Consider the following 72,089-nt stretch of genomic DNA (forward strand, 5'->3'; position numbering starts at 1 on the left):
ATATTACATGTGTGGACAGTATGAGAACATTCATTGCGGAAAAATAATTAAAGTCATCCTAGATTTAACAGGAGGAAGGCTAAATACATACGCCATATACGTGAGATGGCATATACGCAACCATTTACAATCACGTTTACACAGAATATGTACGTGGTGGGAAATGACCTTGATGGATGTGGAATTTCTTAAAATAGACGGAGGGAAAGACGGTAAGAGCCTCTCCCACTAATTTTGGAACAATGCTTCTGGCCACTGATTTAGGAAATTCTTACAGGCAAACTAAATCAAATTTCCAGGAGGTATCCTTGACTTTCTTCTTCTTTCTTTCTCTCTGCCGCCAGACGTCCTTGTCAGCTGCAGCGGCTGTCGGGAGCCACCAGTGCCCCGGCCAGTAATTCTCCTCGCAGGCTCCCCCAATACTGTGGGGGCTTAACAATCATTTCTTTTGCTCTAACCTAGTAAGTGTGTTACTGGAGAGCAGGTCAGAGTCATCACAGGAAGGCATTCCAGGATGTAGGAACAACTCGTGAACAAAGGCAAGCAGGCCGAGGATTTATTTTTAAAAGGGAAATATATTCCCAAAATGCAGGAGTGCACAGGCTCAGGAGGAGAGCAACTGTGCTGAAACAAAGAAAATTTAGGGTCTGTCTTTCTCTTTCCGCTTTTAGGATTCTCTCGTTGTCTTTCAGCTTTGCCATTTTAACTATAATGTGTCTTGATGTGGACCTGTTTGGGTTTATCCTGGTTGGAACTCTCTGCACTTCCTGGGCTTGTATGTTGGTTTCCTTCATCAGGTTGGGGAAGTTTTCAGACATTATTACTTCAAATATGTTCTCAATCCCTTGCTTCCTCTCTTCACCTTCTGGTATTCCTATGATGTGCATGTTGTTGCGCTTGATGTTATCCCAGAGGTCTCTTAAACCATCTCCGTTGTTTGTTATTCTTTTTTCTTTCTGTTGTTCTGTTTGGGTGATCTCTGCTAACTTGTGTTCTAAGTCGCTGTTTCAATCCTCTGCTTCATCTAACCTGCTGTTAATTCCTTCAAGTGAGTTCTTTATTTCAGTAATTGTGTTCTTTAGTTCTAACTGGTTGGTCGTTATGATTTCTACATCCCTCTTTATGTCGTCTCTAAGTTCCTTAAACATTCTTATCATCAGTGTTCTGAACACTGTCTCTGATAGGTTGGTTACCTCTGTTTCATTTGGTTTCACTTCTGGAGGTTTCTTCTGTTCTTTTATTTGGGACGTGTATCTTTGTTTCCCCATTCTGGCTGACTGTCTGTGTTTGCTTTGATGTATTAGGTAGATCCCCTAGAGTCCTTAGTTCTTGCTGGGTTATCTTCTGTAGTATGTGTCCTTTATATTTGACTTGCACTACTTCGTTCTCCTCCTCTGCATGTGCTCCAAAGGTGACTCTTGTGTATATTGTCTTGTTAAAGAAGATCTTTAATTGCTTTTTACTTGTGAGTAGGTGGGCTTAACTCCTAGGCTGACTAGTTGTGAGACTTGGCTCTGCCCACTGCAGGGTGTACTGCTGCGTGAGGGTTGACCGCTTAAATATGGTTTGGCTTCTATGTGCTCTTGTGCCCGTAGAGAATTCCGTCTGGGTGTGTGACTTGTAGGTCACACCGGGTAGTACTCTGGTTTGGTCTGGAGTTGGCCTCTGGATATGTTGAATCTTGTGCCTCTTAAGCTGGGACCTGGTACAGCAATTTCAGAACAAAGCAAATAACCAAGCAGAACAACAACGACACCAATAAAGAAAAAATCAAATATCTTCACATGTAAAACCAACCGACAACCCCCACTCAACACAGGCAAAGATATCAAAGATATAAAGACAAAACAAAACAAAAAGCAGCACCAGTCTTGGCTTAAGCCTACCAAGTAATCTCCAGGTTGTCCTCTGCTGTACCAAAGAGTCCCCTGCGTATTGTGCAAGCAGAGCCAGTCACCTGGTGCCCAGAGTGACATTGGGACTGCAGATTCAGATGCGTGGGGCTGAGGGGTCTGGATGGTAGTTTTTACAAAGTCAGTGCAGTTTCTGCCCTTGCCTGCACATATGCACACTGAGATTATCACCACCAGCCCTGTGTCCAGTTCTCCTGATTCTTAGGGCACTTCTTCCGTGTGTGTGTGTGTGTGTGTGTGTGTGTGTGTGTGTGTGTGTCGCGGGCAGGAGATTTCTGAGCTGCTGAAAGCGGGGAGCTACCTCTGCTGCTTACTGCTGATCCCTGGGAGTGCCTCTGCAGTTGTAATTGCCCTGCTCTAGGCAGGCCAGAAAGGGTGGGGGCTGGGGATGGAGGGGTCTTCTCTCTCCCAGCCCAGCCGTGTCACACTCTTGTTGCAGGCCAGAAAAGGTGGTGGCTAGAGGTAAAGGAGTCTCTTCTCTTCTAGCCCATCACAAATCACACTCTTCCCAGCCTCTTCCCTGGGACAGAGCTGCCTGCCAGTCTTCCCAGAGCCTGAGCACTATAGCTCCTCTGTAATCTGACTCTACTTCTCAGTTCAGGGGCCAGTTTAAGTCTCTGGAACGGCGGGGGCAGGATTGGAAGAGTGGGGGAGAGGGGCAGGTATGGAGTTTGTGTCCTTTGTCCATCCTGGGGCCCAACTGGAGGTCCCAGCTGAGGTTATTGCCTCAAATGCTGGATATGCTGCCCCCTTGGCGGGAGAGATCAGCTGTGGGACGCAGGGAAAGAGCCCACCTCCTGGCTTCTGTGCTCTCTGTTTCTTCCTGGGATTCCCTGCGTCTCTGCAGCTGTGGATGCCAGCGTGTTTCTACTGCCGCCGTAGATGCGGGCCGAATCTCCACAACCGAGGGTGCGGACTGCGTCCCCACAGCCACAGGTGCGGACCACGTTTCCACCACCGCGGAGGCGGACCACGTCCCTGCAGCCGCAGATGCGAGCCGCTTCTCCCCGCGTCTCCCCTCCGCTCCCTTCCCTCTTCCCCTGCTCGCCGAATTTGCCCGCCTGCAAGTAATCCTTGTACGAGTCACTTAGCTGTTCTGCGTGATGAGCCCAGAGTCCTTTGATGGGTTATATGTCCCGTTTGTGATAAGATCCGGAGGAGAACTCAAAAAGTGCTCCCTACTTCCGGCATTCCTATGACGTCACTCCGAGATTTGTCTCTTGAAGGCAGCTTATGGTTGCGTTTTGTTTTTTGATTCAGTCTGCTACTCTGTGTCTTTTTATTGGTGAGTTCAGTTCACTTACATTTAGGGTCATTATTATTATTGTATTTTAAGATTTTATTGGGGAAGGGGAACAGGATTTTATTGCGGAACAGTGTGTACTTCCAGGATTTTTTCCAAGTCAAGTTGTTGTCCTTTCAATTGTAGTTGTGGAGGGGACATTTCAGCTCCAGGTCCAGTTGCTGTTGTTAGTTGCAGTGGGTGCAACCCACCATCCCTTGCGGGATTGGAACCAGGAACCTTGTAGTTGAGAGGACATGCTCCAACCAACCGAGCCATCCGGGAGTTCAGAGGCAGCTCAGCGGCAGCTCAGCAGCAGTTCAGCTGAAGGTGCCGTGTTCGATATTAGTTGCAGGGGGCAGAGCCCACCATCCTTTGTGGAATTCCAGGAGTCTAACCGGCAACCTTGTGGTTGAGAGCCCACTGGCCCTTGTGTGAATCGAACCGGCAGCCTTTGGCATTAGCAGCATGAAGCTCCAACCACCTGAGCCACTGGGCCGGCCCCTAGGGTGATTATTGATATATGAGAATTTCCTATCATTCTAACTTGGTTTTCTGGTGACTCCGTGTCTCCAATGTTTGTTTGCCATTTTTTTTTTTTTTTTTTTTTTTTTGCTGTGTGTTATTTCAGTGTCACCGTATTCTATGATGTTTCCCTCTGTTTCTTCTTTTATTATGTTATATATCTCAATTCTGGATCTTTTGAGTGGTTACCATTAAGTTCACGTAAAAGAAAGTTTCATATATACATTAGCCCTTTTTCTTCATCATGCTTATTATCTCCATCACCTTTTGCAGGTTCAGACATTTACTCTCTCTCCTTTTATCTTTTTGCTGCCACAAATTATCCCTACTTATGTTTTAGTTGATTTCTGAGTTTCAGTAAGAAGTCATTTTTTTCTTCTTTTTCCTTTTTTTAATGTTTTTTTCTTCTTTACTCTCTATGTTATGGTTAATTGTGTAGTGCTCTATTTTGTATAGTGGTTGCTATTTCCTGCTTTTGTCTGTCTTTTCATAATACTGCTCATGATTTTGTAGTGTTTTGCTTTACTTTTTTTTCAGGTCTAATAACCTCCTTCAGTGTTTCTTGTAATGCAGTTTGTGTGTTAGAAAATTCCCTCAGCTTCTGTATGTCTGGAAAGTTCTTTATTCCTTCTTTATACCTAAAGTATATACGATGTCTGACAATTATGTTCCCAAACTCATCTTAGAAAAAGTGCTACAATGCTCACTGCTGAATATCACTATGGTCACATTCAAAGTAATCCCCTTGGGAAACTATAAACCCATGCCAGTAGCTAGTCCACCCTTCAAAGCAATTTTGGAACTTTTTTTTTGGAACAGCCATCAGAGCTGTCTTTGTATTACCCTTGATGTCCTGAATGTCATCAAAATGCTTTCCTTTCAATATTTCCTTTATCTTCTGGTAAAGAAAGAAGTCATTGCAGGCCTGTTCAGGTGAGTAGAGTGGGTGTTCCAATACAGTTATTTGTTTGCTGGCTAAAAACTCCCACACAGACAGTATCGTGTGAGCTGGTGAATTGTTGTGATGCAAGAGTCATGAATTGTTGACAAAAAGTTCAGGTCATTTTCGTCTATGTTTTTCCCTCAGCCTTTTCTGCACTTCCAAATAGTAAACTTGGCTAACTGTTTGTCCAGTTGGTACAAACTCATAATGAATAATCCCTCTGATACTGAAAAACATTAGCAACACTGTTTTGACTCTTGATTTGGACTGACGGAATACTTTTGGTCGTAGAAAATTGGCTGACTTTCATTGTGCACTTTGACATTTTGTTTTAGGGTCATATTGGTACACCCATGTTTTATCACCAGTGATAACATGGCCCAAAACATAGTCTTGTCTCTCCACTCTCCAAAGGTCTTGGCAAACTTTGACTCTCCTTTGCTTTTGTTCATTGGTGAGCTCCTTTAGGACCATTTTTACATACATCTTTCTGATGCTTCATTTCAGTTAAGATTTTCTTGTTCCTCTATCAATGTTTACTTGGTCTGCTATGCTTCTCCCAGTGAGCTGATGATTTTCAAGCACAATTTGATGAAGTTTTGCAATGTTTTCATCAGTTCTGCTCTTTACTGACTGCCCTGAACTCTCTTCATCAGTGATGCATTTTTTCCCCTTAGAAAAAAATTCAACCCATTTGTACACTGCCATTTTATTCATGGCATTATCCCCATAAACATGTACTAACATGGCCCTGATTTCACCTCCACTCTTGCCAAGTTTAACAAGAAATTAAATGTTTGTTCATTACTCTAATTCAGGCTCAGACATTTTCACAAAGGCACACAAAATCATGCAACAACAATAATGAACAGCACTCAGCAAGACACTGCCACATTTTGAGAGAACACAGCTGTGAAACATTGATATAACAAGGTTATGAAACCTTACCGACCTGTTTGTACAGTGTTGCCAGTGTAAGCGCACAGTGGGAAGTTCGTGAACCTAATTGTCACACCTCAGTATTTGCTGGATATATTATTTTTGTCTCATCATTTCTGTCTTTTAATAGTTTGAATATTGATTCCACTCCCTCCTGGCTTGTAGCATTTCTGCTGAAAGATCTGATGATAATCTAATGGGCTTTCCTTTGTAGGTTACTGCTTTCCCCCCCCTTGCTGCCTTGAGAATTCTTTCGTTGTCATTACTTTTTGACAACTTCAATACAATGTAAATTGGACAAGGCCTGGTGGCATTGATGTAATTAGGAACTCTGTTTGTTTCTTGGATTCGAGGATCCAGTTCTTTCCATGCATTTAGGAAGTTCTTGTTCACTGTTTGTTCCCTTCTCCCTTTCTTTTCCTCATGTACCCATTGTTCTTATGTTGCTCCTTCTGATGGAGTCAAAAAGTTCTTGTAGAGTTCTTTCATTTCTTTTAACACTCAAATCTCTCTCTTCTTCCATCTATATTATTCCCAGATTTCTATCTTCGATGTCACTGATTCTTTCCTCTATCTGGTCAACACTATTACCTAAGCTGGCTATTTCATTCTTCATTTCTTTCACTGAGTTCTTAATCTCTAGACATTCTATTTGGTTCTTTTTTAAAATTTCAATGTCTTTGTTAAAATGTTCATTTTGTTCTTTGATTATGTCTCTGAGTTCATTAAACTGCTATCTGTGTTTTCTTGCATCTCGTTGAGTCTTGAATTCTCTGCCATTTAAGTCACATATTTCCATGTTTTTATATTCAATTTCTAGAGAGTTTTTTTTTTTTTTTCTGAGCTGCCTTGTTACCTTGGTTATTCATGGCAATTAACAAAATATTATGATATTTCTCTTCTTGGGCTTCTACAGGAGTGGGTTTTGCAGCAGGTTGATATAAATAGTTATTTCCTTTTGTTTCCAGTTGTTGTTGCTGGAATATTTTATTTTCTCTCTCTTTGCAGACTTTTATTTTCTCTCACACTGTAGCATTATATGAGGTGTGACAGTTAAGTTCACAAACTTGTTGCCACTATGTTACTAACCCTTTTTGATGTCAAAGGGATTATTCATTATGAATTTGTACCAATTGGACAAGCAGTTGACCAAGTTTACTACAGTGGTACCTCGGTTTTCGAACATCTCCGTTGACGAAAATTTCAGTTTACAAACGCTGTAAATTTTATGGATCTATGGTATCATTAGATAGTAAAATTTATGCTAAATTTGCAGTTTTAGGAGTTAATTTTAAAGGTGTGGAATGGATTAATTTATTTTGCATTTCTTTCTTCTTTTAAATTAATTAATTAATTTTTTATTGGTTTCAGGTATACAAAACAATGTAATAATTAGACACTTATCATTTATATCCCTCACACAGTGATAAGCCCCCTCCCCCATCTACTACCCCTCTGACATCGCATATAGCTATTACATTTCCACTGTCTCTATTTCTAATGCTGTACTCCATTTCTTGTAACTATATACATACATATATAATTGTAGTGACATTCATTATTGTTCAGCTTCAGCTTCAGGTGTACAGTGCAATGATCAGGCATCTACAACAAAATGGCTATCATCAATAAATCAATCAACAACATTTTGCATTACTTTCTATGGGGAAATCGTGCCTGGGTTTTCAAACGTTTCAGAACTCGAATGATCTTCCGGAACGGATTACGTTTGAAAATTGAGGTAACACTGCATTTGGAAGTGCTGAGAATGCTGTGTGAAAAAGTGAGATGACCTGTACTTTTTGCCACAAATTCATGGCTATTGCTTCACGACAATGTACCAGCTCACAGGGCACTGTCTTGAGGGAGTTTCTAGCCAGTAAACAAATAACTGTATTGGAACACCCTCTCTACTCACCTGATCTGGCCCCCAATGACTTCTTTCTTTACCTGAAGGTAAAGGAAATATTGAAAGGAAGACATTTTGATGACATTCAGGACACTAAGGGTAATACAACGACAGCTCTGATGGCCTTTCCAGAAAGAGTTCCAAAATTGCTTTGAAGGGTGGACTAGGTTCTGGTATCAGTGCATAGCTTCCCATGGGGAGTACTTCAAAGGTGACCATAGTGATATTCAGCAATGATGTATATAGCTCTTTTTCTAGGATGAGTTCCTGAACTCAGTTGTCTGATCTCGTATTTTCTGTTGCCTTTTCTGGCTTCTCACGTGATGGGTGTTCCCCTATAAGGGCACCTCCTCTGTGAGCAGGTCACCTAGGTCTCAGGGCACTGCCTCCGTGGTAAGATGTGGAGTTCTGAAATACCAATGTTGCCCCTGCATTCCTATGCAGAGCCTCTGTGTTTCAGTGGCTCTAGTTGCACCCACACGGATCTGCCCAGAAAGGTGGGGGCAGGATGGGCTTTGAGAGGAGGCTTGTTTGTTTATGGATGTCAGCAATGGCAACTATCAGCCCATAGTTGTCTTGCCCCTGCAGTTCCTTCCCATTTGTTAGAAGTAGCTGTGCTGTGAGTCTGTGGCTGCAGGAATGTTGCTGCAGTTCTCAGGGCTGTAGATATTCTGTTCTTTAATCTTACACTGCCACAGTTTCTTCTGGAGACCACTTCTAACACTGGGATGGTGGGGGTGGGCCAAGCTCTGGAAGTATGTGGCAGGGGAGGTGGCCAGATTTCATGTCTTTGCTTTCTGTATTCTGACTGTCAGTGAAGGCTTAAACTACTGTTCTCACCTTTCTGTATTCGTTTTTTGCTCCAAAGTCTCTTCTGCAAGCACTGGGTTCAGCCATATTACATGCTTATCCCTTGGGCAGAACTCTGGGTCACAGCTGGTGTGTCTACTGCCCAAATTCTTCCCTTTCCTGCAACTGCAGTGAGCTCAGGTCTGCATCCTGTGGCCCCTTGCCCTGTGTCCTTGTACTTCCCTCCTTCCCTGCCTGTTCAATTTGCTGGCCTTCAGGTCATTTGATGTCAGGGTCTCTCAGAAGTGCTTGTGTGTTTACAGGGAGTCATTTGTTGAATTACAGGTGTTCTATTTGTTGTAACTTGCAGGGGAGATTTCACGAAGCACTCCTCACTCTGCCATTTCTGTGCCATCACTCTTTCCAATGTCTATTCTGACTTGAATGTTTACTTTCTCTAAAACTGGTGGAAACAGGAAAAGATGATTTACATAATCTAAAAGCAGCTTTGAATGTTAGCTTTCAAATGAAATTATGTGTTAATCACTATATCTTATTGTGTAAGGTGATCCGTTAAAGGAGATACCACCTGAAATTAATATAATATTGTATTTTAACTATATTTTAGTAAAAATATTTTTAAAAAGTGATATAATGAACCACCATAAAGATACAATAAAATTTAAGGGGAAACTCTAAAAGGATAGAATATATATTTTTTTGATAGAAGAAAATCACATAAAGAATAAAAGTGTCTTAATTCAAAAGTAAAGAAAAAGATAGCACAGAATATTCTCAAAATGATATTATTTTAAATGTAGGTATTGTCAAACTGGTAACTGATATTTTTCATTAGCTTTATATGATACAAATAACAGTTCCAGATAACCTAAAATGTCCCTTCATTCCTGTTTGGCACAAGAAATCTTACTTGTAACATGAGTGTTCTATTGTTGTTTTTGCTAGGATTTTTATTAATATTGGGAAATTTGACTAAATTCACTTTCAAAGCAAAAGGGATGAATTAAAATATTTTAAACAGGGTCAGTATAACTGCAGCTGACTTCTAGCAGTCTGTGTGATTTACACTAAGATATTTTAGCTTTTCTTAATGGAGAAATTTTAAATACAGTTAATTTAAGTGAGGATAATATATAGAAGAAGATTTTTCTTTACTTGCAATAAGGACTAATACCTGACCTAATAATCAGACAAAAACAACATTTTTGAAATAACATAATTATGCTATAAAATTCAAGATGCTTTGAGATAGTATCCAGGCAAATAACAATAAGTTTCAAATATAAAACAGACATACAAATAATAGCACATGCAGCTATACTGGTAACCTAACAAATGAAAATCACATTGGGTTACCAGTCTTTAACTAGAAGGGCTAGGAAGAAGTCAGTTGGTTCGTGGTTATGCATTAATGGAAATTCCCAATTTTCTCACCTTTTTACAAAGCATCAAAGGTTAATTTGTCACTCTTAGGAACTCTTTGAGTTTATTACAATTTCTTAATAATTCCTGTCTCCACCATAATCAGTGTTTAGATTTGTATTCGTTTCCATTTTTCTTATAGTTATTGTCATGGGAACAAGTTAATACATATTATGCTATTTTGTAGTCTCATTACAAATTTTGCCTTAAGAATGAAATTGTTTTTGCCTCCTTCTTCCTTGCTGAGTGTTAATTACCAGAATGAGACACAATAGTTTTAACGCCCAGTGCAGTCTGTGAAAGATTACAAAAATTTAATAGACTCATAAACCTTTTCAATATTCTGCATTTTGATTGGCTGCCCATAATGCTTTATTCCTACAGGTTACTGAGACTGTAAACAGAAAGACTAGGAATGTTGGATAGTGAATCAAACTGCACAAATCCTATAAAGGTCAAAATTATTGTTTCACCTAGAATATATTTGGTTTCACTATTTCAGGGAAACCTTCCTGGATTTAAGTTAGAAATGGGTATAGAAATAGGATAATAGGAATCTTTTTTTAAGTGATGGTGAACATAAAAGATATATTTAACTCTCTTTTCTAGGAATTCCTACATTATAATATGGAGTTACTTTTGAATTTTCTCCCTTAGTAGGAATAAGACATATCAAGGGTTAAAATGCTTAAACCAAGAAAATATCAGTATTAACTGCCTACGCTTTAGCTTAGGAAATACATGGACATCCTCGTGAGGCAGAAACTTTTAAAGTTGGTGTGACAGCACACTATTGTGTTTTAATGTAAGGGGTGTGATCAAATAATACGGTGAATGTTTAAATAAAAAAATTATTACGGTAAAAGACACATTGCCATTAATCCTCCTCAAAATACACCCCCTTGCTTTGAACACACTTATCCCACCGTTCTTGCCACTTTCTGAAGCGGTTCTGGAAGTCCTCTTTCATGAGTATCTTTAGTTTCACTGTCATGGGTACCTCGGTGTCCTGAATCATTTTGACTTTGGGGAAGAGCCGGAAGTCTCATGGTGCCTGATCCAATGACTAATGTGGATGAGGACACACCATAATGTTTTTGTTTGACAGAAACTACCATATACCAGAAGCAATGTGTGACACCAAGCATGATGGAGGATGATTTATGGCACTCTTTAAAACACACCTTCTATCATCTGTAGTCACACCTGACTTACTGCAGTGAACAAGTTGAAACTTGTCAAATACTGTTACTAAAGTTCAACACGCTGCTTCCCATATTGAAAATTCCCGCCTTTCCATTGGATGGCACTTGGCAGCAGCATTCACCGTATTTTGTGATCACAACGGAAAAGCTGTGTCACACATTGCTTCTGGTATGGCAATTTCTGTCAAACAAAAACATTACGGTGTGTCCTCATCCACCTTTTCACCGGATTTGGCACCATATGACTTCTGGCTCTTCTCCAAAGTCAAAATGACCATGAATCAAAACCATAACGTTTTGAATCAATTCATGACATTGAGGCAGCCACAACAGCACAACTAAAGACATTCACAAAACAGAGCTTCCAGAACTGCTTTAGAAAGTGGCAAGAATGATGGGATAAGTGTGTTCGAAGTGAGGGGGAGTATTTTGAGGGGGATTAATGGCAATGTGTCTTTTACTGTAAGAATTTTTTTTATTTAAACATTCACCGTATTTTTCAATCACACCTCATATTGTGAGGTATGTCACAAAGGATGTGTTACTAATGATAGCTGTAATAGCAAAGTGTGTGAATTATTTGCCTTTTAAAAAATTAAAACAGTGGTGCCCAGTTAGCTTAGTTGTTTAGAGCATGGTGATAATAACACCAAGGTTGTGGGTTCGATCCCCACATGCGCCACTGTGAACTGTGCCCTCCTTAAAAAAAAAAAAATGAATCAGAAGAGATTACAGGCTGTCTTGATGATATCACTCTCAAGCTCCTGCATTACAATTAATGTCCAGAGAATTCTACATTGGGAAAAACCATCATGTGTGTTGCTTATGTAAATGTCAACTTTGACGTGTATTTCAGTGGGGGAAAAATATGTTGTGAATCACTACAATAGTCAATACTAAAAAATGAATTTCCCTTCCATTGTGTTTAGATAAATTTCAACCATATTTCAATGTTCCTTATAAATATAGAACAGGAAAAGAGGAGAAATGAGCAGAGCAATAAGAGCTAATGTCAAATGAATACTTATTATGTGTCAGGCACTAAGTTAAGCATTTTACATATATTGTATTCTTAATTTTCATAATAGCACTGTTAGTTAGGTGCAATTATTATTCTTCTCATTTTACAGATGAGAAAGTTAAACATAAAAGTTAAAGGACTTGCTCCATGTCCCATAGGTAGTTAAGCTGCAGAACTGGAATTCAAAACGATGTCAAAATTCAATGTACAAAACCAATCACCAGTGGCGGGGGCGAAAACCGAAAACCACTGAGCCGGGCACGCACTGGATCCCAAGCGGAGCGGAGAGCGCAGAGACCGGGGGTGGGCTCTTTCCCTGCGTCCCGCGGCTGATTTCTCCAGCCGGGAAGGCGGCGCGCCCTGCGGCGGACGGGGGGCGCAGTCTCCATACCTAGGCCCCTCCCCCCCCGCCCTGCTCTCCCAATCTTACCCCGCCCTTCCAGAGACTTAAACCGGCCCCTGAACCGAGGAGTGGTATCTAAGACTCACGCTTTGGGAAGCCTGCCGGGCAGCCCTGACCCAGGCAGACTGGGCAGTGTGCGTGATTTTGGCTGCGCTAGGAGAGAAGAGACGCCTCCACCCCCAGCCACCACCTTTTCTGGCCTGCGGGAAGAGGGCGACGCACGGCTGGGCTGGGAGAGTGAAGACCCCTCCATCTCCAGCCCCCACCCTTCCTGGCTTGCCTAGGGTGGGGTGGGTGCAGCTGCCGAGACACACCCGGAGATCAGCAGTGAGGTAGGCGCAGCTCTGGGCTTTCAGCAGATCAGAAATCTCCCGCCCGCACTCACACACACACACTGAAGAAGTGCCTTAAGACTCAAGAGTTTTGGTCACGTATCTGGTGGTGCCACTCTCAGTGTGCATTTGTGCAGGCAAGGGCAGAAACTGCACTGACATTGTAAAAACTATCATCCAGACCCCTCAGGCCCACGCTTTTAAGTCTGCAGTCCCAAAGTCTCTCTGGGCACCAGGTGACCGGCTCTGCCTGCGCAATAAGCAGGGGGCTCCTTGGTACAGCAGAGAACAACCTGGACATTGCTTGGTGGGCTTAGGCCGAGACTGTCGCTGCTTTTTGTATTGCTTTGTTTTGTCTTGTTTTGTTTTGTCTTTATATCTTTGATATCTTTGCCTCTGTCGAGTGGGGTTATCAGGTGGTTTTGCATGTGAACGTATTTGATATTTTTCTTTGTTGTTGTTGTTGCTGTTGTGCTTGGTGATTTGCTTTGTTCTGAAACTGCCCTGCCGGGGCCCAGCTTGTGAGGCACGATCAGCAGATCAGAAATCTCCCGCCCGCACCCATACACACACACTGAAGGAGTGCCCTAGGACTCACGAGCTCTGGACAAAGGACTGGTGGTGCTCCTCTCGGTGTGCATACGTGCGGACAAGGGCAGAAGCTGCACTGACTTTGTGGAGACTATCATCCAGACCCCTCAGGCCCATGCTTTTAAGTCTGCAGTCCCAAAGTCTCTCTGAGCACCAGGTGACCGGCTCTGCCTGTGCAATAAGCAGGGGGCTCTTTGGTACAGCAGAGGACAACCTGGTCATTGCTTGGTGGGCTCAGGCCGAGACGGTCACTGCTTTTTGTTTTGCTTTGTTTTGCTTTGCTTGGTTTTGTTTTGCTTTGTCTTGTATCTTTGATATCTTTGCCTGTGTCGAGCGGGGGTTATCGGCTGTTTTTTTTTTTTTTTTTTTTTTTCTCTTTGCTGTTGTCGTTGCTGCTGTGCTTGGTGATTTGCCTTGTTCTGGGACTTCCCTGCCGGGGCCCAGCTTGGGTGGCACGGGACTCGGCATATCCGGGGGCCAACTCCAGACCAAATCGGAGTGCAGCCGGATTTGACCTGCAGGTCACACACCTAGAGGGGGTTCTCGGCAGGCTCTGGAGCCCGTAGAGGCCAAATCACATTGGGGTGGTCAACCCTCACGCAGCAGAGTGCCCTGCGGGGGGCAGAGCCAAGTCTCACGGCAGGTCAGCCCAGGAGTTGACCCCACCTGCTCATTAGCGGGAAGCAATTAAAGATCTTCTTGAACGGGACAGTGTACACAACACAAGACTCACCTTTGGAGCACACGCAGAGGAGGACGACGTGGTGTGAGTCAAATATAAAGGACACATACTACATAAGATAACCTAGCAAGAACTAAGAACTCTAGGGGATCTACCTAATATATCAAAATAAACACAGTCAGCCAGAATGGGGAAACAAAGATACACGTCCCAAATAAAAGAACAGAAGAAGCTTCCACAACTGGAACCAAATGAAGCAGACGTAACCAACCTCTCAGAGACAGAGTTCAGAACACTGGTGATAAGAATGTTTAAGGAGCTTAGAGAAGATATAAAGAAGGATGTAGAAATCATAACAAACGAGCTTAGAGAAAACATAAAGAAGGATGTAGAAATCATAACGAAAAACCAGTTGGAACTAAAGAACACAATTACCGAAATTAAGAACTCACTTGAAGGAATTACCAGCAGGCTAGATGAAGCAGAGGATCGAATCAGCGACTTAGAAGACAAGGTAGCAGAGATCACCCAAACGGAACAACAAAAAGAAAAAAGAATAAAAAACAATGAAGATGGCCTAAGAGACCTCTGGGATAACATCAAGCGCAACAACATGCGCATCATAGGAATACCAGAAGGTGAAGAGAGCAAGCAAGGGATTGAGAACATATTTGAAGTAATAATGTCTGAAAACTTCCCCAACCTGATGAAGGAAACCAACATACAAGTCCAGGAAGTGCAGAGAGTTCCAACCAGGATTAACCCAAACAGGTCCACACCAAGACACATTATAGTTAAAATGGCAAAGCTTAAAGACAAAGAGAGAATCCTAAAAGCAGCAAGAGAAAGACAGAGGGTTACATACAAGGGAACTCCCATAAGACTATCAAATGATTTTTCTACAGAAACATTGAAGGCCAGGAGGGAGTGGCAGGAGATACTTAAAGTGATGGAAAACAAAGGCCTACAACCTAGATTGCTTTATCCAGCAAGGCTATCATTTAAAGTTGATGGAGAGATAAAGAGCTTTCCAGAAAAAAATAAGCTAAAGGAATTTATTACCACCAAGCCAGCATTGCAAGAAATACTAAAAGGACTTCTGTAAATAGAAGAATGATCAAAACAACCTAACTACAAATTTAAAAATGGCAATATCTATGTACCTATCAATAATCACTTTAAATGTAAATGGGTTAAATGCTCCAATCAAAAGACATAGGGTGGCTGACTGGATAAGACAGCAAGACCCTTGTATATGCTGTATACAAGAGACTCACCTCAGAACAAAAGACACACACAGGCTGAAAGTGAAGGGTTGGAGTAAGATATTTCATGCAAATGGAAACGAGAAAAAAGCTGGAGTTGCAATACTTATTTCTGACAAAATAGACTTTAAAATGAAGAACATACTAAAAGATAAAGATGGGCACTATATAATAATAAAGGGATCGATCCGACAAGAGGATATAACCCTAGTAAACATCTATGCACCCAACATAGGAGCACCTAAATATATAAAACAGGTACTGACTGACATAAAGGCAGAGATCAACAGTAACACTATTATTGTCGGGGACTTCAACACACCTCTGACCACAAGGGACAGGTCTCCAGACAGAAAATCAATATGGAAACAACAGCCTTAAATGATACATTGGACCACTTGGATTTAATCGATATTTTCAGAACATTTCACCCCAATGCTGCAAAATACACCTTCTTCTCAAGCGCACATGGAACATTTTCCAAGATAGATCATATGTTAGGCCACAAAACAAGTCTTGATAAATTTAAGAAAATTGAAATCATACCAATTGTCTTCTCTGATCACAATGCTATGAAATTAGAAATGAACTACAGGAAAAAAACGGGAAGACACACCAATTCATGGAGGCTGAATAACTTATTACTAAATAATGAATGGGTCAAGCAGGAGATCAAGGAAGAAATCAAAAGATATTTCGAGATAAATGAAAATGAAAACACGACGACCCAAAATCTATGGGATGCCGCGAAAGCAGTCCTAAGAGGGAAATTCATAGCTTTGCAGGCCTACCTAAAGAAACAAGAAACATCACTAATCAACAGTTTATCTTCACATATAAGGGATTTGGAAAAAGAACAGCAAAATAAGCCCAAAGGGAACACAAGGAAGGAGATAATAAAGATCAGAGCAGAAATAAATGAAATAGAAACCAGAAAAACAATACAAAAGATCAATGAATCCAAGAGTTGGTTCTTAGAGAAGATAAACAAAATCGACAAACCTTTAGCCAGACTCATTTAAAAAAAGAGAGAGAGGACCCAAATTAATAAAATCAGAAACGAAAGAGGAGAAGTGACAACGGACACTGCAGAAATACAAAGAGTTTTAAGAAGTTACTATGAGCAACTATATGCCAACAAATTTGACAATTTGGAAGAAATGGACAATTTTCTAGAGGCGTACAACCTTCCAAGGCTAACTCAAGAAGAAACAGAAAACCTGAATAGACTGATTACCACCACGGAAATTGAATCAGTAATCAACAGTCTCCCAACAAACAAAAGCCCTGGACCAGATGGCTTTACAGGTGAATTTTACAAAGCGTTCAAAAAAGAATTATCACCAATTCTCCTCAAGCTCTTCCAAAAAATCCAGAAGGAGGGAAGACTCCCAAACACTTTTTACGAAGCCACTATCACCCTGATCCCAAAATCAGACAAAGACACCACAAAAAAAGAAAACTACAGGCCGATATCTTTAATGAACATAGATGCAAAAATCCTCAACAAAATATTAGCAAACAGAATTCAGCAATACATTAAAAAGATCATTCACCACGATCAAGTGGGATTCATCCCTGGTATGCAGGGGTGGTTCAACATCCGCAAATCTATTAATGTGATACACCACATTAACAAAATGAAAAATAAAAATCACATGATCATATCAATAGATGCAGAAAAAGCATTTGATAAAATCCAACAGCCATTTATGATAAAAACCCTTAAGAAAGTGGGAATAGAGGGATCTTATCTCAACATAATAAAGGCCATATATGACAAACCCACAGCTAACATCATACTCAATGTGGAAAAGCTAAAACCATTCTCCCTAAGATCAGGAACAAGGCAAGGATGCCCACTATCTCCGCTTCTATTCAACATAGTGCTGGAAGTTCTTGCCACAGCAATCAGACAAGAAAAAGAAATAAAAGGCATCCAGATTGGTAAGGAGGAAGTAAAGTTATCATTGTACGCAGATGATATGATAGTATATATAGAGAACCCTAAAGACTCCACCAAGAAGCTATTAGAGCTGATAGATGAATTTAGTAAAGTGGCAGGATACAAAATTAATATTCAGAAATCAGTTGCATTTGTATATACCAATAATAAAACATCAGAAGGAGAAATTAAAAAAAACAATCCCATTTACAATCGCTCCAAAGACTATAAAATACCTGGGAATAAATTTAACCAAAGAAGTAAAAGATCTATACTCAGAAAATTATAAGACACTGATGAAAGGAAGGAAGGAAGATATAAATAGATGGAAACACATATCATGTTCATGGATAGGAAGAATTAATATAGTTAAAATGTCCATACTGCCTAAGGCAATATACATATTCAATGCAATTCCTATCAAACTGCCAACGTCGTTTTTCACAGAAATAGAACATATAATCCTAAAATTTATATGGGACCATAAAAGACCCCAAATAGCAAAGGCAATCTTGAGAAATAAGAACAAAGTGGGAGGTATAACAATACCTGACTTCAAATTATACTACAAGGCTACAGTAATCAAAACAGCATGGTACTGGCATAAAAACAGACACATAGATCAATGGAACAGAATAGAGAGTCCAGAAATAAATCCACGCCTATATGGCCATTTAATCTACGACAATGGAAGCAAGAATGTACGATGGAGTAATGACAGTCTATTCAATAAATGGTGCTGGGAAACCTGGACAGACACATGCAAAAAAATGAAGTTGGACCACCTCCTTACACCATATACAAAAATAAATTCAAAATGGCTTAAAGACTTAAATGTAAGGTCTGAAACCATAAAATACCTAGAAGAAAATATAGGAAGAAACTTCTCAGACATTACCCGGAGTAAGATTTTTACTGATATACACCCTCGCGCGAGGGAACTAAGAGAAAAAATAAACATGTGGGATTATATCAAACTAAAAAGTTTTTTCACAGCAAAGGAAACCATCAATAAAACAAGAAGGGATCCTACTGAATGGGAAAGATATTTGCCAATGATATATCTGATAAGGGATTAATATCACAAATCTATGGAAAACTTACTCAACCCAACTCCAAAAAAACAAATGATCCAATTAAAAAATGGGCAGAGGACTTGAAGAGACATTTTTCTGAAAAGGACATACAGATGGCAAACAGACATATGAAGAAATGCTCAACCTCACTAACCATCAGAGAAATGCAAATAAAAACCACAATGAGATACCACCTCACCCCAGTCAGAATGGCTATCATCAATAAATCAACAAACAACAAGTGCTGGCACGGATGTGGAGAAAAGGGAACGCTTGTGCACTGTTGGTGGGATTGCAGACTGGTGCAGCCGCTATGGAAAACAGTATGGAGGTATCTCAAAATTCTGAAAATGGAACTACCTTATGATCCAGTAATTCCACTCCTAGGTATCTATCCGGAGAAATCCAGAACTTCAATTCAAAAATCTCTATGCACTCCTATGTTTATTGCAGCACTATACACAATAGCTAAGACATGGAAACAACCAAAATGCCCATCGGTAGATGACTGGATTAAGAAACTGTGGTACATTTATACAATGGAGTATTATGCAGCCATAATGAAGAAAGAAATCTTACCATTTGCAACAACATGGATGGATCTAGAGAACATTATGTTAAGTGAAATAAGTCAGACAGAGAAAGATAAGTACCATATGATCTCACTTATTTGAGGATTCTAAAGAAAAGAATAAGTGAATGAACTAATCAGAAACAGTTTGGGAGACAATGAGGAAAAACTGAGGGTTGCTAGTTGGGCGGGGGGGTAGGGGGTGGGGGGGATGGTGAGGGGATTGGAGGGCAGTCGGTGACCACAGGATGGCCACGGGGTTTGAAAATTAATCTGGGGAACGTAATTTGGTGGTTACCAGAGCGTAAGGGGGTTGGGGGGTGGGGGATGAGGGTGAGGGGGATCAAATGTACGGTGATGGAAGGGGAGCTGACTCTGGGTGGTGAACACACAGTGTGATTTATGGATGATGTGATACAGAATTGCACAACTGAAATCTATGTAATTTTACTAACAATTGTCACCCCAATAAATTAAAAATAAAATAAAAAAAAAAATTTAAAAAAAAAAACTATGGGAAATTAAAAAAAAAAAAAACCCTCTGGGTGGTGAACACACAGTGTGATTTATGGATGATGTGATTCAGAATTGCACAACTGAAATCTATGTAATTCTACTAACAATTGTCACCCCAATAAATTAAAAAAAAAAAAAATAAAAAAAAAAAAAAAAAAAAAAAAAAAAAAAAAAAAAAAAAAAACCAATCACCAAAAATTGCAATGACTGTAAAATTCTGGGATGTGGCAGGTGCTCAGTATTTGCTTGTTGAATTAGTGAGTGGTTCTTGAATCATTAAAATCACATCTCCCCCAAAACCATACCTATTTTTTGAGGGATTATTCCTTGGGTAGCCATTTAATTGTGTTGCCTTTCCCTGGGTTAGAGCTCAGACTAGTTTTGTAAGCAGTCAACTCATCTAGGAGCAGACCATTAAGCAATCAGAAAACATCTTAGATGGGTAACCAGGATTTCCAGAGTCAGAGTGTGTTTGTGGGCTCTATAAGCACCAGTAACAGGAGTTTATTTCTAGTTCAAGAAGAACTAGAACAGGCTAGTTTTATTCAGATACTGCTTCCCCCAAACACATCCTTCTCCCCCAGAAAAGAAAAAGTGAGAAAAATGAAAGATCGATGTTTAGAGTCATGAAAATTACTGAATGACACAAAAAGGATTTGTACCATCTATTTTTTTAGTTGTTAAAATTGTGCCTTGGTTTTTGAAATAAAATTTTTATGGAGATAATTGTAGATGTACATGAAGTCGTCAGGAATAATGTAGAAAGACAAGCCTACCCTTTACCAGGTTTCACCCAATGGTAACATCTTTCAAAACTATAACACAATATCACAACCAAGGTATTGACATAAATACATCTGGGTTGGCTTCTGACAAACTCGAATGCATTTGCTCAGTTAGTTAGTGTCCCATTGAAGCAGTGCTTGTTATTGCACTTATGTGACTCTACTCAAAGTTTTATCTCTGGCCCTGAAGAGCATGGCTAACAGTGGTGGCAGTCTGTCTTAGAAGGCCTTGTTAAGAAGACAGCACAGTCATGAGATTGTCCACTGTGTTTTTAGCCCTTTCCCCTAAGATAAACATGACCTTGCCTCCTATTACTTTATGCTTATTTAAGAGTGCAAATACAGGAACACTGAGAATGATTTTTTTATTCCTCTCATTTTTTTTTTTTACCAGTGTTAGGGAACATATTTCACACTGACCATGTTTCCCCCCAAAAATTGGAAAATTTGAAATAGTGCTATAAGTCTCATTTTGTTGAATGCATTTGGAAAGGGGAAAAAATACGTAAAGAAAAGACAAAAAGATGACGGAATAAATTCTGTACTTAATGAGTCTTTGTTAGAGATTGAGTTTTTTTCAATCTCTAAAAATCATCCTAACAAGTCATCCTAAACAGTTACACTTTAAATATCAGTGCCATTTCCCCACAGATTTCTGAATTCATAGAAGTGATTTCATCCATTGCGAGTCAACAGAAAGGCACAAAAAAATCTCAGTGAGGCTGGCTTTTAGTTACAATTTGATTACAAAAAGTGCTTGCCAGACTTGCATTTTTCTTTTTTGCTTAAATCACAATACCCTTAAATTTTCCAACAAAAATTTTTGGTCTGGAAATATATTTTCATGCTCTTCTTCGCCTACTGTTTTTACCATGACATAAACCTCATACGATAAAATCCATAGAACAATTGCTCAATATCTCATTGTTTTGGAGTATGAGTCTCAGCACCTGTTAGTGATGTTTTCACTTCACCTAAACTCGAGTACAACTTAATAGCTTACAGAACTGCAGGATAGACTAATCTTCTAATTGGGAAATAGATGAAAATAAGGGAGGGTAATATTTTTCATTGCTCCTGTTACTTGTCATTTACTTCAAGTTTTCAAAGTGTGGAGAAGAGGGACAAGAGCAAGGTTTAGAAACTTGCAATGTGTTTATTCTTCCATACTTTATCCCTTTTAAAAATTTTTCTTACAAAATATTCAAGCTCGTCCTGGCTAAATTCAACTTTAGGAATTTGCAAACAGTGCTATAACTTTTAGTGTCTATACATATAAGTCCACTAACAATTGTGTCTACCTGGGGTTCAACAAAGATGCACAGTGTTATCTACATAGCACAAATAAATAATGTACTTGAGGATGAATGTGCATTATAAAAAGTAACAATAAAAATATAGAGTAATGACACTCAGAATGGCAACAGTACATTATCTCCAGCACTCTCCAGCTCTTACTTAATTAACAGTTAGTTGTGTACATTTCTATCTTATTTCTATTTTCCCTAGGGATTATTAGCTCCTCAAAGCAAAGTCCATACCTTATTCCACACCTGTCATATCGCATCCCAACAATGGCTTGCAATAGTATGCACTCAATAAATATGTTTATTAAATTGGATGTTGCTATTTTTATTCTACCGATTTATATAATCTGAACATATTTTTTGGCTAAAAAAATTACTGGGTTTTGAAATTCATATGTGTGTATGTGGAAAGGTAGAGAATAGCTTTAAGCTATTATTATGCTGCCCCATTCTTGTCACTTTTTAATTTGACATTGAGCTTTGAGCAGGCACTGCACAATTCTGACAGCCAGAGGCATGGAACAGAGTCAGGGCAGGCACAAAGAGTTTAGAGCAAACAATATTTTCCAGTAAATACTTCATTACTTCATTGCAGTAAATACTCAGCTTCATCAAAAACACATTTTTGATGTGTTTTTCAGGAAAAAAAAATCTTACATATTATCAGAAGTCAATGATTGTATAGTTTGCACTGCTTTCACTAAAGAGAAGTTGCCATTTGTATCACATATCTCATTGTAAAAAGGGGTTAAAAGTGAGACAGAAAATAAATTACTCTCTATTGAAGTATTAGATTGGTGCAAAACTAATTGCGGTTTAAAAGATTAAAGATAATTGCAAAAACCGCTATTACTTTTGCACCAACCTAATATTAAGTGTCTCTGCCCTGAAAGTCTCCTTTACTTTATACATTTAAAATATATTAAATTCACCCCCCCCTTCATCTGAACAACTTTGTCATTTTCACAAAATTCAGACTGAAACATGGGTGGTGTTTGTGGAGGGTGAGGGATTTACTTGCATGGTGATTATTAGCTTAAGAACAGTTTCAATGGTTACTTTTAAAACAATTAGTCTAGAGTGTGTGTTATAATTTTGTGTGTTTGTGTATAATTATAAGTATCCAAGAGACTGTTATTTTAAAATTGACTATTTGTCCTTTTAAGCTTTTTTTCTCCAGATGTTTGTAACAATTTTAATTTAAAATATTACATATCATAAATACACAATTACTTTTGAGTATCACTCATCTTTCATTTACCAAATAACTTGTTTTTCACCAAGAGGCTCAAAGACAAATTTAACCAACTATTATGAATTGTTCTGTGTGAATCCTATTTGTCTTTATTCTCTTATATGACGAGTTTAAAATGTAAAACTTTATTTCTTTGCATTGTGAGCCCATGTACTTTCATATTCTCATACAGCAATGAATGAGACCCATGGCATATACTGCCCTTCAATGCTGCACAGAACTCCTTTTGATATTAATGAGTTTTTTCCTGGACTGAGTGTGGTCATTTTATGTGGCCTAAAGTAGTCATTTTGTTGTGATTCGCATATTGGTTGTTGCAGAGTATAGTGTATACATCATTTTAAAAGTGCCTAGGGATCTTTACAGAGGAAAGGTAAGAGCATAAGTTGAAAAGGTTATTATTGACTTTATTTTAAATTCTTCTATTTGTGAGTTCTCTAAATCATACATAAACACAGTACAAAGTGCAAATGAGGTGCAAGAGAAAGCTCCAGAAAATAAAATTATTTCCAATCAGCAATTTTGAAATGATCCATTTGTAGATGTATTTTAAATCCATTTGAAACAAAGCTGGTTAGCTTTCTAATTCTACAGAAGACATTATACCAGGACATGCAGAAGCAGAGCACTAAGCAGTAGAAGAGACTAAAGGACTTGAGCTTCCGTTTTAGATGAGAGACTGGAGCTGCCAGGGTGGGTAGCAAGCCCTTTATTCTGCAATCCTTTCCATACCAACTTCCTTAGACTTGCCCTAAGGAGGCCTGTGGGGAGCACCTATGGAACCAACACTGTCCAATCACCCATGGACAGTGATGGAGGGAGAACTCGGGGTGGATGAAAGAGCTACTTTGAAATAGTACTTTAGTTTCACTTTTAATGTAAAATCTGGAGAAGTTCGGGTTTTCTCTCTCAGGATATAGCATGGAATATGAAAGTGATTAAGGAAAATATATTTATCTAGAATTTCAACCACTCTCACTCAAAAGGCTCAGAATTCAGAATTTTAGGTTAAACACATTCATCTTCTCTTCCTATGATGAAAGGAATTCATTTGTAGAACATTGCTCTTCATTGTTGAGTAAGTCAATCCTTATCCCTTAACAGTGGCTATTTATTGTACACTGTTCTGAATAGGCACAGTCCTTGATTATGCCAATAGGTCTCACAAATCTGAATTTTTTCTAGGCCACCACAGGTTCAAGACAGACAATTGCCTTTGATTCTGACCTTTTCTACATGTGTATATACATGTGCTCCTGTGGCAAAAAATATGAGATTAATTAAACATTAATACTATCAATACCTCCACAGGTTGACTGTAAGTAGTAAAACATTAAGAAAAATAATATTCCTCTGTGCAACGAGTTAATGCAGATAGCTTTTTTTCTGCATTGGGTATTATGTGCCATTTGAAGCCCAATAAACTACTGCCCTGATCCACAGTCCTCTATTTTCTGTGCTTAAAAAATGTGACATCAAGCACTGGTCTTAATAGGTGTTATGGGTATATGTGTGGTTTTCTGTGTTCAGATTGCAAATACTGTGGAAGGGAAAATCTTTTGCTAGATATAAATTCTGTGGAAGAAACCTCTCTTTAATATTGGTCTGGTGGGAGGATACTAACACCCACTGTACATGCTCACTTTTATAGCAGACTTTTTCCATGCCTGTGAAACAGTGGCAAGGGTGGGGCGCAAGGGGAAGAATGAAGGCTGGTCTCTGGTCTGGTCAAATCTGGGAGATAATCAGCCACATTATAATGAGATTCTCCAGTATGTGAAAAATAACTGAAAAGACGAAAAGCAATCAATATTAAAAATGTTTATATGACCCCCCTTTCTCTCAAGAATCGATGCTGATATATTATAGACATTGTTTACAAGGTGACAATGCAAGCAGTCAATTCAGTGTGTGAGTGTGTGTGTGTGTGTGTGTGTGTGTGTGTGTGTGTGTGAATTTGAAGGAGGATCATTCAAACATCATATAGATAAAACAAGAGTTTGATAGACTGATTTTTTCTCTTTTCAATTGACTATGCCAGAGTACTGTGGACACAGTTTGAGTAGCTGGAGAGATGAAAAGACATAACTAATCAATTGGTCAATGAGTTGATTTATTTTCTGTCATTGAGAACAGTCTGTTTTCTGTTAAATCACCCTGTGTGCAACTTTGGGGATAAAGGGAGGGAGAGGGAAGAGGGAGCACGTTTACAGTTGTGGCTACGTGTCCACACACATGTATTAAATACTGTAGAGTTTCACCCAAAAGCAAGCTGTCCCATGATTTCCTCTCTTAGAAAGTGAAGCCACCTAATAGTAAGGCCCTTTTGATAGTTGAGTAAACAAGCCCCCTTGGAAGCCATCCAAGAAGCGCCCATCTTATATTATATCCTCCTTGATAACAAATAGTGTTGTAAAGAGAACCCAGTGTTCTAGCTAGTGAGTTAGATCATGTGTGAATGAATAGGTATAAATTCTATATTAATGTTTATGAAAGAAAGCATAGTAATCTGATGCATTTTTCACCAGAAGGTACAAGAGTTTAATTTTGTGAATTCTGTTTACAGGAATAACAGTTTAGGTTCTTGTATTTGATACCCTTACGCCGACTTTTTTAGATGTAACAGAAGTCAACTGGAACTTGTTTTTGAGACTGCATTCTTTCAAATGATTCCCTAATTTTGGAAATGTTCTATCAGAGCAGTGCTCTTAAGAAAAGATGTACTTATTTTATCTTATAAAAGAAAAACACCTTAATTGATTTAAAAATATGTTTTATATTCACTTTTCTTAATGCTTTAAAAATTAACATGTGTAAATGAGTAAGTTGGAGGATTACTATTTTTAAAACTACTATCTGGGGGCGTGCATAAAGAATCTTTTATCCTTTTATTTTACAGAATTGGTGAGTGTGAGTGATATCAATTCACATCTTATTGTTTTGCACTATTACTTTCTCTTCCTTTCAAGACATTTCTGAAAAGGTCACATGTTTGGATTTTTAAATATTAAATCATAGAATTAATTTCCCAATTCTGAGGTTCCATGTGTGTCTTTAAACAGATCTAACAGGTGGAGAAAAGTACATTCTTTTCTTTTTAAACTATGTCTTTTTATTTTTCTACCTCTAATTATTTTCTCCTTCTTCATTCTCCCCTTTCTCTACTTGCCTTCTTACTAAAAAATATAATTTAAATAAAAACAGAATTTTATGTTAAGGCTACTTATAGCCTGCAGAAAATTAAAGCAATAGCATCCTGACTTGGGAGCAAGAGAACTATCTGAATGCTAAATACTTCCAAGAGAACAGTATTTGATTTTAAGACAAACACAACTCATGTACTAATTTAGACAACGGTTTCCCCTATCCTTTTCTTTGTAAATATAAGAAACTGGTTTCCACACATAATATTTCTTTTCTTGTTGGAAAGAAACACATTGGAGATTAATAACTCATTTCCCTTTTTTTAATGCATTCAGAAAGTCACAGCCATATAGATAACCAATGTGTCCATACATATGCATACTTGATTCCCATATTTGACTTTGTTTACCTATCTGAAGCACCTAAATGCTTACTCTTTCCACATCCCACCCCACCCCCCAATCCCTTCATTTTCTATTGCTCTGATTAGGTGATGAGGATGAAACTTTTTTGCCTTTACCTGGTTAAATATGGTGAAGTATTATTGTTTTTTGAACCCACCAATTCTTATTGTGGGAGAGAGAGCCACTGCTTCGTAGGCCTGAGAGAAACTGAGGTCAAAACTGCTTCTCCTACAAAGGCGTTGGTTGGGAATAGGGTGGTGGCAACCTCAATACAAAGAATGTCCCAGGCAGAGGCACCAACATCCCCTGAATTTTAATGAAAATGTAATGTTAATTATATAATGAGGTTGGTAAGGAGGTCATCATAAAAGCCAACTAGGCTTTGGTTATATTTTAAGAGAAAGAAAATAGGCAGTAAACAACTATCATAAATGCATATAAAATATATCTATCAGTAATACATAGTGAAAATACTGATAGCGACAAATGTCTATGTATATAACTGTCTCCTAAAATATCTGCTGTAGCTCCATTAGAATTCAGAATACACTGCTAGTTTGATTTCTGCGTACTTTAGTAAGAAAAGTCCTAACTTTTTAATCAATTTAAAAATTTATACAATATTGAAAGAGAAAGAAATTAGTTGGTATGAACCAAAATAGGTTTAAGACTGGATTTTGTGTTTGTAGACACATCTCCCTAACATCAGAATTATTTATAAAGAGAAATATACCCATGAGTACATATACAACGTGTAGCATATTTTCTACACAACACTCACATGTGCTTGGTGCACTGTGCAGCTGTAAATGATTAGGGAATCTGAAAACTGCAAGACATTACATGTGATAATGATTACCTATTAAAATGATTAAATAATTTTGCTCTGTCTAACAAAAAAACACTTCGGAGTATGAACTGAGGAAGGTTTTATGTTGGAAAATTATAGTTAAATATCTTGTCCGTTGTTTGATATTCATCTCCAAAAACTGTTGGATAAGGTATGTGTGTACATACAAAGCCTTAAAACATATCTGCTTCTGATTTAGTAAATTACTCCTCAACCATCACTATAGGTAACTGTCCTTTATTTTATTGAGGGTCTTGTGATAAAATAATAGAGTTTAAATGGTATGTACAAGTGGGAAGAAGAGAAATAAATCAAACTTTTCTTCCCAATATCTCTGTGCAAGCTTTTTTCTTCCCTCAAAACTCAAATAGGAATGAACAGAATTTAGCCTTAGTTGGACAACACTCCCAAACACTCCCTTAGTTGGTAAACACTCCAGTTTACCGGAGTTCCTGCGCCCAAACAGAGCGTTAAGAATAAGAGCACATTTCCTTACATGTAGTCATTTCCCCATAACTTATTAGGAGAATGGGGTCTCACCTACCAGAAGGGCATCAGGCAGGAATGGGAAAGAAAAACAGGAGAGGTGGTTGCAGCTAGGCAAAATGAATGCCTCAGCGAAGGTCTGGGTCCAATTTCAGGAGGGACAGTTTCAGAGAAGGGTCTATCTTTTGGAAGAAAGAGGGAGAGGGAGAGGGAGAGGGAGAGGGAGAGGGAGAGGGAGAGGGAGTGGGAGAGGGAGAGATTCCTTTCCTAGAACATTAAAAAAGATTGCACCTCCTGAAATGAATCTTCTGCAAGGCCAGCCTTCCCCACACAGTGTTTCCCACCATTTGGGGTATGTTTTGCGTGAGCATGGGCGTGGGTGGGATAACAGGCCCTGCTGTGTGTGCAACTGTATGAAAGGCCAAAAGTCAGAGGGAGCAAATCAAGAATCAAAACAATGACTAATGATTTCCAACTTGAACCAAAGCAGATGCGCTGTTCACCCAGAAATTGCCCCTGTTTAAGTGCTTCACTTCACACACCACACAATACAGCCAGGAGGGAAAAAAAAAGATGTTTTTTTTTTTTTTGGAAAATGTTTTATTTAAACCTTTTTAATCTTTTACAACAATAAAATATTGTGTCAATATAAATCCCTTGACTAAAACTGTTCACATCAAACATTAAAGCGAATTATTCTCTGATTGGCACGCAACTCATCTTTGAAAGAGTTTCCTTTTTAACACAATGCAGAATTTATTGAAAATAAATAATTGCTGGCAAATGCAATAGGCAATTTGAATAAAATAGTTGAAAAAGCAACTCTTAATGAAAATAGCGTTTATTATACATCAGTTACTAAATGAATAAACTAAATGTTCTTTCTTTAAATTAATAACTTCAAAAACGCTTAATATACAAAACTGTACAATTATAAAGTCGGCAGAAATATTTGGGTTAACTCAGGTTGGAACCATAGCGCTTAACTGCAAAGAAAAAAATCGAAACAAAAAAAACCCCTAACAATTGTAAAACATGAACTCAATGTGGGGAAAAAAAAATCCCAGAACTAAAACCCAACTACCAACAGAATGCAGAGGCTTGATAAAAAAGAAAAGGATTCGGGATTTGAATTAACTCTTGCTCTTCAACCTGCAGCTGGGGGAGACACAGTGTGGTGAACCAGAATCCTGGCAGTCCATACGAGCGCATCCTCCACAAGGGGCCCTAGGCTTTTTGGTCCTTAGGTAGTTTGAAGCTTTGTCTGCGGAAGTTGCGCCTGGAGGCCGGGCTAGGCAGTCAGCCCTGGTATACGAAACTCCCAGACATGTCTGGCGGGCAGCGGCTGGGTGTTGGGTGCTTGGCCGGGGCCCACATGTGTGTGCTCCTTGGGAATGAGGTGCATCTGTGGACCTGGCATGTGGACTTGAGAGCTAGCAGTAAAGCAATAGCAACTGCATTTTTTTTTTTTTTTTGGATCTCTATACAGCCTAGCGAGATTTTTTTTGTAGTTTTTGCTTTTTTGTAAATAGTAATACGATACACACAACTATCTACACACACACACACATACACACACACACACGTTTGCACGCTCACACACGCACACACAGAGATTAAAAAACAGACCGCCCTGGCGCTCGCTATCTAGCTCAGTCGTCACGATGGGCTTCAACCAGCTGCGCTTGTCCGAGGCATGGAGACGGCTCCCCGTAAGCTCACTCAGCAACAGAGGTTATACACACGGGAAAAAGGGTGGTAACAAGGCTAGACCAAAATCCCTGTGACCTTTGCCAATCATTTCATTGTCATTCTGCACAGAGCTGAGAGCGCCTGTCCTCCACCTCCTCCCCACCCCTTCCCAGAGGATTTCTCATTCAAGGAGCTGGCGGTGAACTGAAGGTGAACCGAACTGGGAGGCGCTGACCCAATCTGTCGCCAGCGTCTCCGGGTCGTTGTCTCCAGCGAAATCAATTGTGTGAGTGAAGGCAAAGTCCTTTGCGTAGGAGGGCCGAGGTGGGGTCGCGCTTGCTGTCGGCCTGGCTAGGTGCGGAGCCCTTGGGGAGCTCCGAGTGCAGGCTTCCGGTTCCCGGTAGGTGCGGAGCCCTCTGGGCTCCTCAGGTTGACGTCCATCGCCCTGGCGCTGCCGCCCAATCCTTCTCAGGCACCCGGATCTGCGCTGTGCGCTGTGGAAGCCTTCAGCGGCTCCAGAGTTCCGGGAGGGAGGGCAGAAACCTTCAAAATCGTCTCTCCTACTTCACGCTAGTTTGCAAACCCAATCAGCTTGCCTATTCTGCCCATTTTAGGCACTCCGCCCACGAATATATATATGTAATCATCAGCAACAACTCTCTCCATTGTATCCTCTCTTCTCCACACAGATTCGAGATGGGGGGTTGGGTGAATGGGTAGGCACATCTCTCCCCCTCCTCATTCCAGCCTCCCCTCCCTAAGCAATTAAAAACCATCAGCTCAATGAAGGAATAATAATAGCAATAATAATGTGGAGTGATCCATTAGATACAAATTATCTCACAAATATTGTGTACAGCTTGTAATAAAACACCGCAGACATTTAGAAACGCTATAGAAGTTTTAAAAAATGCAAAACTAGTCTATTGTAAAACAGATTTCACCTGAAATACAGCTGCTATAACCAAGGCGCTGAAAGGTTATTCAGAGGCACACATCTGTCGTCCCACCCCCTTCCCCCATCCCTACCCCGTCCCCTGTTACCCCACTTCTTGCTAGAGAGGAGCAACCAAACAAACCTTACTCAAAGTAAACAATATGTATTGATCAGCAGAAAAGGTTGGAAGAAACTGTTGCCCCGGCGGCAGGGGATATGAGGTCCCCTCCTGTACTGCTTAATGAAACTTGTGTATCAGCGTTAAGAAGCCTGAATGCTTGTGTGTGTGTGTGTGTGTGTGTGTGTGTGTGTGTGTGTGTGTGTTTCCTTTCTTATAAGTTAGAATCCCTGTTTAAAAAACAAAAACAACAACAACAAAAAAAAAAAAACGGGAGAGAGAGAAAAGGAAAAAAAAAAACAAAAAAACGGGAGTAAGAGCGAGAGAGAGCCAGAGAGATAGCAATAATAAAGCTTGAGTGAAAGGAAGAGGGTGGGAGAGAAAGAGAAATCCCGCTCTGCTCTCTGTGCCGCCGGTCGCTTGCTCGCTTCCTGCAGTCAGAGATCGTGGCAGGACGTGTCTGTTTTCACGGTGTGCGAATAAACCTCATGCGGCTGCTGATCCCCTGGTGGAGTCATTCTTTTCTCTTTCTGTCTTCGATTACAGAACCAGACACGCACCACTTCTTTTTCCAACTGGAGGCTGTCTGCCAACGAGGAAATCTCCTGCGCGGCAGGCTTGGGACACTTGAGGAAATGCGTCTCCAGAACGCCCTTGACACTCACCTCGATGGAGGTTCGCTTCTTGCGCTTGCGGCCCTGCGCAGCGATCTTGTCAATGCTGGTCGGGCTCCCTGTGGAAGAATCAGCCTCCTCCAGCCACTTGTTCAGCAGCGGCTTCAGCTTGCACATGTTCTTGAAGCTCAGTTGCAAGGCCTCGAACCTGCAGATGGTGGTCTGCGAGAACACGTTGCCGTACAGTGTGCCCAGCGCCAGCCCCACGTCAGCCTGCGTGAAGCCCAACTTGATTCTTCTTTGTTTGAACTGTTTGGCGAACTGTTCCAACTCATCCGAGGTTGGTGTCTCCTCATCGGAGTGGTCCTGGCAGTGGTGCGAGCCTAGGTCGCTGTGGTCTGGGGGCTCCCGGAGCACGGGGTGTAGGCTTTGTGCGGAAGCAGAGGCCGGTGGTGGGGTGAGCCCCCCGTGTTCAAGCATGCCGCTCACGGTGAAGCCCGGCTGCGAGTACACGTTAAGGGGTTGGCCGCTCGACGTGATGGACGGGTTCGGAGCCGGGCTTGTCCCCCAGGCATTCGGATGGTTAGTGTGCGGAGAGTGGTGGGCGACGTGAGGCGAGCGGTGATGGATGATCGCGCCCAGCTGTAGGTCTTCGCGCCCGGGCTTCACGTCTTGCTGGTCCAGGGGACTGGTGGCCAGTGTAGAGGACCATGGGCCTCCGTCGCTCAGACTGGTCACCCAGTGATGCCCGAGTGGATGCCCATTGCTAGGAACTCCCTGCAAGTAATCACTTTGGAGAAGTTTCTGAGGGTTTCGGAAAGGACTCCCCTGCTGCATGCCCGCAGAGTCCGCATGGACCAGGGAGCTGGAACTGAGAATGCTGTAGGGATTTGAGGCAGCTGTGGCCATGGTCGGTGAGGATCCCCTACTAGTTCTAATGTGGCAAAGGGAGCAGCTTCAGCCTTTGACATCTATGGTGCGGGGGAGCCAAAACCGAGAGAGCGAGTTACCGGCATCCGCTGTGGCCAATCGCAACGCGTCTCGGCCTGGCCTGCCGCGGGTTCGGCCAATGGCGGTGCGGGAGGCTGAGCTAGCTTTCCAAATTAGGCTGGCGGAGCTCGAGAGTTTCAGAGAGACCCAAGCAGGAAGTGCATCAAATCTTTAGGCTCCATTGGCTGCCTCGCGCTGAGTGGCGGCGGCAGCTTACTTGGTTAACCCCCACCACCTTCACCTATTACTTCACGGTGTTTGTAGTGGATGGGGAAGGATGAGAGGGATGCGTGTTTGTGTGTGTGCTTGGGGTGAGGCGGCAAACTGGTTTTAGAACTCCTCTTAGATTATTTAGGCTAACCCAAATTGAGAAAGAAAAAAATATTTAGAAAATAATATAACCAGTTTAAATGTCATCTAGATCTTGGCGAATATGGATTTTTCTCAGATTCACTTGGCGTTCTGGGTAAGTTGTGTGTGGGGGACTGCAAAACAAAACCTTGCTACAAACTTTGAGCAAAGGAATGTCTTCGCTCAAAGTTTGTAAGACTGACGTTCATGGTTCCAATAACTGCTATTTCGACTTATTTATTTCGTTTTATCATTTATAAGAAATTTCATACCAAGGTCAGAAAACATCTAAGAGATGCACAGTTTCTTCTGAAATTTTTGATTTAGGGCATTGAAAACTGGAAGATTCTGGGAAAGTGAAATCTAATGTGTTACTGGCAAAATTCAGTTACTTTGAAGTTCTCCTTCCAATCCAGTTGGTCAGTTGGAAGACTTGGTTTTTATTATGGCTCCATGTTAGCTCCCACCAGCGGTCCCAAAACTTCTGTCAGAGGCAATGTTTGCCGAAGCGGGCCGCCCTCCCTCACACTCACCACAGACTCTCGGCAGACCCGCTCTCAATAGGTACACAGGAAAACATTCCCGCTACCGCACCCGATGCTGTCCTTCGGGAAAATCGTTTTTAACATGTATTCCCCCAACCGCCATTGCAGACAAGTTGAAGTAAATGGGAATCATTTAGTGTACCCGAGAGAGAGAGAGAGAGAGAGAGAGAGAGAGAGAGAGAGAGAGAGAGAGAGAGAGAGAGAGAGAGAGAGAGAGGAGAGTGCAGACTGTTTGACATTACCGCTCCCCCCATCCCCATCAAGCTTGAATTTGCTTTCAGCTCGAGAAGACAGGACTGCTTTTACAGTTTGGTTAGAGAAAAAGAGAGGAAAGACTTGTACTCCTAAGTTTTTATAGGTTAAGGAAGGACAAGTTCATGTGCTCCACAGCCCCATGCAAAGGTTTTGCTTGTAAGTAGAGTCGGGTGAAATGCAGAGATTTGCTTTAGCTGGGAAAAGGCAACACCGAATACGCAGCGCGATCTCTGAAGTTAAAAAATGACTTTTCATTGCATAATTTTGGAGGTAACCTAGCTGCATAATTATATTTGCACTTACAGAAGACAGCATTAGAGTCCCCTTATTGGTTTGAAATTCCATTAAATATATTGCAAGAACTCCTAGGTTAAGCTTGATTTAAATTTGCATACATTTTCATATATTTAGGAGAAATAAAAGAAGGCTTGCAGCTACCAGAAAGTCATTAAGGCATTAGTTTCTCTAAGAAGACAGATCTGAAGAAAATGGAAGAAAGTGAGAAAAAATAAAAACAAGGTGAGCGTATTCTGCCATTCCTTTATATAGCTAAAGAGCATCTATTTCCTGTGAAATAAGTAATTTTTTATGAGAGCACAAAGCAATAGGAGCTTATGTTGGTAAACGTAAACTGTGTCTATTAGGCAGGAAAACCTGGCATCTGGTTGAAATATATTTCTTTTTATATTTCTTAAAAAACGATAAACAGTAATTGTTGGCAGAGAGGATCTTTGTCATCTTCCCCCTCCTCCTTCTCCCTCAAGTTGAAATTGTGGATTCAATTGCTGGTGTCCTATTGTAAAGGTTTATCTGCTTTTAACGTATCTCTCTCTCTCTCTCTCTCTCTCTCTCTCTCTCTCTCTCTCTCTCTCTCTCTCTCTCTCTCTCTTTGTCTCTGTCTCTGCCTCTCTGTTCTTTTTCTGCCGAGGAACATCCTTTCTTTACTGCCAACTGTGTGTATCTTCCTTTGCAAGAATGCAGTCTGATTTGTGCCTGAACTCTTGCTTCCTGAAGAAGAAAAGAACTTGTTAAAATCAAACAAAAATAAAAGTTTTCAGGTGTTCTGTTAGGCTACCTGTTCAAGGATCCATTTGCCAGTCTGTCTGTGTTGGGTCAGTTTAGAGGTCAGAAGGAAGCACATTGAAGAAACTGTATTAGCAAAAAGATCATGATCATTGCCATGTTGTCGCTGGCGGTGGGTTCCCCACCCCCACCGTGGCAGCTGTGTTTGGGTGAAAGAATTGCTAATCTTAGTCTGACCATTCAGGGGGTTAAGGCAATTATCAATTGATAAGAATTTTGCATGAAGAAGAAAGGGTTCCTTTTCCAATTCTGATTTCCCTAAATTCTTAAAATCAACCTTCCGCTTGCCCTCGGCCTCTGCCCTGGGCAACTGCTTTTACCGGACTCGAAAAAATGGTTCAGACTATTTATCCTAAGGCTTGGTCCAGGGGAGTATCGAGTAGGGTGTATCTGTGCTCAGGGACAGGTTTTTTTTATATCTTTATTTTGCAGTCTTTTAATGTGAGAATACCCTCTGTCAGGAGTAAAACCCAACATAGTCGGTTTTCTTTTTCTTTTTCTATCCTTTCTTTCTTCCCCCTCCCTCCTTCTCTCCCTCTCTTTTTTTGTCTTTCTTTTTGTTTTAAAACATTAGTTCCCATGAATATAGATACCACCTATTAAACTCAGGTGCAAGCACATCCTGGAGCAGCTGTGATAGTATCTTGCACTTAAGGTGTTGTTTTTGTTTTTTTTGAAGAAAATATCTGCATATAGTCAAATCTTCTTGCTGTTCTAACTAATCTACTGGAGAGGTTTCCTTTGCCTACTCCTGTCAGTCTAACTTCCCAAGTGTAACAGATGCCGCTCTCAAGCGCTCCTTTCTGTGGCTTCTCTTTATTCAGCCTCGCATATTTCTCCCCATGATCTGGGTTTCCATAGCAAGAGGAATAAAAGGGAGGACCATGGTCACAAATCCCTTGCCCCATGCAAAATGAAAGAGCCTCATTCAATAGAAAGGACCCCGTCTGGACATGGGAGAAAAATAAGCCCGTGTGAAGCTACTGTTGCAAAGAGCTGGTAACTTATTTTTCATAGACTGCATTTTGCCTTAAACTCAGTTACCACTGGTAAACCTGCTCTCTTGGGTAGTTGGGCTATATACACAGCTTGGTGTTCTCCTCACTGTGATCTTGAAGTACACTGCTGGGTCTTCAGATCTGATTTACCCCATCCCTTTTAGAGGTATGGTTTGAATATAATAATAACTATCCAACCCTACCACACTGGGGCAGCTAAAAGTTGCCCTGGAGAGGAGCCGGATTTACAAGTCGACAAATTGTAATTTTAGCAAGTCTACACACCTGTCTCCCGCCAGGCTGCACAGGTTTTGATTTCCTTGTAAGACCAGTACAAGGTACTAACTTCATTCCTTCTTGGGTTGCCCTTATACCCCAGATTGCCATCTCACCCTACCCATCACTTTGCTTGGTTTCTAAGAGAGCAATTCAGTTAATTTTAAAAAGCAATTCAGATTGGTTTGATTTACCTGTATGTTCATTCAATTTGTAACATGGGGATTCACAGTGGCTCTCTTCCCTCACAAGATTTAAGGATATATAACAATTCCTGAGAGACTTCACAGACCCTCTCTCCCCCCTTTTTAAAGCAAGGAAGGGCTCACAAAAGAAATTAAGCAGATTAATGTGGTTCAGGTTGAGCTCCTGTGGAAGCACACGAGCATGGTTGCAGCTGGGCAGCCTGTACCCAGGCTCTTTCAGAAAGCGCCCCAGCCATGGGGATTATTCCTCTTGTAGATTTCGTATATGGGTGTAGATTATGAATCGTTCTCATTATCCGTACAAATTGGAGTAGGAGGAGGCAGTTTGGAGCTGGGGCTGGCAGGGGATGGAGAAGGGGTTCAGGAAAGAAGTCCAAAAGGCCAGATTTGAATGTCTATAATACATCAAGAAGCTCCAGACGGTAGGTCGGTAGGTCGTGGCACATAGACATGACCCCAAGATTGAAAAACTTCACCTTCAACACAAATTTACTTTGGAAACAGGACGAGATTGGGCTTTGTAGCGACAAGTATATAGTTTCTTTTTATGATGGGGGAGCTCATAAGGGAACGGAAACAATTGAATAGTTTCTGAAAGCCGCAGGAAAAGAAACCTTTTTTCCTGGTGTTTGTACATTGAGTTCATGAGACTTTCTTGATGTGAGACACAGTTGCCCTTCAGAGCACCAGCCCACTCTAGCTCCTCTTACAGTTGTCCTTGTTGTTGTTTTTATTCTTCTTCTTCTCCTCATTTTTCTCACCACCCCCTCGTCTAATTCTAATTCTTGGCAAATTGAGTGGGGGAAGGTAAGGGGCTCGTAATATTCTGGGGAAGAATTTTTAAAAATTAGATGGCATTAGCAGACATTAGCCCATACTGATTCAAGCTCAATTGGTTCATTATTTTTAGATCTCTGTTGGCTTTCCTTTACAGTGAGGAAAAGAATCTTTAGAGGAAAGGGGAGAGGGAGGGAGCGGAGTGATAGTACACAGCAGCGAATGCTGCAGCAGACACAGGGCAATTTAAAAAATAAAATATTCTTCATGAAACATTTAAGACAAATACCTCAATCTTAAAGAACACTAGTCATTTGCTAGCAAAATCGAATGTCAGTGGCGAAGTGTTGAGACATTGTGTGGCTGGGGCGGCTGACAGGATGGTTAGAGGATAGACAGGGACAATAGAGACCCCCACTTCAGAGGGAAAGGATGTTGGCTCCCACTGCAACGTTGGCAATGTGGTGTTGATCCAGTCTCAGCTTCTCTTCTGAGGTCACTTTTCTTGCCATTACCACTGTCGATGGGTGAACCCTGCTCTCACAGGGTCCCAGGGAACGAGATCTATGGAGGCAGAGCTATTGTGCAGTACTCCGTGTTTATCATTTTCCCAGCACCAGGATTTGGGGTGTCTAGGAATTACTGTGGTCATTTGCCAGTTGCTTGTTTTGTACTGCAGACAGAGCCTAGTTTTGAGGAATACAGTTGACAGTTGTACAAAATACAAACACCATGTGGAATTGTCTTTTTTTTTTAATGGAGTGGCAGAATGTTTCCAAATTTAAATCGTGATGGTGGTTATTATTTGTATCTTGAATGTTTTTCTTAAGGTCAGAAATGATGGGAGTATTTAAAGACGAGAAAAAAAAAGTTTCATCTGCATGGTCGATCAGAGGGCACGTAGAGATGATCTATTTAAATTCTGCGGATCGGTATTCGAAGCATCAATAAGTCATCTAGTTGAGTATTAGACGCTTTTTATAAGTCACTTTACTAGTTACTACAGCCGCCCCAAATTGCAACGCACTTCCTTCTTCATGGACGGATTAACATTTTAACGTGCAAAATTGTAAGAATGCTCTGGCTTCATTCACAACAGAGATCGGTATTCCCTGCACTCGCACCCCCCACCCCTTCCTTAGTAAATAGTATTTATTGAAATGGCAGGCATTCTGCATTCCCATGCGGTGATGGGACAATGGGAAATGTGATTACAGATATAAATATAGGCTCCTTCTAGGAAAAGACATTTATAAGTAATCTCCTGAGTGTTTGGGGCTCACGTTACTATTTCCACACCCCACAGTGAGTAAGAACCCATATCACATTTGAAAATAGCAGGCAACCAGATTTAATCTATCATTATTCAGAAATTTCGATTATTTGGGAGATTAGGTAAGGAAGAGGGCTGATTATTCAGAGAAAAATTGATTAAATATATATATAGATATAAAATGCATATTTTATATCTATCATCTATCGAGAGAGAGAGAGAGAGAGAGAGAGAGAGAGAGAGAGAGAGAGAGAGAGAGAAATGTGGAGAAAAGTCCACTTTGCAAGGACATTTTGGAAACTCATTTTTACAAGAATATTAGTGCTTCCAAAATTAGTTGTGATTGTTGTTGTATTAGTTCTTGGGGGAGGGGTGTTGGTTTCCTGAGTGCTCTTAAAATCTCCATCTCCTATAACTTTTCTTTGGGCAGACAACTCTTGTATTTTGCCTCACCCCCTATTGAGGGAATCAATTTGGCTCCCCTGCTGGAAGAAGAGATCCACTTGATCTCATATTTCATTTTCCAGCTTCCTGCAGATGCCTGTGTGTGTGTGTGTGTGTGTGTGTGTGTGTGTGTGTGTTTTATATCCAAGAACTTTTTGGAACTTCTTTTCAAGTTACAAGTGCTCAGGCAGCCAGCAAAAGAACCCAGACCTTCACCAGATCTCCCCTTGGTGAGTCAGCTCCCCTGGCCACCACTACCTGGTTTCAATTCTGGTGTTGCCAGGAACCCAAATCCCATAGCTCCAATATGCCGGGAGTCAGAGCCAGAGAGAATCTAGGAGCTGCCCCAAAGCCCAGTCCACAGCCTGAGTTGCGGGAGGGGGAGCTATCTGGGCAAAAGCTGGATCCATCACCTCAGGGGTCACCTGGCTAAAATCTTGGGATGAGCCCAGTGGTTGGAGCTGCTCTTAGCCTGTAAGATACATCCTAGATAGAGGTGGTTGGGCCAGAACTAAGGTGGGCGTGTTAAACTGAGATATCCTTTATTAAGATAACTCGGTGGATGACCATTCTTTGGGCCAAATAGGTCCTATTTCTATAACTGGGCAGACAGTGTAAGGGGCTAATTTTGCCAGCCTCCTGGCACTCATTTCCCTGCCTTCCCCAGGTGCTTGTCCTCTATTTGGAGCAGGATTCCTAGGATAGAGGCGAAGCTCAATTTCCCTGTTTGGAAATGGAGGGAGGGAGCGACAGCCTAGAAGAGCTGGCTCCAAGGCAGCTATGTGAGCTGTGAGCCTAGGGGCCAGCCAGCAGTGAAACTCTCCGAATCCCCTGAGACTGGCCAGCTTGGCCAAGAATTCTTGTCCTTGGGCAGCCTGTGCCCAATGCCCTATGGGCCCCTTGACCATTCCTAAGCCCAGTGTCTCCCTCTCTAGGCCAGCACAAAGGTAAAGGTGTTCAAGGCAACCCTTTTCCAGGATACAAGGCCCAGGTCCTTCACTGACAAATGCTGTATGTTACTACAACTCTGCCTCAATGGCATCTTCCCTTCGGATGTGCTTAGAAGGGCAGCATCACCATAACTTTTCTTGTGTGTGTTGAATGTGATAATCACCATAAAATATTTTGTCCAGGCACTAAGATGCTAACTCAGATCACATTGAGGGCAGCAGGATTTAAACCTGCCTACTCCTCCTTAAAAAAAACAAATTTCCTGTTTTTAACAATTAACAGGGAAAAGAGAAACTTTAGGCTACTAAGGAAACTCTGGACAATCTAAATAATGACACTGAAATTTCTTTTGTACATGCTAAATATTCCTTTTATCTTACTCAAATGATAGTGAGAATGAAGCTCTCTCCTTTCCCCCACCTACCCTCTTTTTACTACTACTTTTGGAGATAGATTGGGGTTCCTGTTTTCAGGTAAACTATAATTCAATTACATCTGCTCTTATCTTTACCTTTATTGTTTAATTTTATTAAATTCATTGGGGTCACATTGATTAATAAAATTATATAGGTTTCAAGTGTACATTTCTATAATACACCATCTGAAGGCTTGCCTGGCAAGGGGTGTAAGTCAGTGGTAGAGTGGGAACTTATTATCTTTACCTTTAAATGCACTATTTCCCCAGGCAGTTGATGTACTTGATGTAAACATTAAATATGCCCTCCCTCCTTAAACAAATAGATCATGAACACCTTTGTGTGTGTGTGTGTGTGTGTGTGTGTGTGTGTGTGTGTATGTATGTGTGTCTGTGTGAGAGAGAGAGTTTACATGGCTGAACCTTTGCATATTGAAGAACAGATCTATTTCAGTGTAAATTGCCTTCAAAAATGATCTGAACTCTAAGACTGGATTTCAGCTCTGCAGAAACTGAGTCTTATAGCTGTGGAAATTTGGTTTTCTTTTAACAGCTAGTTGACAGCTTTGTACAGAACTGAGATTTGTCCTATACAAACACCCACATCAGTAAAAGAGAGAAGCATTTCAGTCCTCCTCCCTTTCCTTATTCCTCAAAGTAGAAGAACTGCATTTCAAACATATTCTGTATGTTTTCAATATTATCAAGGAGTCTGCAAAGTTTTCTAAAAAGGAAGAAAATAATTCATAACATGCAAATAGAAACACTTAGGGAAAGATAGAAAGTGTTTTTTCCTGAGAGTTTACTACTAGACATGGAAAGAGACCAAGATTTCTAAAAACACTTCTAGTCAGATGATTACTCACGTTATAAATACATGTATATTTACTCTTCTCTTTTTATCCCTTTGGAGAAAGTCTCATCCCAGACAACTGGATTTAAAACTCTATTTTATAGTCTATCCTACCTACCATATTTTAAAAGTTGTGACATCTATTCATGTTATTAAAGGAAACCAGAATATAGTTATTTAAGCATTCTTTATAAACTTTTCCAAATACTTGTTTGGAAATAAAAATCATCTCTGCCATGTACAACATATCAGAAAGCATTGAGTCTTCATGGAATACTTATTTTTGGAGTTCATTTTTGAAAGTAAGTAATGATCATTGAGTAAGCTAGTTCTGATGAATGATGGAGGTTTGTTGAGAAAAATATGTTAAAATGTTCCTACCTTATGTACTTGTAGCTGGACACTGTTTTCAGATGTGTTGGAGTATTTCTGATTTAGTGGAACAGCAAACTGCTTTGAAATGACTAGTAGCGTATAAGTAGATTGCAAGTAAACCTAGTGAATTCAAATGATTCTATATCCGTTTAATTTATGTTTTATAGTTAGTTTAGCATTCTGATTTGATTGCCTTAGTAATGTGAATTGCCTACAGCTGCTGATGATACAGCTTTAATTCTGTTTTAAAGGTCATGTAAACATGTGCCTGTAGCATAAGGAATGCAAATTCAATTCCCTTTTAATGTTTCCTCACATTCACTTCACAGCCTTCACCTAGAAAATTAGCGGGATTTAATATAAAACTATTTTAATGTTATGATTTCATTAAAATCCTTTTTCAATGTTTTACTTTTCCTTTTGCAGGGTAAAGAAGTCTTCTTCCGCTTTGCAGTGCATAACTCATACAACATACATCACTCATACTGGAGGCAAAAAAAAATTTTCTGTTAAGATCTATTTACTTTTCCAATGCTTTTTCCTAATCAAGAGCTGAGAACTTAATTTCAGTATCCCTATAGCTGCAGGTAGAAAGACACAAACCAAACTAGATAATCTAACCACATTTTAAATTGCAGTAAAGAGGTCAGAATATTTTGCACACGTGCAGGAGTTTGCAGTCACAAAAAGTTTTGCGATATGAACCATGATTGAAAATGAACTATGGAAAACATATATCAAAAGGAAAAAAAACCACTTAAAATAGAATTGACATAGAAAAGAAAGCTTTAGTTGTTCCAAATTAATATAAAAGGCATACATATTCTAGCTTCAAGGTTCAATGACTTAAACATTGGGTGTTATGTGGAGTTATTTTTAAATTACTTTAAAATATGTTATGATCTTGAGACTAATGCAAGATTATGCCACTAGATTACGTTAAAAGTTTTTAAAATGTACTTTAAGAAACTGAATAAATCTTTACAAAATATGCAATTGTTATTGGCAGAGACAGTCATGTAGGGTGAGGGAAGTAGAGATGTAAACACATAGGTTGAAATAAAGTGGAAAGCTTAACCTAATGCTTGTGAAGACATCATTGTGATGTTACAATTTGTATCTCTGTCATTTATATATCTCTAAGCTAAAACTTGTTCACACTGAAATTTAGCTGGAGATAATGTTTTCAAATATCTTTCTCCTTAAATTGGATTGACCAAGTGATGGGAGTGCTAAAAATATAAATAGAAAAATATTTAAATAAATTGAATTGTTTACATATTGCTAATATAACAGAAATTAAAAATAAAAGCACATATAAATGAAGCCTGAACATGATCAGTCTCAAATGTAGTTTCATTTGGTATTGAGGGACAATAATTCAAAAGTTTGGACTTCATCTGGAAGATAACTGCAGTTCTAGTGTAGGAAATATGTTTTGCTCTATTTGTGTTTTAAGACTGCGTGCTACCCACAACACGTATATAATCATGAAAGCCCATAGAAGGAAAGATCTATGGCTATTTTAGGTGCTGATCTAAGAGCTTGATTTCTTTAAAAATTAAATTTATTGGGGTGACAATAGTTAGTAAAATTACATAGGCTTCAAGTGTACAATTCTATAATACATCATCTACATATCACATTGTGTGCTCACCACCCAGAGTCAGTTCTCCTTCCATCACCATATATTTGATCCCCTTTATCCTCTTCTACCACCCGTTCTCCCCACTTACCCTCTGGTAACCACTAAACTGTTGTCTGTGTCTATGAGTTTTTGTTTCTTTATTTGTTTGTCTTGTTCCTTTGTTGCCTTCAGTTTTATATTCCACGTATGAGTGAAGTCATGTGATTCTCGACTTTTTCTGTCTGACTGTTTTGCTTCGCATAATAATCTAAAAAAGATCCATCCATGCCGCAAATGGCAGTATTTCATCTTTTCTTAACGGCAGAGTTATGCTTGATTTTTTTTTTCTTAAATTGCCTCTGGTTTGATGCTTACCCTTTTCAAGCACTTCCCCCCTTTTTCCTAGTAGCAGGGAACTCAATATACAAAGTTTATATTTAAAGCCTGAAAAAATTGCTACATTTTCATTAACACTTTGGACTCTAGTAATGTAATACTGCAGAGATAGTTGATTGGTGATAAAATCAGTATGAAAGTAGTTGCTGCTTTCTGTGATTTGGCCCTCCTGCCTTATGTCAGTATAAGTCAGAATCGAAACTGCATGGAGATGGATTTGGTTTTTGTGGTTATTTTTGCATAATATTAGTGTTGATGTATATATGTTCTTAGAATGAAAACCATGACTGGAAAAGCTGTATTACACCCAAACTAAAAATTCTCAATGTGCTTTGCCTTTCATAGAAGACTTTTAGTTACATGACTATTTTCTTCCTTAAGGAAATTTAAATTTTACAGTGATACAAGTCCTACGTTTTTGGAATTTGCATTTTGAGCAATAAATTGTAATGAGAAAATTTCTAGTTTTTCATTCTGACTTAAAAGTTTAAGGACTCTATTCAAAAAGTGCCCCTTTAAATAGAAATGAAAAATAAATAAAATGGAACTCCAAAACCAGATCACTGCATGGAGGTCTATGAGTTGTGTCTGAGACAGATGATCATCACTCACTCATTTGGTTGTATGCATTTTATGTCACCTTAGTCAGATGATACTGCATCTACAGGTGTCAGTTTCAATGTATATACACATTTTCCTTTGATGGTACTTTCATTTCCTGGTCAAAAAGATACAAAGATACTTCTCACAGTTGAAAGTTAGCTATTTCATGACTACATGCTTTTGCTCCAAAAGAATCTCGTTCATGTGTGAGTAGCATATATCTCAGGAAATAGCTTTGCCGAGAGTAGCTGGACTAAAAATAACATTTAAAAAGGAAAAAACAAACTTCAGCATCACATCTAATCCAGACATGCTGTAATCCACTTACTAAATAGTCAATGGGTATGGTTCTTTAACTTGAGTGCATTCACACACATATCCTGAAAACAAGCCAGGGTAATTTTTAGTGCAGTTAACCTACCATCATTTATTTTCATATTTCTTTCAACTGCAGCCTGTTTCCACAATTGTCCAATATCCTATAGCTTCCCCATTGAACAATGGTACCTTCTATTTGTGTTCTGAGAATGAGTGATTTGAACACAAGCAAGTTATATAGAGGCAGTTTATGGCTGATTCTATTAATGTTGCCCTTATCAGTAAGTAGCTTTAAATATGAAGAAGTTTAAATGACTATAATGAATTAAATATGGCATTACAAAACACCTGTTCCTATCAAATCACTAGTTTACATAGTAATACACATGGAAATTCTTTGTTATATGTATTCAGAGAAAGTTTACATATTTACTTAAATCAACTTCATTAGAACAACTGAGAGAAACAGTGTGTCTGAAACAATGATCCACGATTTGACATTTCCTAATAATGTATGTTCTTGTATGTTCTACTGTGTGTTTTTCTTCGTTATCTTCTTATATCTGAAGTTCTATTCCCACCCCCTTCCATCTACCCCATGTATTTGATCATTTCTCTAAGTCCCTTGGCTGAACCAATCTCTTTTCATGCAGAGGATAAAACGAGAAGAACTTCAAAGTAGGTTCAGGTAATTAACAGCTGAGGGGAATATAATCTAAACCATAGGCCCTGCTTTGCACCCAGGCTGGCTCTCTGAGCCAGCCGGCAAGGGAGTGCCTATTCCCTATAGCATCTAAATCTGCTTCCTCTGAACAGTACCGCCAGGCCTCCAGTTATCACATCTGCATTTCAAACACCATAGCTCTGGCATTAATTATTAATTAGCCTACAGTCACCCTAGAGGATTCAAGTTCCAGTCTGCACATACTTATTCATTGACCTCTATCTTAGTTTTTGTTGGGGGGAAAAACTCAGTAGAATGCTTAATAATTTCCTTTCTCTAAAAACTTCTGTTCTATTTCATGGAGGGGAAACAGTATATTTTCCAAGTGGGAATAATCACACAGTGGCCCCCCAAAATTGTTTACAGTAAAATGCTTTGTCAATGGTTGAGCGGCATAGAAGAAGTGAAATGATTTATAGACAGTATTGTGTTGAAATACACTTTTTAATATTCAACACATTGAGTAGCTGTAGTTTGCCCCCAATTGGGAGACACAGTCATGGGACAAAGCCAAATATTCTTTAGTTCTCAGTGAGAGCAACTGCAGAACTTGTAAAGTAAACTATATTTTATCCTTGGAAAATACATGTGCATGATCAATGAAACTAGTGGTAGGTGCATCTGAAGGCAGGAATGTCCAACAAAACTATAAATACAAAAATGATTTTAAAAAAAGATAGTCTAACTTTTGGTTTATTTCAAATAGAAATATAAAGATGTTCCTTTCTTACCAGTAAATATTTTAATGTGTAAATTAAATTATTATGACATTTGTGACAAACTATTGCGCCTAAATATGGAAGCCTTTACAGAACAGCATAGAGTTTAATTGAGTTGAGCTGAGTTAAGCAGACCCAGATTTCTATCTCAGCCCTGCCACTTAATAAGTGACCTTAGATCATGTATTGTTTCTGAAAATATGACATACCTTTAGGATAATGAGGATTGTACTAGAACCTATTTCATGGTTTGTTATGAGAATTAAATGACACATTGTATATAAAATGCTCATCATGCTACCTGACATATAGTAATGCTCAATGAGTGTTAATGATTTTAATAATTATTTGTTCCATTATTTTATTGTGAGATTTCTATAGTTCATCTTAATTTGGTTTTACTTAAATATCAGTTCCACATTGTATGTCTTTCTCAATGTAGGTTTTTTTGTATAACCATGTATAAGCATGCTCCCTGCTGTCCTACCCAGAAACTACTATCATTAATGTCCCTACTACCACTCACTTGTCATTGTAATTGCCCTCTTCCTCACCCCAAATCCTGTTTTTTTGCTTTGTATTCTGGCATTTATTTTGGAATCTAGTCATCACTGCTGCAAATCTCTCCCCTTAATACAAGAGCCCCTGTGGGGCTTTCCCAAACTTTTCAACTTTTATCCTTGGCATGTGGAGCCTCCTCTGGAACCACAGTCCCTGTAAGATGTTTCTTTTCCCTGGAATTCATCCAGGAACCCCTTCCAGAGAAAATGTGACAAGAGTGGGATTGGGGCACAGGTTTTGCTACTTCTGCCAAGACTGAGAGCCTGCTTCTAATACTCAAGTGGAAGGAGATGTCCTATTTCCCTGAGTTTAAATTCAGAAATACCGTCCCTTACAAATGAAGTTATAAATGATAGTTAAGGCATGATACTATGAACAATATGCAGTGTTTTGGTTATTTTGGTTTTGTTGTGTAGGAAAAATAATTGTTTTTCTCAGATTTATACATTTTAAAATTCTTATTTTACTATGGTTTTCATTGTCACTATTTATATTGGACAGGTTAGGTTTTAGTCAAATAAATGGATCAGCTGAGGTGAAAATGTTAATTTTTCTGAGCATAGAATAATGTCAAAATGGATTTTAAACAAATAACACAGGTACAGGTATAGAGAACCAACAAAAATAGTCACCTAAAGAATAGCTGTATTTTGGAAATGGTTAATAGCTAGTGAATCATAGTTCTCTAGGAGTGTGGGGTAAGACTTTAATTTATATCAGGTCTTACACCAGTCTTCACTTATAATGGTAGATTGAAATGAAAGCATCAAAATCATACTTACAGAATTTTTAGGGATGATTAATATATTGCATGGGAATTAAAATTTTGAAAGATTTCAACAATGTGGAATGTTAGGATGAAACATTGAGACAGAGAAAGTTAGAGTTAGATGGGTCTTCAAAATCATCTATTAAAAAATTAATGCAGACATATCCTCTACAGTACTCCTGAGCAATGGTCCTCTAGTCTTTACTGGGACACATCTATTAGTAAGGAGTACACCACATTCAAAAGTAGCTCATTTCATTTTGGCACAGCTTTGTTAGAAAACTGTTTCTTTTCTTTTTATTTTAATTAAAGTTTATTGGGGTGACCATTGTTAGTAAAGATACATAAATTTCAGGTATACAATTCTGTATTACATCCTCTGTAAATCACATTGTGTGTTCACCACCAAGAGTCAGTTCTCCTTTCATCACCATATATTTGATCCCCTTTACCCTCATCTACCACCCCCCTTACCTTCTGGTAACCACTAAACTATTGTCTGTGTCTATGAGTTTTTGAGAAAGCTGTTTCTTATATTGAACATAAGTCTTCCAACCTTCTAGTTTAGCTAACACTTTCTGTTTCCACATGACATGTATTTAAATATCTGAAAACAATTTATCTCCCCCACCTTGCTCCTTTTTTCCATTCTTAATATCCTCAGTTACTCCACCCATTAATTACTGAAGTGGTTTTAAGACCACTCTCTATATTGGTCTCCTCGGGTTGTTATAACAAAATACCACAGACAAGATGTCTTAAACAACAGAAATTTTTTTTCCACAGTTGTGAGCTGGAAGTCCAAGATCAGGGTGCCAGCATGATCAAGTGCTAGTGAAAGCTCTCTTGACTTGCAGATGTCCTCTTTCTGTGTCCTCACATGGGGCGGAGCGGGGAGAGAGAGAGAGATCTTCCTCATAAATCCTACAGGATTAGTCCCACTCTTGTGACCTCATTTAATTACTTCCTAAAGACCATACCTCCAGATATGGTCACACTGGGGGATTGTGCTTCCATATGTGATGGGGGGGGGGCACAATTCAGTCCATAGCACTTACTATCCTGGATTCCATACACTTTACACTCAGGTACAGCTCAAGTTACTCTTAAACTGTGGTGAACTAAAGTAGTCCAGGTGAGATCTGAGCAGAGCAAAGTACAATGGAACCGTTGTTCTTTGTGAACAGTAAACTATAATTTTGCTAATATGACCTATGACTGCATTCAGTTTTACAGTAGCTATTTACATAAGATATATAAATGTCCTAATGAGGGAAATAATAATCCCACTGCTTACATTTAACTTTTTGGTGACTTTTCTCCATTTTTTTTTTTTTTTTTTTTTTTTTTTTTTTATTTTTTTTTGAGCATACAAGCAAACAAACAAATAAAAACTCATAGACACAGACAATAGTTTAGTGGTTACCAGAGGGTAAGGGGGGTGGGGGTGAGAGATGAGGATAAGTAGGATCAAATATATGGTGATGGAAGGAGAACTGACTCTGGGTGGTGAACACACAATGGGATTTATAGATGATGTAATACAGAATTGTACACCTGAAATCTATGTAATTTTATTAACAATTGTCACCCCAATAAATTTAAAAGAAAAAGAAAAAAGAGAGAGGATCCAAATAAATAAAATCAGAAATGAAAAAGAAGTGACAACTGACATTACAGAAATACAAAGGATTGTAAGAAAATACTACAAACAATAATATGCCAACAAATTGGAAAATCTGGAAGAGATGGTTAAATTCCTAGAAAAAGACAATCTTCCAAGACTGAGTCAGGAAGAAACACAAAATCTAAACAGACTGATTACTAATAACGAAATCAAATCAATACTCAAAGAACTCCCAACACACAGAACTTCTGTAATGAACGGCTTTATAGGTGAATTTTACCAAACATTCAAAGAATTGACAACTATCCTTCTCAAACTATCTCAAAAAATTCAAAAGAGGAGGCTCGCAAACTTATTTTACAAGTCCAGCATGACCCACACACAAAAATTACAAGAAAGAAAGAAAGAGATAAAGTAAGAATTTTGTTCAGGATTTTTTTTTTAAGTTTATTGGGGTGACAATTGTTCGTAAAATTACATAGATTTCAGGTGTACAATTCTGTATTACATCATCTATAAATCCCATTGTGTGTTCACCACCCAGAGTCAGTTCTCCTTCTATCACCATATATTTGATCCCCTTACCCTCACCTCCCACCCCCCTACCCCCTTACCCTCCGGTAACCACTAAACTATTGTCTGTGCTTATGAGTTTTTGTTTCTCAATTGTTTGTCTTGTTCTTTTGTTGTTTTTAGTTTATATACCACATATCAGTGAAATCATATGGTTCTCTGCTTTTTCTGTCTGACTTATTTCGCTTACCATTATACTCTCAAGATCCATCCATGTTGTCATAAATGTTCCTATATCATCTTTTCTTACCGCTGAATAGTATTCCATTGTGTATATATACCACAACTTCTTTATCCGTTCATCTATCGAAGGACATTTTGGTTGTTTGATTTGACTGGTATGTGGTATATAAACCAAAAACAACAAAAGAACAAGACAAACAAATGAGAAACAAAAACTCATAGACACAGACAATAGTTTAGTGGTTACCAGAGGGTAAGGGGGGAGGGGGATGGTAGATGAGGGTAAAAGCGATCAAATATATGGTGATGGAAGGAGAACTGACTCTGGGTGGTGAACACACAACGTGATATATAGATGATGTATTACAGAATTGTATACCTGAAACCTATATAACTTTGCTAACAATTGTCACCCCAACAAACTTTAATTAACAAAAAAAATTATTTTTTCATAACCATTGTTTTAAAGCAGCAGTATTTAGAATATAAAATTCAAATTGTGAAATAGTTATATTGTTCTAAAATCTCAGGTGTATTTTTGAAAGCAGTTTAAAACTTTATCCACTAGAATTTTTAATTATTATTATCGAAAACTGGAAATTTATAGAAATATATAAGTGCTGATTGACATACCTATGGAGATGATGAACTGGGATTCTAAATTTCCTGAAGAAAAATGCCTTGTGTGGTTTACTTAAAATGATAATGCTAGATCTACAAGCAACAATAGTTAAGAAGTGAAGACTTTAAGATGATTAAAAAAAATCTTGTGTGCTCACATTACTGTATGTAGTTAAATGAATATATGAAAGCACCTGGCTTTCTGATTGGCCAAAACAAGCAAGCAAACAAACAAAACTTATTCCACTACATTTCTCCACCATCTTTAAGTAACAAAAAGGAGCTTTTATGATAGCAGAAGGAACTGAGCATTTGGTATGAATCATATTTGTGTTCAAATCTCAACTCTGTCCCTCCTTAGAGGTATATATCAAAACCAATGAAACTCTTCTAAGCCTCAATTTCCTCATTTGTAAAATGGAGATTAGAAACTGACCTAGCTTTCAGGGTTATGTTAAGAATTAAATAAAGTAATATTTGGATAGTTTCTGGCATAGATAGATCTGTGCCTGGCACATAGTAAAGCAGTCAGTAAAAGCTAGCTATTTGTGTTATATAACTTTTTTCCATATAAGTGTATTTGCCAAACAGTTTTACCTCTACATGGTAAAAAATAATTAAAAATGTATCCATTTTAGATAAAAACATTTATATTATATTCTCTGATTCATTCATTAGGTTATACTGAACATAACTGGCATGTTTCTTAATGGTCCTGGGTAATCACAAGGATTTTTCATCTCCTTGCTCTGCTTTCATGTGGTGATGCCCTTGGACTACTGATGTGTTAAGAGCTGTATTTGTTCCATCTTCTAAATTGTTCCAAGCTGTACTTTTTCAGATCTTACCTGATATTTTTAGGGTGTTTGTTTGTTTGTTTACTTTCATGGTTAAGAGATGCTGTGAATATACCTGCTTGTAGTAGCCTGGACCTCATTTTCTTTCCCCTTTTTCTCTAACCAGTGTTAGGTTTAGAAAACAGAAAATAATAGCAGCTGATCCACATTGTGCTTTACAGTCTACAGTGTGCTTTCATATCCAAGATCTCGTTTATCAGTTTGGAGTAAATAGATAAACCTATCCTAAGTTTACAGATGGGAAAATGAAGGCTCAGAAAAGTTAAGAGATGTGCCCAAGGTTTTACAGTCCAGATTCAAGCCTATCTGTTTTAACTAAAGACTGTAAAATGTACTTTGACTAATCAGAGAACTTTTGTTGTGAATTATAACTTGCATACTATATGTACATACTATATATACAATTATAACTTGCATACTGTATATAAATATACAACTTTAAAATAATTGTAAAGCAACTCCCTGTGTAATTACCCAGGTCAATAAAGAAAATATTGTCAATACCCTAGAAGACCCTTGTGTACCCTTTCTTGAATATAGTCCACTCCCTAATTTGGAGATTACTGTTCTTCTGACATCCTTGGTTTTCTTTGTAGTTTTACCCCCAAAGTCTACTTTCTAAAGGACATAGTTTCATTTTGACTGTTTTTGGACACTGTATAAAGGGAATCACACAGTCATGTGCTATTTTGTGTCTGGTTGCTTTTGCTCAAAAGAATATTGGTGAGATTGATCCACACTGTTGTATTAGTTATAAAATATTCGTTAACAGTTATATATCATATACCATTGTGTGACTGTACTAAAATTTATTTATCTCTTTGTATTGCTGTTGAACGTTTGTTTCTAGTTTTGTCTATGAGTAATGATATTATGGGAATTCTTGTATATGCATTCTGGTGCAAATAAACTCATATTTCTGTAATACATATAGGATTGGACTTGTTTAGTTGTAAGATAACTCCAATTTTATTTGATTATTCCTATTTTCCAAAATGGTTGTACAAATTAACAACCCCTATTCCAAACCATATTCAGGGTAAGAGATTTCTCATTGTTCTATATTTTTGACAACATTTGATTTTTTCAGATTTATATTTTAGACTATCTGGTGTATGTGCAGGGATATTTAATGATTTTATTTTCATTTATCTAATTATTAATAAAGAGAATTTCAATACATTTATTAGCTAAATGGACTTCTTTGTAATGTTTCTATTAAGTCATTTGCACATATTTATTGAGTTGCCTGACTATTTCTTATGGCTTTGGAATAATTCTGGGTCGGAAAAAGACCCCTTTGCTGGCTATACATTTTTAAAATTTATCTTCTCCCATTCTGTGCCTTTCCTTTTCACACTTTAAGTGTGTCTTTTAATGAATATAAATTCTTAACTTTAGAAGTCAAGTTTACTCAACTTTCCTCTTATCCTTAGTGCTTTTTATGTGTTAAGACATATTTTCTTATCCTGAGGGCATAATGACATTTGCTTATATTATCATCTGAAAGCTTTATTTGTTATGTTTCACATTTAGGTCTATAATCTACCTGGAATTGATTTTGTGATGGTATTAGGGCTCCAATTTCTATTTTTTCCTATATGGATATTTGGTTGTCTCATTATTATTGAAAAGACTACATTGCTAACATTGCATAAATCAAAGGGTCCTATAAGCATTGTTCTATTTCAAGATTCTTTATTCTGTCTCATTGGTCTTTTTGTATATTTTCTTCAAATACCGTATTATTTTTATTACTATAACTTTATCAATCTTGTTAACAATCTTGTTCTAATTTGTTCTTCATAAAAGATGTCTTGTTTATTCTTAGCCTTTTTTTTTAGCTTTTTGTGTTTCAATATAAATTTTAGAATAATCTTGTCAATTTTTACAAAAAAAACATTGGCATATTGATTGAATATCATTGAATTTATACATATTTTTACCATATGGGGGTCTTCCAATCCATAAGCATGGTATCTCTATATATTTTTAGGTCTTTAATTTCTGTCAATAAAGTCATATATTTCCATAGAAATTTTTCTTATGATTTGTTGACTTTTTTGTATAGGGCATTCTTTTACAAAAATTAATTTATAGACATTTGTTAATATTGTAGAGAAATGCAATTGATTTTTTTCTATTTGTTTTATTTCCATCAACTCTTTAATGAATTTTAATATTTTATGTGTAGATTCTGTTAAATTTTCTAGGAACTTGATCATATAACCAAAAAATATTGTTTTTTTCCCTTTTGAATATGTAGAATACTGCATTATTTTACCCAGCTACTCACTATCTCTGTACAATAGGATTATACAACCCAGACCATTGTCATGTGACTTGTTTGTATATCCCTTTCCATCCATAAATACCCATGAGAGGGCTATACTTTTCACATCAATGACTTGGGAAATGGCCAAATGACATGCTTTGGCCAATGGTTTGTGAATTAATATGTTTGCCATGTTTGAACCGAAGCTTTAAATGACACCTTATAGATTGGCTTAGGCTCTCTTGCACTGGTGTGATCTCTGCCTAAAGAAGATTATATCCCAGATAGGGGCTGATGCTTAAACTGGGACTAAGAATAAGAAGATATGTGAAGCCAAGCAGAGCCGAGTAGAACTTCAGCCAACCCATAAACCTCAAGTAATGAGAGCAAGAAATAAATGTTGCTGAAATATTGGAGTTGTTACCATAGTAAAAACAGAAATAAAACATAATCTTTATACCTTTCACTTTTGTGCCAATTATTAAGTTATTGTCTCTCTGTTCCAAACTCACCCTTTTGTACTCTGCTCTGTGGTGCTAGGAATGAAGCACAGTCAATTATTCTTTGCAAACTGATGAAACATTAGATGTTTTCAATAATAGTCATTAGATAAAGATTTTAAGGTTAGAGAAGGGGAAAAGGACTTTCTCTTTCCTGCTTTCTGTTCCTATGAACATCACTCCACCAATGGGTTTTTACCCCAGAAATGTCATTTGGCTTCAGTAGCAGTTGACTCCAGTGTTTTGTAGTTCTCCATGCACCCAGAACCAGCCTCATTGTGCTTACTCAGAGGTATTAAGGAAAGTTGGAGATATTAGCAGTATTCCTCATCAAAAGTCTGAATCCTAGATCCACAAGGTCCCTCTCCAAGCATCTGAGTACCATCACTAACCATGCAGCACAACTCATAGAGAACTGGGTACCATCTTCTCAAGACTTTTCCTCCAAGCTTCTAAGTTCTGATAACCCTTACCTCATTCCTTTGTCTTTCCAGCCCTAGAAGTGGTATCTGTTCCTGTAGTTACCCTCTCATTACCTCACTGTTTGTAATTTGCTTTTCAGTCTTCTAATATTATTTAACCAATTCACATTCTTAAGTTATCTCTGTTAACCATTTTCTTCACTTACTGTGCTGGCTAGGACCTCTAGTTTAAGGCTTCATTGTCTTTTTCCCTATCTCAAATTAAAACCTTTCAACATGTCATCAGTAAGTGTGGTTTTGCAATAGATTTTGATATTTCCTTTTCAAAAAGTATTAAAGAAGTTTCTTTTTAAGCCTGGTTTACTGAAAGTTTTTATGATTAAGGGAAGTCAATTTTTTACCTAATAAATTTTCTCGATAGATGGAAATAATCTTATTATTTTTCTTCTTTAGTCTAATGTTGTGGTTTTCTGAGTGTTAAACCAACATTTGGGGATGGTTCAAGATGACAGCATAGGAAGTTCCTGAGATTACCTCCTCCCACAGACACACCAAAATTACAAGTACATATAAAACAACTCTCTCTGAAAAATACCAGAAGACAAGAAGAGTAACTATTCCACAACTAAGGACAAAAAGAAGCTGCATTAAGATAGGTAGGAGGGGCAGATACGTGGTCTTGTCAGGACCCAGACCTCCAGCATGGCTACACATGAGTGGGAGGGATATACCACAATGTGGAGTTTCTCCCTAAAGAGCAAGGGGTTTGAGCACCACACCAGGCCTCTCACCCCTTGGGACCTGCACCTGGAAGATGAGCCTCCATAACATCTGGCTTTGAAAAACAGTGGGACTTGTGTCCAGGAGAACCAAAGGCTGTAGGACACCGAGAATCTGCTCTTAAAGGGCTCATGCACAGACACACGCACTCTGAGTGTCAGCACAGAGGCAGCAGATTGAAAAGTGCTTAGGACACATGTGAAGGATATTCATTGCCTAATCTTAGGGCATGTGCAGTAGGGTCAGGGCTCTGTTTGAACTCTCTCCAGGGATGCAGGCAGTGGCAGCTGCCTTTTTTTGTATGCTCCTTCTAACTTGCTAGCCCAGTGTTGGTGGGCACCATTTTCAATACTCCCCACCTATCCTGCTGGTATCTTTTGCCTGACCCCAGTGTTCCCCTACAGCCCTGCCCACCCAACCTGCATGTCCCAGCCCAGCACTCTTCCATGTTTGTGCCCATTCTGACAATCCTCCATACTGGCCCACACCCCACCAGCCCCAATGGGCAGACTCTTCCCAGTCTGGTGCTCCTCCACCATGGCCCCTGCCCTGCCACACCCCGCAGGTGGGCTTTGCCCGACCTGGAGCTCTTCCACCACAATCTCTGCCCTGACAGAACTGGAGGGTGCACACACTCCACACAGGGGATGCACCTTGAATATGTGGTGCTGGTGGCCAGTGGGCTTGCATTTCTGGGTCCCACAGGACTGAAACAATCAGGGAGAGAGTTCTTGGCAAGCTACCACCCCCAAAGCACTGGACAGACAATAGACTAAAACACAAGCCCAGTCTTGCAGTGACCACTCTCTCAAGACTGGGAGAGACAGCTGTTTCACCTAATACATAGAAATAAGCACAGAATGAAGCAAAAAATGGAAACAAAGGAATTGTTCCAAAGGGAAAAAGAAGATAAAACCCCAGGAAAAAAACCTTAATAAATGGAGATAAGTCATCTACTTGTTGAAGAGTTTAAAGTAATGGTCATATATATGTTATCTGATATCAGGAAAAGACTGGATTAACACATAGAGCACTTCAACGAGGAGATAGAAAATATAAGAAAGTTCCCCAAAAAAGTCACAGAGCAGAATATAATACTGAATCAAAAGAATACACTGGATAGATACAACCGTAGACTGGGTGGAACAGAAGGAAGAATCAATGGAGGAGATAGAAAATATAAGAAAGTTCCCTAAAAAAGTCACAGAGCAGAATATAATACTGAACCAAAAGAAAACACTGGGTAGATACAACAGTAGACTGGGTGGAACAGAAGGAAGCATCAATAGCCTGGAAGACAGGGCAGTGGAACTCACCCAAAGAAATCAGCAGAATGAAAAAAAAAAAAACAATTAAAAAAGTGAAGACAGCTCAAGATATGTATGGAATAACATTAAGCAAAATTAAATTCATGTTATATGGACCCCCAAAGAAAAATACAGTGAGAAAGAGACAGAGACTTATTTGAAGAAATAATGGTTGAAAACTTCTTTAACTTGTGGAAGGAAACAGATATCCAGATCCAGGGAGCTCAGAGAATTTCAAATAAAATGAACCCAAAGTGACTCACATGAAGACATGTTATAATCAAAATGCCAAAAGTTAAAGTAAAAGAGAAAAATATTAAAGGCAGCAAGAGAAAAACAACATGTACATAAAAGGGAACTCCCTAAGCCTAAACACAGATTTTTCATCAAATCCATAGTAGGCAGAAGTGAATGGTGTGATATAGCCAAGGTGCTAAAAGTTAAACATTTCCAACCAAGAATACTTTACCAGCAATGTTATCAACTGAATCAATAGAAAGATAGAGTTTTCCAGACAAGAAAAAGCTAAGGGAGTTCACCACAACTATAGAGGTCTTACAAGAAACATTAAAAGAGATATTTTTTTTTAAGCTGTAAAGAAAAGGGTACTAATAAGTGGCAAAAAAACATAAGTAAGTAAAAATCTCACTGGTAAAGATAAATGTATAGTAAAGGTAGCAGACTAAATAATTATAAAGCTAACATGAAAGTTAAAATTAAAAAGTAGTAAAAATAACTCTAACTGAAATAATTAGTAAGGGGATACAAAAAATAAAAAGATAGAAAATGTGACATCAAAAATATAAAATGTGGAGGAGGTAGTAAAAATGTAGAGTTCTAGAGTATGTTCAAACTTAACTTGATACCAATTTAAAATAGACTGGAATATATATAGGCTGATATATGTGAGCCTTATGGTAACTACAAAGCAAAAACCTATAGTAGATACACAAAGATAATGAAAATGAAACCTAACACTAAAGAAAGTAATCAAACAGAAAGCAAAAACAACAGAAGAAGAAACTGATAAGAACTACAAATGAACCAGAAAAAAAATTAACAAAAAGACAATAAATATAAAAATATCTATAATTACTTTAAATGTAAATAGAGTAAATTTTTCCAATTAAAAGACATAGACTGGTTGAATTGATATATATATAAAAGGCTCATCTATATGCTGCTTACAAGAGGCTCACTTCAGATTCACAGATACACACAGACTGAAAGTAAAAGGATGGAAAGAGATGTTTCATGCAAATGGAAACCAAAAGGAAGCTTAAGTAGCTATACTTATATTGGACAAAATAAAAGATAAATAAAAGATAAATATGGATATTACATAATGATAAAGGTGTCAATCCAATGAGAAGATATAACATAAATATAAATGCACCCAACATAAGACCACCTAAATATATTAAGAAACATCAACAGACCTAAAGGGAGAAATTGACAGCAATACAATAATTGTAGGGGAATTCAATACACCAATTATTTCACTGGATACATCATCCACATAGAAAATTGATAAGGACACATCAGACTTATATGACATATTAGACCAAATGGGATATATATATATCCCATATATAAATGGGATATATATATATATATATATATATATATATATATATATATATATATATATATAATCACTTTATTTAAAAGCAGCAGGATAAATTTTCTTCTCAAGTGCACATAAATCATTTTCCAAGATAGATCATGTTAGGCCACAAAAATGTTTCAATAAATTTAAGAAAATTGAAATCATATCAAGTATCTTCTCAGATGACAATGATATGAAATTGGAAATCAATCAAAAAGAAAACTTACAAATATGTGGGGATCAAAAAACATGCCACTGAACAACCAATGGGTCAGCAAAAATATGAAAGGAAATATAAAAAATACCTTGAAAAAATGAAAATAGAAAAACAGCATTTTAGAATCAATAGGATGCAGCAAAACTGGTCCTAAGAGAAATGTTCATAGCAATACAGGATGACCTCAAGAAAGAAGAAAAATTTCATATAAACAATCTATCATTACACCTAAAGTAACTAGAAAAGTAGAACAAACAAAACTCAAAGTTAGGAGATAGGAAGACATAATAAAAATCAGAGTGGAAATAAATAAAATAGACTGAAAAAAACAATACAAAAAATAAAAGAAACTGAAAGCTAGTTCTTTGAAAATATAAATAAAATGTACAAACCTTTTCTATACTCACCAAGAAAAAAGAGGGCTCAAATAAATAAAATCAGAAATAAAATAGAAGTTACAACTGATACCACAGAAATACAAAAAATCATAAGAGACTACTATGAACAATTAAACACAAACAAATTGAACTACCCAGAAGAAATGTATGAAGTCCTAGTAACATAAAGTCTGAAACATGAAGAAACAGACTGAATTTTCTGTCTAATAATAATAATAATAAACAACTCACAGGAGACAAAAGTCTAGGACCAGACAGCTTCACTGGTGAATTCTACCAAACATTCAAAGAATATTTAATACTTATGCATCTTAAATTTTCTAAAAAATTGAAAAGTAAGGAAAACTTCCAATCTAAACTAATTTTATGAGGTCTGAGTAGTCCTGATACCCAAACCAGAAAAGGGTAACACACAGACACACACACACACACAAACACACACACGCACACACATTACAGGCCAATATCCCTGATGAATATAGATGAAAAAATTTTCAACAAAGCATTAACAAACTAATTTCAACAATACATTAAGATGGTTATATACCATGATCAAGTGGGATTCATTCCAGAGATGCAAGGATGGTTCACATTCACAAATCAATCAATATAATATACCGCATTAACAAAATTGAGAATGAAACTTATATGATCATCTCAATAGATGCTGAAAAAGCATTTGCCAAAATTAAACATTCAAGATAAAATTCTGAACAAATAAAGGGAACACAACATAATAAAGATCATATATGATAAACTCACAGCTATCATTATATTCAATAGTGAAAAAGTTAAAAGCTTTTCCTCTAAAATCACGAACAAGACAAGAAAGCTCATTCTCGCCACTTTTATTAACATAGTATTGGAAGTCCTAGTCACAGCAATTAGACTAGAAAAAGAAAATGCATCTAAATTGGAAAAGAAAAGGTAAAGCTGTCAGTATTTGCAGAAGACATGATATTATATATAGAAAACCCCCAAATTTGCAGGATACAAAACCACTATACAGAAAACTTGTATACAGATATGTACATTTATATACACTAGTAACAAACTGTCAGAAAGAGAAATTAAGAAAATAATCCATTTGCAAGTGTATCAAAAAGAATAAAATAGCTAGGAATACATTTATTCAAGGAGGTGAAAGACCTGTACACTGAAAACTATAAGATATTAGAAATAGAAGACACAGATACATGAAAAGCTATTCCATTTTCATGATTGGAAATATTACTATTGTTAAGATATCTATACTACCCAAAGAAATCTACAGACTAAAAGCAATCTCTACTAAAATTCCATGTAAATCCTTACAGAATTATAGCAAATAGTTCTAAAATTTGGATAGAATCACGAAAATATTCTAATACCCGAAGCAATCTTGAGAAAGAACAAAACCGGAGGTATCATCTTCCCTGAGTCAAGCTACACTACAAAGTTATACTAATCAAAATACTATGGTATTGGCATAAAAACAAGCATACAGATTAATGGAACAGAATAGGGAGCCCCGAAATAACCAGGCACATATATAGATCATTACTTTATGAGAAAGAAGCCAAGAACATACAATGGGAAAAGTTACACTCAATACATCGTGTTGGGAAAACGACTGCCACATGGAAAACAATGGAACTAGTCAACTATCTTACAACGTAAAGTAAGAATAACTTAAAATGGATTAAAGATTTGAATGTAAGACCTGTAATGATAAAATTCAAAGAAGAAAACATAGATGGGAAATTTCTTTTCCTTTCTTTCTTTCTTTCTTTCTTTCTTTCTTTCTTTCTTTCTTTCTTTCTTTCTTTCTTTCTTTCTTTCTTTCTTTCTTTCTTTCTTTCTTTCCTTTTCTTTTCTTTGACATCATTCTTAGCATTTTTTTTTTTATGTTGTTGTGTTTCTTGTTATGACTCCAAAGGCAAGGGAAACAAAAGAAAAAATAAATGAATGGTAATACATCAAACTAAAAGTCTTCCACACAATAAAGGATACCATCAAAGAAACAAAAAGGTAACCTACTAAATGGAAGAAGATACTTACAAATCATACGTGATGAAAGTTAATATCCAAAAATATAAGGAATTCGCACAATTCAATAATATACAAACAACAACCTAATTACAAAATGGGCAGAAGATCTTAATAGACATTTTCCCAGAGAAGACACACATATAGCTATAAAGCACATGAAAATATGTTCAACAACCCATTATCAAGGAAATGCAAATCAAAACCACAATGATATATCATCTCACAACTGTCAGAATGGTATTTTCTAAAAGACAATAATAACAAGTGTTGAGGAGGATGTAGAAAAAAGGGAACCATTTTGCATTGTTGGGGAGTTTTAAACTGGTGCAGCCACTAAAGAAAACAGTATGGAGATTAAAAAAAATAATGGAATATTATTTGACCATAAGAAAAGATGAAATACTGCAATTTGCAGCCACATGGATGGACCTTGAGGTTATCGCGCTAAGTGAAATAAGTCCGAAAAAGTGGAGAACCATATGATTTCACTTATATGTGGGATATAAAATTGAAAGCAACAAATGAATAAGACAAACAAGCAAAGAAATAAAAACTCATAGACACATAGTAGTTACCAGACGGTAAAAAGGGAAGGGGGTGGTATAAGAGGAAAAAGAGGGTCAAATATACGGTGATGGAAGGAGAACTGACTCTGGGTGGTGAACAGTGCCATACTGTTTTGATTATTTCAGCCTTTCAGTATGGTTTGATATAAGAGAGCATAAGACCTAACTGTAAAATAAGCAACCTAGCATGATTTTTCGGGATGACATCTCCTGAAAATAAGCCCTAATGCATCTTTTGGAGCAAATATTAATATAAGACCCGGTCTTATTTTCGGAGAAACACGGTATCTTACACTTTGTTCTTTTTCAAGATTTCTTTGTCTATTCAGGATCTTTTATGGCTCCATGTAGATTTTAGAATTTTTGTTGTAATTCTGAGATGAATGCCATTGGTATTTTAATAGGGATTACATTGAATCAGAATATTACTTTAGGTAGTGAGGACATTTTAACAATATTAACCTTTCCAATCTATGAGTAAGGTGCATTTTTCCACTTATTTGTATCTTGTTCAGTTTCTTTCTTCAGTGTCTTATAGTTTTCTGAGTACTGGTCTTTCATCTCTTTGGTTAAATTTATTCCTAGGAATTTTATACTTTTTGATACAATTACAAATGGGATTGATTTCTTAATATTTTCTTGTGATACTTTTTATTGGTGTATAGAAACAAAACAGATTTGTGTATATTTATTCTCTATACTACAACTTTACTGAAGTCATTTATCAGTTCTCAATTTTTTTGTGGAGTCATAAGGCATTTCTAAATATAGTATCATGTCATCTTCAAATAATGGAAGTTTTACTTCTTCCTTTCCAATTTGTAAGTATTTTATTTATTTGTCTTGTCTGATTGCTATGGCTAATACTTCCAATGTTATGTTGAATAAAAGTAGTGATAGTGGGCATTCTTGTCTTATTCTGGATCTTAGAAGAAAAACTTTCAGCTTTTCACAATTTCATATGATAACGGTATTAGCTGTGCATTTGTCATATATGGCCTTTATCATGTTGAGGTATGTTTCTTCTATACCCATGTTGCTGAGAGCTTTTATCATAAAAGCATGTTGAACTTTGTTAAATGCTTTTTCCATTCCTATTGTGGTGATCATATGGTTTTTACCCTTTATTTGGTTAATGTGATGTATCACATTAATTGATTTAAGGATGTTGAACTACCCTTGCATTCTTGGGATGAATCCCACTTGGCCATGTTGTATAATTCTTTTAATGTGTTGTTGAATCTGGTTGACTAATATTTTGTTGAGAATTTTTGCATCTATGTTCATCAAGTATATTGGCCTGTAATTTTCTTTTTTTGGAATATTGTTATCTGGTTTTGGTATCAGGGTAATTCTGGCTTCGTACAATAAGTTTGGAAGCATCTCTTCCTCCCTCCTCAAAGTTTTGAAATAATTTAAGAAGGATCGGTATTAATTCTTCTTGAAAGTTTGACAAAATTTACCTGTGAAATCATCTGTTCCTGTAATTTTACTTTTTTTTTCCTTTTTTTTTAATTTAATGGGGTGAAAATTGTTAGTAAAATTACATAGATTTCAGGTGTACAATTATGCATTACATCCTCTATAAATCCCATTGTGTGTTCACCACCCAGAGTCAGATCTCCTTCCATCACCATATATTTGATCCCCCTTAACCTCATCTCCCACCCCCCAACCCCCTTACCCTCTGGTAACCATTACACTATTGTCTGTGTCTATGAGTTCTTGTTCCTCATTTGTTTGTCTTGTTCTTTTGTTGTTTTTGGTTTATATACCACATATCAGTGAAATCATATGGTTCTCTGCTTTTTCTGTCTGATTTGTTTCACTTAAGATTATACCCTCAAGATCCATCCATGTTATCACAAATGTGCCCATATCATCTTTTCTTACCGCCGTATAATATTCCATTGTGTATATATACCACAACTTCTTTATCCATTCATCTATCGAAGGACATTTTGGTTTTTTCCATGTCTTGTCCACCGTAAACAAAGCTGCAATGAACACTGGAGCACATGTGTCTTTATGTGTAGATGTTTTCTGATTTATTTTGTAGATACCCAGGAGAGGGATTGTTGGGTCATATAGTAATTCTATTCGTAATTTTTTGAGGAACCTCCACACTGCCTTCCATAACGGCTGCACCAGTCTGCATTCCCACCAACAGTGTATGAGGGTTCCTTTTTCTCCACAGCCTCTCCTACACTTGTTACTATTTGCCTTGTTGATGATAGCCATTCTGACTGGGGTGAGGTGATCTCATTGTGGTTTTTATTTGCATTTCTCTGATGATTAGTGATGTTCAGCATTTTGTCACATGTCTATTTGCCATTTGTACGTCCTCTTTGGAGAAATGTCTCTTCAGGTGGTCTGCCCATTTTTCAATTGGGTTGTTTGTTTTTTCGTTGTTGAGTTTCATGAGTTCCTTGTATATTTTCGATATTAGCCCCTTATCAGAGGCACTGTTTGCAAAAATCTTCTCCCATTCTGTTGGTTGCCTCTTTATTTTTTCCATGGTTTCTTTTGCTGTGCAGAAGATTTTAAGTTTCATATAGTCCCATTCGTTTATTTCAGCTTTTACTTCCATTTCCTTTGGAGTCAAATTCATAAAATGCTCTTTGAACCGAAGGTCCATAAATTTAACACCTATGTTTTCTTCTATGCAGTTTATTGTTTCAGGTCTTATGCTTAAGTCTTTGATCCATTTTGAGTTAATTTTGGTACATGGTGACAGACAGCAGTCCAGTTTCATTCTTTTGCACGTGGCTTTCCAATTCTGCCAGCACCATTTATTGAAGAGGCTGTCTTTCCTTCATTGTATGTTTTTAGTTTCTTTGTCAAAAAATATCTGTCCATATTTATGTGGTTTTATTTCTCAGTTCTCAATTCTATTCCATTGGCCTATGTGTCTGTTTTTCTGCCAATACCATGCTGTTTTGATTATTGTAGTCCTGTAGTACAAGCTAAAATCAGGGAGTGTAATACCTCCAGTGTTGTTCTTTTTTATTAAAATTGCTTTGGCTATTCGGGGTCTTTTGTGGTTCCAAACAAATCTGATGATTTTTTGTTCCATTTCTTTAAAAAACGCCATTGGGATTTTGATGGGGATTGCATTAAATCTGTATATTGCTTGGGGTAATATGACCATTTTAACTATGTTGATTCTTCCAATCCATGAGCAAGGAATATCTTTCCATTTCTTTGTGTCTTCTTCAATTTCTTTAAAAAATGTCTTATAGTTTCCAGCTTATAGGTCCTTCACATCCTTGGTTAAGTTTATTCCCAGGTATTTTATTCTTTTTGCTGCAATTGCAAAAGGAATTGTTTTTTGTATTTCTTTTTCGCAGATTTCATTGTTAGTATACAGGAATGCAATGGCCTTTTGTACGTTGATTTTGTAGCCAGCAACTTTCCTGTATTCGTTGATTGTTTCTAATAGCTTTTTGGTGGAGTCTTTAGGGTTTTCTATATATAGCATCATGTCATCTCCAAAGAGTGATAGTTTAACTTCTTCATTCCTAATGTGGATGCCTTTTATTTCTTTCTCTTGCCTGATTGCTCTAGCAGGGACTTCCAACACTGTTGAAAAGTAGAGGTGATAGGGGATAGCCCTGTCATTTTCCTGAATGTAGAGCAAAGGACTTCAGTTTTTCACCATTATTTATGAGATTAGCTGAGGGCTTGTCATATATGGCCTTTATTATTTAAGGTATTTTCCTTGTATACCTATTTTATTAAGTATTTTAATCATAAATGGATGTTGTATCTTGTCAAATGCTTCTTATGCATCAATTGATATAATCATATGATTTTTGTCCTTTATTTTCTTTATGTGATGTATCACATTGATGGATTTTCGGATGTTGAACCATCCTTGTGGCCTGGGGATGAACCCCACTTGGTCGTGATGAATGATATTTTTAATTCAATGTTGCATTCGATTTGCTAAATTTTATTTAGGAATTTTGCATCTGTAGTCATCAGAGATATTGGTCTGTAGTTCTCTTTTTCTGTGTTGTCCTTACCAGGTTTTGGTATCAGGGTAATGTTGGCCTCAACAAATGAGTTAGGGAATACTGTCTCTTTTTCAATTTTTTGGAAGAGTTTGAGCAGGATTGGTATTAGATCCTCTTTGAAGGTTTGGTAGAATTCACTAGTGAAGCCATCTGGTTCCAGGCTTTTGCTTTTGGGACCTGCACCAGATTCAGAGCCTGTACGTTTCAGCAGTTCTGTGTACTCCAGCAGGTATCCGCCCAGATAGGTGGGGCCAGGGGCAGGGTGAGTTGTGAGAGGTGGCCCAGAGCAATGGCGGCGATCACCACCACAGCCGGTCCTGCTTCCATAGCTCCCTCCCCTCTGCCGGAACTAGATGGGGTGCGAATCTGTGTCTGCAGTCCACAGTTCTCAGAAGAGCAAATATTCTGTTCTTTTGATCTGACACTGCTACGGTTCTGCTTCTAACACCGGGCAGGTGGGGGCAGGTTGAACTCTGGGAGGGTAGGGATGGGGCGGCTAGTCTCAGTGCCTAAGGCTTCCTTCTGTGCTTGGCAGTGAGGGCTTAAACCACCAATTTCAGCTTTCTTCCCTCGGTCTTTTCTCTGAGGTCTCTGCCGTGAGCGTTGGGTTCACCCGTGTTATATGCTGGCCCCTCAGCCCTGTGGGCCATAAACGGAGCCCTAGCAGTCCAAGTTCTTCCCTCTCCCGCAGCTGCGGTAGTTCCGGGATGCAGCGAGCTCGGGGCACTGAGCTAGGTCTGAGTCCTGCACCCCTGCCACTCCGTCTCCGCACTTTTCCCTTCCCTCCTCCCCCGCTCGTGTGATTCGCCCATCTTTTGGTGAATTCAGTAGTGGACCTCTTCATCTTGCCTGTCTGCTGTGCAGGGAGTCCTTTGTGGAGTTATTGTTGTTCAATTAGTTGTAAATTCCAGGGGAACATTACAGAGGCTCACCTCACACCGCCATTTTGATGACATCACTTACTCTTTCCCTTTTTTATGGGTGATTTTAGTCCGTTTACATTTACGATGATTATTTATATGTGACGATTTTCTATCATGCCATTTTTAGGTTTCTTATAAGACTGTGCCTCCATTGTTTCTTTGCCTTTTTTTTGTTGTCTATTATTTCTGTGTGGTGGTATTTTATGATGTTTCCCGCCATTTCTTCTTTTATTACAGTATATGTTTCAGTTCTGGATTTTTTTTTGAGTGGTTACCCTTAACTTTATGTAAAAGAAAGTTTGATATTTAGAGTATTCCATTTTCTTTAGCACGCTTCCTTTCTCCATTCCCATATTGCGGTTCAGACCTTTATTCTCTCCCTTTTTATGTTTTGGTTGCCACAAATTGTCCCTGTTGATGGTGGTCTAATAGCCTCCTTTAGTATTTCTAGTAGTGCTGGTCGTGTTTTAGAAAATTCTCTCAGCTTCTGTATGTCTGGAAACGTTTTTATTTGTCCGTCTTATCTAAAGGATATCATTGCTGGGTATCTTATTCTTGGCTCATAATTTCTGTCTTTCAGTCGTTTGAATATTTGGTTCCTCGCCTTCCTGGCTTGTAGAGTTTCTGCTGAGAAATCTGATGATAATCTAATGGGCTTTCCATTGTAGGTTACCGTCTTCTTTTCCCTGGCTGCCTTCAGGATTGTTTCTTTGTGGTTGATTTTTGACAGCTTCACTGCAAATGTGCCTTGGAGAAGGCCTGTTGGGTTTGAGTTAATTAGGTGTTCTATTAGCTTCTTTGATTTGAGGATCCAGTTCTTTCTACAAGTTTGGAAAGTTCTCATCAACTATTTGTTTGAATATTCTCTCTGTTCCTTCTCCCTTTCTTTTCCTTCTTGTATGCCCATTATTCTTATATTGCTCTTTCTGATGGAGTCAGAAAGTTCTTGTAGAGTTTTTTCATTTCTTTTAAGTCTCTAGTCTCTTTCTTCTTTCATCCATGTCATTTCCTGATTTCTATCTTTGATGTCACTGATTCTTTCGTCCATCTGGCCAACTCTACTACCTAAGGTGGCTATTTGATTGTTAATTTCTTCTATTGAGTTCTTAATCTCCAGAAATTCTATTTGGTTCTTTTTTAAAATTTCCATCTCTTTGTTAAAATGTTCATGTTGTTCTTTGATTGTGTTTCTCTGTTCATTAACCTGCCTTTCTGTGTTTTCTTGCATTTCATTGAGTTTTTTCAGAACTGCAATCTTGATTTCTCTGTCATTTAAGTCACATATTTTCATATCTTTAAGTTCATTTTCTGCAGACTTTTCATTTTCTTTCTGAACTGTCCTGTTGCCTTGGTTATTCATAGCAATTAATGGTTTATTATTTCTCTTCCTGGACATCTACAGGAGTAGGTTTTGTAACAGTTTGATAGGAAGAGTTCTTTCTTTTGTTTTCCAGTACGTGTTGGTAGAATGTTTTATTTTCTCTCCAACTGCAGCCTTTTTATCTCTCTCACACTGTAGTGTTATGTTTTCTCTGCACTATTCCAGCTTCTCACACAATGGGGGGATTCCCTGGAATGTGGGCTACTCCTTGTTAACAGTTTGCCTTGGTTATAGGGCGCCGTGTCCTTCCTTGTGGGGATGTGGAGAGCTTTTCAAGTTCCAAAGCTTTCCCTTCACAAGTTTCAGAGCCCGTGTGTTTCAGCAGTTCTGTTTACTTCTGCAGGGATATGCACAGATTGGTTTGGAAAGGGGCATGGTAGGTTGTGAGAGGTGGCCCAGAGCAATGGCGGCGACCACCACCACAGCCAATCTTGTTTCCACAGGTCCCTCCCCTTTGCCAGAACTGGTTGGGCTGCGAATCTGTCTCTGAGGACCACAGTTCTCAGAACTGCAAATATTCTGTTCTTTTGATCTGACACTGCTACTGTTCCTCTTCTAGCACTGGGTAGGTGGGGGTGGGGCGAGCTCTGGGAGGGTAAGGAGGGGGCGGCTAATCTCCGTACCTAAGGCTTCCATTCTCTGTGGTAGTGAGGGCTTAAACCACTGGTTTCAGCCTTCTTCCCTCAGTCTTTTCTCCAGGGTCTCTGCCGTGAGCGTTTTGTTCAGCCGTGTTATATGCTGTACCCTCAGCCCTGTGTTCCATGAGTGGAGCCCTAGCATTCACAGTTCTTCCCTCTGCCACAGCTGCTGTAGTTCTGGGATGCAGCGAGCTTGGAGCACTGAGCGAGGTCTGCGTCCTGCACCCGCGAGGCTCCGTCTCAGCACTTCTCCTTTCCCTCCTCCCCTGCTTCTATAATTTGCTCACCTTTAGGTGAATTCAATAGTGAGCCTCTTTATCTTGCCTGTCTGCTGTGCAGGGAGTCCTTTGTGGAGTTATAGTTGTTCAGTTTGTTGTAAATTCTAGGGAAGATTTCCAGAAACTCACCTCACGCCTCCATTTTGATGACCAGTCTCGTTCTTTTTTATTGCAGTTATATTTCCTGCATATTTGTACCAAAATTTCTTTATCTAATCATGTATTGATGGACATTTCAGTTGTTTCCATACTCTGGCTAATGTAAATAATGCTGTGGTGCACATAGTGGTGTATAAATCTTTTCAAGTTAGTGTTTCTTGTTTCTTCAGATCAATACCCCGAAGAGAAATTGCTGGTGATAATGTACTTCTATTTCTAATTTTTTTAGGAACCTCCGTACTGTTTTCCATAGTGGCTGCACCAAGTTGCAATCTCACTAAACTTGCATGAGGATTCCCTTTTCTCCCCAACCTCATCAAAACTTGTTGTTTGTTGATTTATTGATGTCGATCATTCTGACTGGTGTGAGCTAATATCTCATTATGGTTTCAATTGCGTTTTTGTGATGATTAGTGACATTGAGCATCTTCTCTTATGTCTATAGGTCATCTCTATGTCTTCTTTGGAGAAATTACTATTTAGGTCCTCTGTCAATTTTTTAAATTGGATTGTACAAGTTTTTGTAGTTAATTTGTATGTGTTCTTTTTAAATTTGGATATTAACCTCTTATAGAATGCATCATTGGCAAATATGTTCTCCCATTTGGTCGCTTGTCTGTTCGTTTTATTCATAGTTTCCTTTGCTGTGCAAAATTTTTTAGTTTGATGTGATCCAACTGGTTTATATTTTCTTTTGTTTCCCTTGCCCCAGGAAATATATCTGATAAAATATCACTGACAGTAACGTCAAAGTGTTTACTGGCTATGCATTCTTCTAGGAGTTTTATAGTTTCGCTCTTACATTTAAGTCTTTAATCCATTTTGAGTTTATTCTTGTATATAGTGTAAGAAGGTTGTCCAATTTTATTTTTTGCATGTATATGTCCAGTTTTGCCAATACCATTTATTGAATAGACTGTCTTTACCTCACTGTATGTGCATGCCTCCTTTGTCATGGATTAAATGAGCATATAAGTGTCGGTTTATTTCTGGGGCCTTTATTCTGCTCCATTGATCAATGGGTCTGTTTTTGTGCCAGTGCCATGTTATTTTGATTACTATAGCTTTTTTTGATATCAGGTAGCATGCTACTTCCAACTTTGTTCTTCTCAAGATTGCTGTGGCTATTAGGTTTTTTCTTTTTTTTTTGGAAGTTATTAAATTTATTTGACGTAATTCCCTAACTCCTCCCCTCCAAAAACAAACAAACAAAAGAAAACAAACAATGAATCTCAAATTTCTCCACATGGAAGTGAAGGTTTTCCTCCCAAATTTTCTTTTTTTTTAATTTTATTTTTTAAATTTATTGGGGTGACAATTGTTAGTAAAATTTCATAGATTTCAGGTGTGAAATTCTGTATCACATCATCCATAAATTACACTGTGTGTTCACCACCCAGAGTCAGTTCCCCTTCCATCACCATATATTTGATCCTCCTTACCCTCAACTCCTACCCCCCAACCCCCTTAACCTCTGGTAACCAATAAATTACGTTCCCCAGATTAATTTTCACACCCCGTGGCCATCCTGTGGTCACCGACTGCCCTCCAATCCCCTCACCCTCCACCCCACCCCCTCCCATCCCGCCCATCTAGCAACCCTCAGTTTTTCCTCTTTGTCTCCAAAACTGTTTCTGATTAGTTCATTCACTTATTATTATTATTTTTTATTAGTCTTTCTTAGTCTGATTTATTTAACTTAGCATAATATCCTCTAGGTCCATCCATGTTGTCACAAATGGAAAGATTTCATTATTTTCTTATGGCCAAGTAATCCTCCATTGTACATATGTACCACCTCTTCTTTTTTTTTATTTTTTTATTTTCTTAAATTTATTGGGGTGACAATTGTTAGTAAAATTACATAGATTTCAGGTGTGCAATTCTGTATCACATCATCCATAAATCACACTGTGTGTTCACCACCCAGAGTCAGCTCCCTTTCCATCACCATACATTTGATACCCCTCACCCTCATCCCCCACCCCCCAACTCCCTTACCCTCTGGTAACCACCAAATTACGTTCCCCAGATTAATTTTCAAACCCCGTGGCCATCCGGTGGTCACCGACTGACCTCCAATCCACTCACCCTCCCCCCACCCCCCTCCATCCCGCCCATCTAGCAACCCTCAGTTTTTCCTCTTTGTCTCCAAAACTGTTTCTGATTAGTTCATTCACTTATTCTTTTGTTTAGAATCCGCAAATGAGTGAGATCACATGGTACTTATCTTTCTCTGTCTCACTTATTTCACTTAACATAATGTTCTCTAGGTCCATCCATGTTGTTGCAAATGGTAAGATTTCTTTCTTCTTTATGGCTGCGTAATACTCCATTGTATAAATGTACCACAGTTTCTTAATCCAGTCCTCTACCGATGGGTATTTTGGTTGTTTCCATGTCTTAGCTATTGTGTATAGTGCTGCAATAAACAGAGGAGTGCATAAAGATTTTTGAATTGAAGTTTTGGATTTCTGCGGATAGATACCTAGGAGTGGAATTACTGGATCATAGGGTAGTTCCATTTTCAGATTTTTGAGATACCTCCATAATGTTTTCCATAGGGGCTGCACCAATCTGCAATCCCGCCAACAGTGCACAAGCGTTCCCTTTTCTCCACATCCGCGCCAGCACTTGTTGTTTGTTGATTTATTGATGGTAGCCATTTTGACTGGGGTGAGGTGGTATCTCATTGTGGTTTTTATTTGCATTTCTCTGATGGTTAGTGAGGTTGAGCATTTCTTCATATGTCTGTTTGCCATCTGTATGTCCTTTTTAGAAAAATGTCTCTTCAAGTCCTCCGCCCATTTTTTAATTGGGTCGTTCGTTTTTTGGAGCTGAGTTGAGTGAGTTTTTCATAGATTTGTGATATTAATCCCTTATCAGATATATCATTGGCAAATATCTTTTCCCGTTCAGTAGGAACCCTTCTTGTTTTATTGATGATTTCCTTTGCTGTGAAAAAACTTTTTAGTTTGATATAATCCCACATGTTTATTTTTTCTCTTACTTCCCTCGAGGGAGGGTATATATCAGTAAAAATCTCACTCAGGGTAATGTCTGAGAAGTTTCTTCCTATATTTTCTTCTAGGTATTTTATGGTTTCAGATCTTACATTTAAGTCTTTAAGCCATTTTGAATTTATTTTTGTATATGGTGTAAGGAGGTGGTCCAGCTTCATATTTTTGCATGTGTCTGTCCAGGTTTCCCAGCACCATTTATTGAATAAACTGTCTTTACTCCATCGTACATTCTTGCTTCCATTGTCGTAGATTAAATGGCCATATAGGCGTGGATTTATTTCTGGACTCTCTATCCTGTTCCATTGATCTATGTGTCTGTTTTTATGCCAGTACCATGCTGTTTTGATTACTGTAGCCTTGTAGTATAATTTGAAGTCAGGTATTGTTATACCTCCCACTTTGTTCTTATTTCTCAAGATTGCCTTTGCTATTCGGGGTCTTTTATGGTCCCATATAAATTTTAGGATTATACGTACTATTTCTGTGAAAAACGACGTTGGCAATTTGATAGGAATTGCATTGAATATATATATTGCCTTAGGCAGTATGGACATTTTAACTATACTAATTCTTCCTATCCATGAACATGATACGTGTTTCCATCTATTTATATCTTCCTTCATTCCTTTCTTCAGTGTCTTATAATTTTCTGAGTACAGTTCTTTTACTTCTTTGGTTAAATTTATTCCCAGGTATTTTATAGTCTTTGGAGCGATTGTAAATGGGATTGTTTTTTTAATTTCTCCTTCTGATGTTTTATTATTGGTATATACAAATGCAACTGATTTCTGAATATTAATTTTGTATCCTGCTACTTTACTAAATTCATCTATCAGCTCTAATAGCTTCTTGGTGGAGTCTTTAGGATTCTCTATATATAGTATCATATCATCTGCATACAATGATAACTTTACTTCCTCCTTACCAATTTGGATGCCTTTTATTTCTTTTTCTTGTCTGATTGCTGTCGCTAGAACTTCCAGCACTATGTTGAATAGAAGCGGAGATAGTGGGCAACCTTGCCTTGTTTCTGATCTTAGGGGGAATGGTTTTAGCTTTTCCCCATTGAGTATGATGTTAGCTGTGGGTTTGTCATATATGGCCTTTATTATGTTGAGATAGGATCCCTCTATTCCCACTTTCTTAAGGGTTTTTATCATAAATGCCTGTTGGATTTTATCAAATGCTTCTTCTGCATCTATTGATATGATCATGTGATTTTTATTTTTCATTTTGTTGATGTGGTGTATC

General features: G+C 38.3%; 1 protein-coding gene and 1 long non-coding RNA gene across 2 annotated transcripts; one reads left to right on the forward strand and one right to left on the reverse strand.

Annotated features, from left to right (window-relative positions):
• Nucleotides 1–30,305: 30,305 nt before the first annotated feature.
• On the reverse strand, nt 30,306–31,909 carry POU3F4 (POU class 3 homeobox 4). The gene has a single exon (XM_033127707.1). The coding sequence runs from the start codon at nt 31,849–31,851 to the stop codon at nt 30,766–30,768; it is 1,086 nt and encodes a 361-aa protein (XP_032983598.1). The 5' UTR covers nt 31,852–31,909; the 3' UTR covers nt 30,306–30,765.
• A 287-nt stretch (nt 31,910–32,196) lies between these two features.
• LOC117030123 (uncharacterized) lies at nt 32,197–41,542 on the forward strand. The gene is made up of 3 exons (XR_004424328.1): nt 32,197–32,398; nt 33,495–33,602; nt 41,161–41,542. It is a non-coding gene; the product is annotated as an uncharacterized LOC117030123 (long non-coding RNA).
• Nucleotides 41,543–72,089: the final 30,547 nt, after the last annotated feature.

The sequence above is a fragment of the Rhinolophus ferrumequinum genome, chromosome X, assembly GCF_004115265.2.
Source record: "Rhinolophus ferrumequinum isolate MPI-CBG mRhiFer1 chromosome X, mRhiFer1_v1.p, whole genome shotgun sequence".
NCBI classification, from domain to species: Eukaryota; Metazoa; Chordata; class Mammalia; order Chiroptera; family Rhinolophidae; genus Rhinolophus; species Rhinolophus ferrumequinum.

Excerpts from the sequence above, each read along its gene's own strand:
- POU3F4 (XM_033127707.1), bottom strand. The coding sequence starts at position 31,851 with ATGGCCACAGCTGCCTCAAATCCCTACAGCATTCTCAGTTCCAGCTCC.